The following is a 72,089-nucleotide window of genomic DNA, read 5'->3' on the forward strand; positions in this document are numbered from 1 at the left end:
CAGAACAGCACCGATGGACAAACAGTTGGAATAAGTCCTTACAGGAAAATAAGTTCAGGCCTGCAAACCTGCGCACGGTGGTCAAAGTTCTTCATTTAGTCAACAGCATGATTCGCGGGGTTACGGCTACATTCTCCTGCGGTTTCCAGATAATACGCTTGGCTCAACTTCACCGTTTATTCTCTGACTCGTGCTGTCTTGGCATACCCGTTTAAGACTGAAAACGGGTCGTTCCTGGGGTTTTAAATGATTCCTTTTCTCCGCACCAAAACACTCCAGCTGATCCTCCTCCTGTTCGAGATAAGGCGTGTGGGTGTTTTTCCTGAAGAAGAACTACATTTACTAAACACACGTTAGAAACGCTGCCACATGAACACAAATGCAAGTCTGCAGGAGTGTTTTGGGTTTTTTTTTTTTTTAAGCCGCCAACATTAACTGTCAACAGCACTCCAAGCTCTACCGATTTGACGATAGTTGTGCATATCTCACGTGCTGGTACACGGATGTTACATGCTTTTGTGGCACAACGCTTGATTTAGACATATTAAATAAGACTGCAGGATGGTCAGCAAAGAAAACGCGAGGCCTCCTCATCAATATTTCAGTGCGATTCTCCAGGCGTTGCGTGACTGCACCAGCAAGACGAGGGCGTTTATCTCTCCAAAGACAGAGTTCTTACAGCTTGAGAAATCAGCGGGCAACAACTGATGAGAAGATGCTTAAGTGTGTGTGTGTGTGTGTGTGTGTGTGTGTGTGTGTGTGTGTGTGTGTGTGTGTGTGTGTGTGTGTGTGTGTGTGTGTGTGTGTGTGTGTGTGTGTGTGTGTGTGTGTGTGTGTGTACTAGTACTCAAAAATGTGTACAAAAGGCCAGAGGCTGAGCACTCACACCACCTAGTGGTTGAAGGCCCCATGTCAGTCACTCATCACTGAAAACAAAAGCAGAATTGATCAGTGATGGTCTAAACGGGTGGGTGTGAAGGGCCAAGATGGTGCAGGTGTTCCAACACCTCAGCAGATGATCAGGGGCCTCATGTACAAAGACGTGCATGGATTTCGTACTGAAACATGGTGTACGGCAAAACCCAGAAACTGGCATAAGCACAAAAAAATTCAGATGTGTCAAAGTGTGCGTACGCATAGATCCAAGCACGTTCCGTTTGTACATCCCACTGAACGTGGATTTGAGCGCACATGCACAAGCTCCTCCCTTTCCACGCCTCTATTTCATTATGCATTTCATTACGGGAGCTGGGAATTCCCACTCCTTCAGATCAGTCAACATGAACACAGAAAAAAATTGATACCGAGTATGAGTTCAGGTGAGTGGACATGATGCGGAGACACGCAGGGATATTTTATTTGGTACCTTGCCAAATGGAATAAACATGAAACGGGAGAAATGTTAGTGGGAGGGGGAGCGTGTGTGTGTGTGTGTAGTTGCTGTGAGCTCAGCTCCAAGCCCGCTGCAACAAGGCAAGCAAATCAATCAATTGCCTGGGGCCGCCAGACAACTGGTTATGAATTTTATGCAACGACAAATGGTGTGAGCGCCCCTTTAAATCCTGTAACAGTCAATGCAGGATCGTGCAACGACACGGTAATCAGAATCATGCTCAAGGGGGCCCCTCCCACAGTAGCCAGCCACGTGACGTAGCTCAACTCGACAGGTGAGATGTTAAAGTCTGGGGTAGAGAGAGAGTACTAGTTCATTTCGACGGGACTTGGGACGCAAATTAGAAAACGTCAGCAATGAAGTGGAGTTATCTGTCAGGAAGCCAGAAAAGAAAAACAAGACAGTGTTAAGTGATTGATGCAGAAGACTTGGCACTTGAGATCAGTTCATCTCTCCACACTTTTCCAAACCTGCCCATTTGACATGCTTAATTACATACACAGTGAGAAGCTGCTGGAGCTGTACAGGAATTTAAGCATTTGCCTTGTGTCTACTCCAGACTCTCCCTGTGTCAGGGGCCTCAGGTAAGAGGAGCTTTTCAGCTGATAAAATGTACATGTGGTCCACCGTGGACCAAGAGAGGCTCACAGGACTGGCATTTACATCACGTGGAGCGTGATGTTCACCGGTCTTTGGACATGGAGGACATTGCAGTTGCCGTTGCTGAAGCCAAGGTTTGCAAACAGCAGTTTTAGCTAATTTGGGCATGATGGCCTTAAAGGTGAATCTTATGTGTGTACTTTTACTTGTGTACTTGTACCAATTATAGATTGCTTGTGAAGAATGTGATTTTTTTTCACATAGGATGGGAGTGGTTTGTTTTTAATGTTCACATTTACATATTACTTTTGTTAATAATTTTAATAACACTTTTAAAGTATGATTTAGTTACTGCGCATATTTTTGAAATATTTTGGATTTACTACACAATTTGCACTTTCCTTATAAGTTGGTTATTATGGGATGGTGGTGGGGGTTTTACAAATGTTCAAATGCACTGTCAAAGAAATATTTTATTGATATAAAGTGTGCGCTTAAACATAGTCTGTGCTGTGGTTTGTGTCGGCTTTGGGCAGACGGGGCGGGGTGGTGAGGAGTAGGCAGACCCCCAAATGCCTTGAAATGGCCCTGCTCAGAGCAGCGCGCACACACAGAAGTTTGAAGAAATTAGGTGCACCAGCTGACACTGTGTGACATTCACAAATTTACACACGCATTTTTTGATAAATACTGAACACAGGGAGACAATTGGGGGCCTGTTAAGAATCTGCAGCTCTAGTGTCACCATCTAGGAAAAGAAAACATTAATAATAATAACAAAAACATATTTGAATGTGCACACGCCCAAATGTGCCCACGCTGGTTTTCGTTCAGAACAGTTACACAAATACATTATTTACCCATGCAGCCATCCTTCGAGCACCATGCCAGCCTCGAGCCTGTTCCCAACCCAACGCTTTTGCGCATCACATATGATTTGGCCATCGATGGAATGAAAATGTTTCCTATTAGCAAAAACAAACTCATTATGTGATGGCACCTTTATAGCAATATGTGTGCAGTCAATAGCTCCAATTAGGGAAACCAGCTCTCGCTGCAAATTGCACTTTAATGTTGGAATGTGATGTACCTGGATGACATTCAGATGATTGCATTCCACAGAGCTGGCATGGCTCAGCGCAGTTGACTGGCACACCCCTGACCGATTGGTCAGCTCCTGTTGGAATGCCCCTGTTGCCAGGAAGCCCAGTGTGGTTAGCACCTGTGTGGGCACAGACAACCCCTGGCTCCTCACCACATTGCGCTCTAGGGCTGGCCTCATTTCTGTGCACAACTCCAGTGGCCTTGGTAATTGAAATCGGCTTATGAGCCAATTATTGTCATCTACAAGTAAATCCTCATGTTCCCTGATTACACGCTCACATCTGATTGCCCCATTTGCAAGGTCCTCTAACAATGCTAACACAGCCATTGTTGATGCCATTTTACACAACACTTTGCACATGCCTTTATATCTACCCATATAATTGCAGACACGTGGGTGTGTTAATTGTTCATCAGTGTGTCCCTGGTGTGCTCATCACTCTTATGACTTCATGTTTTCACACAATTATAGTCCAGTCAAAATGGGCTAAAAGGTTGGAAAAAAAAAAAAAAAAAAAGAGTAAAAAGCTGAAAATTGGTGTATGCGCTCCCCTCAGTAGCTTTGATAACATACAGAAAGTCGCTGTGTATCTTCATTGAGCTTTCACATCATAGCTTATATTTCCATGAGAAATGGCCTCATCTGCTGTGACAGACTGGCGTCCTGTCCAGGGTGTACCCCGCCTCGTGCTCTAAGACTGCTGGTATAGGCTCCAGCCCCTTGTGACCCTTAATTGGACTAAGCGGTTGAAGATGAGCGAGTGAGTGACGGCCTCATCTGGATATATAATTTAGTATACAAGGGAAAATTTGATTACTTTTTTTTTTTTTACTAAATAGCCATACAATGCTTTGAAACATTGATGTAAAGGTAAATAAACTAAAGGACATGTGATCATAATGTCATGACCTCATTTATAATGTCATAACATATCACATTGAATTACCTTCTAGTCTGTAAAGGGATTTTCACTAGAATGTTAAATAACCACAAAATCAATCAATCAATCAATCAATCAATTTTTTTATATAGCGCCAAATCACAACAAACAGTTGCCCCAAAGCGCTTTATATTGTAAGGCAAGGCCATACAATAATTATGTAAAACCCCAACGGTCAAAACGACCCCCTGTGAGCAAGCACTTGGCTACAGTGGGAAGGAAAAACTCCCTTTTAACAGGAAGAAACCTCCAGCAGAACCAGGCTCAGGGAGGGGCAGTCTTCTGCTGGGACTGGTTGGGGCTGAGGGAGAGAACCAGGAAAAAGACATGCTGTGGAGGGGAGCAGAGATCGATCACTAATGATTAAATGCAGAGTGGTGCATACAGAGCAAAAAGAGAAAGAAACAGTGCATCATGGGAACCCCCCAGCAGTCTACGTCTATAGCAGCATAACTAAGGGATGGTTCAGGGTCACCTGATCCAGCCCTAACTATAAGCTTTAGCAAAAAGGAAAGTTTTAAGCCTAATCTTAAAAGTAGAGAGGGTGTCTGTCTCCCTGATCTGAATTGGGAGCTGGTTCCACAGGAGAGGAGCCTGAAAGCTGAAGGCTCTGCCTCCCATTCTACTCTTACAAACCCTAGGAACTACAAGTAAGCCTGCAGTCTGAGAGCGAAGCGCTCTATTGGGGTGATATGGTACTATGAGGTCCCTAAGATAAGATGGGACCTGATTATTCAAAACCTTATAAGAAGAAGAATTTTAAATTCTATTCTAGAATTAACAGGAAGCCAATGAAGAGAGGCCAATATGGAGATATGCTCTCTCCATCTAGTCCCCGTCAGTACTCTAGCTGCAGCATTTTGAATTAACTGAAGGCTTTTTAGGGAACTTTTAGGACAACCTGATAATAATGAATTACAATAGTCCAGCCTAGAGGAAATAAATGCATGAATTAGTTTTTCAGCATCACTCTGAGACAAGACCTTTCTAATTTTAGAGATATTGCGTAAATGCAAAAAAGCAGTCCTACATATGTTTAATATGCGCTTTGAATGACATATCCTGATCAAAAATGACTCCAAGATTTCTCACAGTACTCTTAAAAGAGAACATTATGCAATCCAGGATAAGGGTTCTATGAAATTTTTCAAACTTGGGTTCACATAGTATCATGGTTCAAATCTAGATGAAAGGTTATTAAGGGGATTTTCCTTTTCGTGGATAAAAGTCATGGATGAAATCACACTCATCAAAATGATCCTCATCAGCCACCTGGAAATTAATTGTTTCATTTCTGAGTGCCAGTGAATCAGAATTCAACTCATCTTTTCCCCCCGATACGTCTCAGTCATCACCACAAAACAAGCAGTGCTGTTCAAAATTAAATGGTGGCAGTGATGATCTCAGAGCTTTTGGCTTTTTTGGAGAAGGATGAAGCACGGACACAATACTAGATTGTTGTGTATAGTTTTTACGACGTGTGCACAGTCATGGATGAAAGGCCAGTTATCGTCTCTGCGATTCTGTCCATTTACTTTTTATCAGCCTCCTAATTTTCACTTCTCAACATCCCCTGAACAACATGGGGAAAAAAAACCCAGATTCTCCGACAGATTAAAATAAATAAATAAATAAAAATCAGCAACTTAAAAATGGAGATGTGATGATGTCATGATTTCACAATGACATCATAGCATCTACTTGATATGTTTCATTTTGAAGCAATCATGTCTGTCAAACAATGAAGATACATATACCGCTACAAATAATTAAATGATGAACATGTGGAACACTACTTTTGACATCCATGACACTCATTGCATCATACCAGGAAAAGCTCAAGGAGGATAGATGGGGACTTTTAGTATGTTGTTTAGGATGGTTAAAGGAGTGCATCCAGCAATTTACACTTTCTGATAATTTTTTCTGACCTTGGCCCAAAAATAAATAAATAAATTTGAGCGTCCACTAGGTGGAAAAGTACAATAGGATTGCAAGTTCCTCATCATCTTGGTTCTTCGTGGCACACTATTTACCATAAATACTGTAGTCTAGACTTTAGGCGGTACCCAACAGAAATTTGCGATACCAGGATTTAAGAAATTAATTCAAAAAAGAAATTAACAGATACACATGTCTATAGAGGGAGATATATACTGGTTAAATTACTTGTGTGATTAATTATAGAAACCCTGGCATTGCAAATTTCTGGAGGGTCTATCTCGATATTAGAGTGTTCTACAGGATCCTCAGTTTGAATCAGTATTAGACCAAATAATCACTAAAGCCCTTTGGCCTACTTCCCAAGTTGGTCCTGGTGATGTGTGCGGCTTCATTATGAAGCCTGATCTTCCCTCCAACTGCAAAGCAAGGCAACAATGTGTGTCACGTGGTGTTAAGATCATACACTCAGCAGATGAGCAAACAACAGGCCATGAAAATGGTAAATGTGCGCATTAGTCCAAAGGTTTGAGCATAACAAAAGGAAATTTTATAGAACAAGCATAAATTTTCAGGATGGGTCTAAAAAATGTGTGGAATCACATAATAGAAGTCCCCAAAAATCCCCCCTGTGGCTTTTCAAAATCCAAGATTGCTTCCAAATGGGCCACAACTTCACTTTTAATATCATTGGTTCTGGAATGGTTAGAAACCTGATTTAAATGTCTAAATACAACAGCTGATCATAAAGTACAAGACTACTGGCACAGTCGCACCATCTTAAACTAGGTTTCTAACCTTTCCAGAAGTAATGTCAAAAAACAACCCTTAAATGACTGCCATTATTGGACACCATCTTGGATTTTGAAAAAGCCACAAGGGGGATTTTTTTTGGGGGGGGGGGGGGGCATTTGTATAGTATGTGATTCTACACATTTTCTGGGAGAGATCCTCAAATTTTTAGCTTGTTCCACAAAATTTCCATTATTTGACTATTTTTGAAGGTCATACTTTTGGATGACATAGAATAAAAAAGAAACATGGGTCAGACTAACAACAATTTGAAATGGGAAAATGTAGCCAAAAACAAAAGGGTTTGCGATGAAAGAAGGAATAGCAGGAAAGTAAAATTCAGTTGCAGTTCTGCACCTCAGGCGAGGTTTCTGACTGACAGGTGGGACATGTTAATCCCCGCTGTTCTGCATCCATTCAGCCAGTCCCCAGAGGACATCCTATCAATCTCATTAACATAGGGGAGATCATGGAGAGGCGGGGTTTGGACTCTCACTTCATCACGACAGGTTTGTCAGGAATAAGAAGGAAATGGGAAGAGTGCGCACGGAGATATCGCAGTTTGACTTTTAACTCTCCGGGGTTACAAACGCAAGCTTCTGTGGCTGTGACACACACGAATACCAAAAATGAAGTAAAAAGTCACCGGTTTTTGTTTATGTCCTCCACTGGTAATGGTGAAAGTGTAGAGTGGACCATCATAGGAAGTTCATTAAGATAATTCAAAAACCAATAAACAGCAACTCTATAAAGGCAGAAAACAAACTGACTAAAATCTGCTGACCTTCCCAGGGATCCACCATCATTTGATAGTAGGTATGGTATCATGGTCACAAATCGTGCATGTAGCATCAGGGAGAAACATGACACCCGTTACGTCACCAAATAAACAAAACAACTGAATGGGAAAGCCAGAAATAAAGGATAATTCAAGACATTTTTCAGTCTATAAATGACTGACTTAAAAGAAAACACCACCACAGGTTAACAGGTTAAGTAATGTTGTTAATGGGGCAACTCCAAACACCTCTGGTAGTAATGGGTAAAAACGTCAAGTGTCTGGCAGCATGGAATGTGTGCATGTTTATCCCACTGAATGAAAAAACTGTCTTCCAATGATAGTTTACTTAATGTGGCAAGCCACTGCCTGGTGCTGCTAGTCACCAAGAAAACAGCAGAGCCGTCACCTTGACGTAATACTGCTGGGATCATTCCACCCCACTGGACAGTTACAATAACATTTTTGCATATGCAGTGGCAACAAGAAACACAATCATAGTTTCCAATTGCTCCATCCAATAACATTTTGGGTACTCAGCCAGCAGTGTTGTGTTCTAAATCAGCAATTCCCTGATTAGGGTTTTTTTTCCCCAAATGAAAAGATGTCCCCTAACCCACAACCATCTAAAAGTAGAAATCAGGCTGAAAAAATGTCAAGTTTCCTTTAAGGGTGATTCTTTAACTACAGGCACTATTGGCCTTGTAAATGTAATTTCCACCACACCATTGCCTTACACTATAAAGCGCCTTGGGGCAACTGTTTGTTGTGATTTGGCACTATATACATGTGCTCTGATGTCACTGTTTATCTCCATAGAAACTACCCAAATAATCTTTCATACAAACTGTTTAGAGGGACATTAGTGTTGTGGTGGAAATTACGGCAATAGTGTGGGACAACTACATTTTGTTTAAAAAAAAAAAAATCACAACAGTTGTATGATATTGAATACCCCAATTATGTTTTGATTATTTTACTGATATTTTATTCAGAGAGATTTTAAAACATTAGAAAAAAACGTTTCTTTACCATTCATTTTTATCATTGAAGATCAAAAGTCTGGGTGTGGGACAAGCACAAAACAGCAATATTTGCATATAATGATGCTGAAAAAAGGTGAAAAAAATCATCATAGACTACTAGAACAAATTTCTTAACACACTTTCATCGTAAAGATAACTATAAAAAAGTGTGAAATTTCCCCTTTTTTCTGTTTTTCATACAATATGATCAAAGGACATAAGTGCCCGTAGTCTAAGAATCACCCTTAAATGAGGGGGACATACTCGTAAATGAGTAAGTACGTATAACATCGTGTTGGTATTGCAAATTACTCGTGATAAACAAGAAACACTGTCCCAGTTAATTTGCTGCCAACTCTGTAATACTGGCACCTGCTGGATGGTTCAAGAACACACATTCATATCAAATTACAGATTTAATGTTTAAGGCTTCAGTCAGCAGCTGTTTTAAAGTGTTTATGTCCCAAAGTGCCAAACATAAAAGTCCAACTCACAAATATGGAAATTCTTGCTGCTCAAACGCTGAAAAAAAAATAAATAAGAAAAACAGACACACAATGGGAATGTACTCAAAGTAGCAACTTTTTTTCTTTTTGAGATACAGCTATTTACATATAACCAAAGACATTGTCCTTGAAATGGGTACAAACATTTTTTTTTTCTTATTACTGGGATTTTTCCAAATGACACCTCAGAAATATTGTATAAAATAAAAATATTCAGCTTCAGGAAAAAAGTAGTCCAAGCAATTTTAAATGTCCGTCAACCATTATATACAGGACTATTTACATGATTTTTTTTTTTAAATTCCATTCACACCCAAATTTGTAAAGTATATTTAACAGCAAACACAGTTATGTTCACCGCAGATCTACAAACCAGATAAAACTAATTTGCCTGTACAGGTATGGCTGTCATCAATCAGTGACCGTACATGGGAGCAGCACAAGACACGACTGCTATGTCAGACACGTGCATCGACAAGTTAAAATTAACGAGAAAAAAAAAGACAAGAGAATAAATAATAGGAGCAGAGATGACACGGTGCAGTGACATCATGAGCAGGTCGCACGCAGCTGGACATACAAACCATGAATCCAACAGAAAGTATTCCCACCAACATTAACAATTAACGAAACAACTTCTGCCTTTTTATTAGAGGCAGCTACTTTGACCAGATGTCACGTTGGGATTCATTAAAATCTGTCTCATTCATGTAGAAATGCCCAACCACTGAGCTGTCACATGTTGCACCATGTAATGACACAGGATGTAAAAATCTGTTGCACATTATATCATATAAAGACTTTTCATTTACAGAGGAAAATCATTCAAATAAATACATTTTTTTTTAAAATTCTTAATTGCTAACTCAAAGGAGAGCGCAACAATCCATTTTGCATGATTCATCCCACCTGTTACACAGGTGAGTTCAGATTCACACTCTAAATACAAACTGTTGAATTTAGTCCAAATTAAATATGCTAATAAAATGTCTTGATTATAACTGGGTGCGAAGGGGGAAAGCATAACATTTATTCCCAAGTGCCATCAGTCAAATTAGTTTTTCCTTACAATTTTTTTTGGGGGGGAGGGGGGCTAAAATGTATTTAGAGCATCTCTGATGCACAACCACACAGTGTTCAAAATAAATCAGAACATAAAATGAGAGATACTGTCCCTCAACATTCATGTCAAATGCAAACGTGTGGATAAATGGGTTTATTAATTCAAACAATCCCTCACTGGATTAAAGAGACATCGATTGTGACACCCGTGAAAATGACTTTTCCATGTTAATCAATGGATTGACCCTTGGCTAAGTGATGATTAAAATGTAATGATCCATAAGACTTGATTCAGAGGTGCACGCTCCAGCTAACTCCTGTTGGTAGCAGAAATCTCAACCCCATGGTGGGCGGACCGCCTTTCGCTGACACCCAATGAGCCCATCTTTAACTGACATTCCACTGAAGACTCTGAATCATAGGTGTTTGTTTTTTAACCGTAGCCTCTGCCTGGTTTCCAGTTACCTGAGGTTATAGCTAGAACATCCTACTGTAAGTGGAACTGAAAGAATCTGCATGTCTGGTAACTAGCAGGGCTTTGGTTCAGGCTGTGCTCCAGAAAGGACATTAGATTTTTTCTGCATGCGTGTTTGTTTGTTTTTAATCACATGTAATTGCTACCATTTCTCAGTCGTTACAGCATCGGGCAAAATCAAGGGAGCGCTGCGGAGACTCCTCCAATCTGTTGTGCAGTGAGAACGCGAGCTAGCAGCCTGGCGGTGTGTTAGCAGTGCTCCAGGTAGTCGATGACCCGTGAGATGGACTTCTGTCCTGTGGTGCCCATTGCACACTGTGTGTTGACAAGGAGAGAAGAGAAAAACAAGAGTGTAAGCGCACACACGTTCATGTCTTTTGTGTGAGGTTCAGACTGGAGGCTCCCACAGAGAAGATTTGAGAACATTTCAGCTTCTGTTCGCTTGACAATAAGATGTCTCAGACAGATGGCTCCGATCTTCAGCTCTGACTGGATAAATCACAGTCAGAGCTGCAGAAATGCACATCTCTGACTGGAACAGTTGAGCTTCATATTAGAGCATGAATTACTTTTAAATGACTGTTCAAATTTCCACTTCAATGTGCTACTTGGTTACACAGGGACCATGTTTAATTGATTCATTAAACATAAAAACGTTTGTTGAACATACTGCCACTATAACATTTTCTTTCACTTGCCACTAGAAGCGGTGCATGTGATTTTAAAGCAACTCAAGGTGAATGTGGAGCTTTAAAGAAGCAATAACTGCAGAACCTTGTCGTATACGAGTATGGCTCTTTCCAGCAATTACAGGCATTATGCATTTCTGGCTTTTCATAACTGAAATAAACAGAAAAGTGCTTTTTTCCTCCTTTAATTCACATATTCCATGACTTCTTCACAAATAGCTCAATTTGTGTATAAGGATGAGCTGATAGATGCAGATCCAATTTACACTGCAATTATATTTAAAATAATCACAGTGCCGGGTCTGGACAGGGCCACAGCGCTGCACAGAAAATGTAATTTTGCTCAGAGCATCCAAATGAACAACTTTTCATCTTACCATTTTAATTTGCCCTGAGTTAAAAATTCTATCAACTTTTTCCATTCTTCACTGAATATTAACCATGCTGGGAAAAAAAAACAAAAAAACAAACATGCTTTGTCTTTAGAGGAAAAGCAACACAAGGCGCTACCATAGCCCGACCCTTATATCCCAGATTTCTGCATTATATATATATATATATATATATATATATATATATATTAAAAAAAAAAAAAAAAAAAAGCCTTTTATTTTACCTTTTTTTATTCCGAGGCCCCCATGTTAATCTGTGTCATATTGTTTGAAAAGCTAAGTGCAGGATCTATGCACACTGGTGCACTGGGTGCGAAACAGTTTGGTGAAGCCACCTAATTAGTCACAGGGACACTGACTGCCACTAACAACTATGTTTTTCTATCGATTAATCTGATGATTGTTTTTACAGATTAGTGGATTAATGTAAATGATTACTTAAATACAAAAGAGATGAAAAACTGATTTTACACAATATGAACCTTTTAATAATTGCCTTATTAAATCAAGACTTAAAGGTGATAGACAGAGGTTGAATGGGGCATTAATCCTTGTTCTGTGATGTGATATGTAGCCCAAAAAAATTGGTTGGGTCTGTAATGGCTCAGAACCTTCCTAAAAGCCTCTCTGAAACAGCTATGTTACTATGCTGGGTTTAGAATGCCTCGTTTGCCTTTAATGGTGTCGTTTCGGAGTTTATTTGGCAACCTCATTATGAAATGCAAGTAGGTGGCGCTGATCGGTTGCCCTTGCTCTCACTGAAAAGAAAGCATTTATTTATTTTCATTGCTTTTATATTTTCTGTTGTGTTTCTATTCAGGTTTTTTTTTGCCTCTTTCTCTAAAATTGTATATAACAATCATTAGATTATTAATATATAAACAAAATTTAAGAAATTTTACAATTTCAAAACAAATGCACCCGAACGTGATGACAGCTGCAATGCTAACTTTTAACATTGAAAATGCCATAGACATGCTAACTCGTTAGCATCGCTCCCATTTTTAAGTTATAAAATACATCTATCAACTGTTTCAGAAGAACATAACAGGTCGGTTTAACATAGAAAAGGTAAATAATACTCACAGACGTATGCTCTTTAGGGTTTTAGCAGGAGAAAATTAAGCATAAGAAAGAAAGAATAATCGAAGCATTGCTTCAATCTGCGAAGCACTGCTTCGATTGGTTCAAGGTTCAAAGCAAAGCCGTGCTGCAGAAAAGTTGTTTACGGACCCGCTGCAGGGTCTGTAATCAATACAGAAATTATCATTTTCCTGACAAATACCCCCCAAAACAACGGCCACTCTGAAGGACCGATAACATAATCGTTAAGCACAAAGCTTATTGATGTCGGTGGATCGAGTCATTTCTTAACGATACTCAAAAGGAACCGATTCTCGATACACATCCCTACCTGCTAAGGGGTTAGCTCATTCCCTTTAGAGGAACAAACCAGAGCTAACGTGCCATTCTAACGTGCAATTCTTACAACAGGAATATGGCGCAACACAAATTTAAAACAAAAGAAAATGTGATACTCACAGGCTGTACTGATTGCTGGGGTTGATTTTGTTGCAGAGTCGGAACTGACCCTCTACTAAGTATTAAATGCCGACTGAAGCCAGCTCGAAATCGTGCAAGGTTTGTGAAACAGTCCTCCGTGAAATGCGCAGAGCAAAGAAATAGTTGGCGGTTGTATGTACTGGGGATGCGGTTAAAAATGCATAAATGCCAGTGATCGCGTAGATTGCTTTCGGTGGGAAGATAGTAGTCCGCTAAAACAGCCTGGGAAAGCACACCTGTAGCTCGCCATTGCTTCTCTTCGAGTGTTACGAATGGGTGGGCACAACCTTATGAATAATTAATTTCGAAGGGGCGTGTGTGAAAGGGGGTGGGTGTGGGTGTGTGTGTGTGGGGGGGCCATTGGTGAAAAAGTGACGTAAGTTTTCTCTCAAAAACGGATTGGCCTGTTTTCTAGGGGCAATTCAAAAAAGGAGAAATACTTGAAACAGAGGTTCTGAAAATTGCTGGCACTTCGTGTGTATTCCCCACAGTGGGGAGACTCTGAACTAACACCAAAAACATGAAAAAGATGATTTTGATTCTCTATCCCCTTCAAGTTTCAAAACTGCTTCTTGAATGTTAAAATCTGGACGAAAGCCTGCAAGAATCAACTTATTTTTTTCGTTTTAAGTTTTACAAACAAACTGCTGTGTTTAACTACTGGTCATTAAGGCTTAAACGAGTGCACAGTGCAAAAAAAAAAAAAATTCATTTGCTTCAGACAACAGAAACCCATTTTACACATATTGCCACTACTACTGTTGTGCTTTCATGTCAAAGTTGTTTTAAATTGAAATACATTAATCAGAAAAGTGGTTTTTGACTCGCATGTAACGTGTTGCACGGCAGGAAGAAAGGAAAAAAAAAATAGCACAAAGCTATGAGTGACTGAACAGCCTTGGTGTAGCAAAGCTGATCGGGGTGCTGAGGATTAAGTTCCAAGTTAAGGGTTATTTCTTACCACTGTGTCCATGCTATTTTTCAATGACATGATTTAAAAAAAAAAAAAACAACAACCTGCCACGCCAATGTAATGTAATTACACCCCCACCCCCCCCAAAAAACCCCACATCTGTTAAAACACTGATGTTGACATAATCAACTGAGACACCTAATCATGGCAGCCCAACTCCCTTTAAAAGTTCCACAGGACTCGTAAAGAAAAAGCAAATGAAAGTGAAAGGTTCTTTGTGACCTGTGGATCAGTGCCAACATGACACAGCAGCCACCATAGCTCCCTGAGGTGAAGCAGCTGAAATTTTTCTATGAGTATTTATTTTTATTTAATTTAATGGCTGTTTTCTTGCATACAGAAGCAGAACATATGACTTACAAATGAATATTGTGCTGCATAAATACCAGAACTGTACTGGAAATTAGACCAGGTCTTGCTGTTCCATAGTGCAACTGCAGTCTGCAGCCAGACATGATCAATACACCAGTACAATGTCTGACCACATTGCATCTTTAAAGCAACACACCCGTATGAGCGTGCAAGTCAGCAGAATTTTATGCTCAATTTAGAATTTGTGTTGGTTGGAAAATATCAATGTTTTACACCATATGAAGGATCGAGCCCTAGTTGTGCACATCTGTTCCCCTGTAGTACTCCTTGTCTTACAATACTTCACGATGGCAACATAAACAAAAAAAAAAAAACTAAATTTCACTGTCAGCAGGCTGTCCAAATAAACCAGACATACTCACAGTGAGGTTCATGAAACTCAAGAACTTCTTCAGCATTTCAGTCATGATGGAGAAATCACCTTCAGGTAGGTGCTCTCTCACAGTAGTCACATTTGTCTGAAGGGAATAGAGGCGGGTTAATGTTGACATTTACATACCAAGATGGGAAACTGGCTTTAGCTGTTGATGTTGTGAAATGATGAGGTATGCATTTGTGTGTCTCACCTGGCTGCCCTGACAGAGGCAGCCCAGTAACAGGGCGGTGTAAGAGGCCACAATGCTGTCCTCCATGTGTTTGCCTGCATGCTGCAGAGCTTCAACAAGCAAACACAGATTCATAATTACAGTCACATACTCACACTTCTGAAGAAGACATTTTTAAATATTGGTGAAAGGTGGACAACAAATTTAGGTTGATTAAAAAAAATAAATAAAATGACAAGAACTCAATCTATTTTCCACTTATCACAGTTTGCAGGTAAAACGGCATACTGCATATTGTTCAGTGAGAAACTATTCATGGCATTACTTTTAAAGTATCCTTACTTCACAGCAGTTTTTACTTAACAGTTTGCACCTGTGACATGATTAAATTTAGCAAATAAAGGTGATATGCTACATTTTGAGAAAGGGATGCAATGACATGGATTGTTCGCTACGGATACTTACACCTAGGGTATCAGCCGATATCGACTGGAAACCAGCTTTTAAAAACAGACAATCTACACCACTGAACACAACTAAATTTTTCTGCATGCCAAAGAGGAAAAAAGTATTGTTATAGGTTTGGGCAAAAGGTATCAGTAACAGAAGACAGTCTACTATACAACTAATGGACATTCATAAAAAAAAAATAAGATGTGCATGAAGCCAGCAGTACAGCTGCGTAATTTTCCCAACACTCAAACATTTCTGTAACTTTAGGACAGCATGTCTGGCATATTACATTTCCCAAAAACTACAACAGCTCCTCTTAGAGGCAAACACACGCAACATCAGACAGGCACAAGTGCCTACCTTTATTTAGGTCCAACTCATCTTCCTCCTCCTCTTTCTTTTCACTCTCTTTCTTTTCCAGCTGGCTGTCGGTTTCAGCTGCCACCCACTGGATCTCTCCTGACGTCTCCTGCCACTCTCCGCTCTGGTCCAGTGCTGGCTTTGGCGCCTCACTGATGAGGTCGTCAGTCTTAGCCTCAGCCAGGATGGCAGCGCGCTCTCGCTCCAGAAAGAGCTAGCATATAGGGTGAGATAACAAGATGGGAAATCCATACACAAAACTGTTTGGACTAAAGGGGCACATTTTTGAATAATTCAAGCAAGAAGTTCACAAACAGCCACTCTTTAAGCTGGTTTAACGCTAAGCAAGTAGCTTTAAACAGTGTGCACTTGTTGCAAATGTTTAATTTTAACTTATTGTGCATTTTTAAAATCTATGCACGGTCACTATTTAAGGCCATTTATTTTTGTAACAATTTTCTTGTCTACACTCCGTGAAATATGCCTGAAGCCAAGAACATTTTTCCACTATATGTACAACACGAAAACAGAAAGGTGGGATATTGGGATGATGTGGAAGATAAAAAATTTAAAAATAGAAAAATGAGCAGTGATCCTTTTGTTTATTTTCACTTGTATTTCATTCACCATTCTCAGTTTCTCCACTCACATCCACAGATGACGATAATTCTGTCATCGTTGTCTAAGTTTCTTGGTGGCTTCCCTCACTAGTCTCCTTCCATCATTGTCACTCAATTTGTGAGATGTGCCTAACTGACAAAGATTTACCATGTAGTACCATACTGTTTGCATTTCTTAATGATGATGGAAATGAAGTCCAAAACATATTCAGTGACTTGGAAATGTTCCATGTATCCATCCAGACTTGTCTCACAAAAACTAGCTGTAAAAGTGATGAGTTAATCCTATTTAGAATAAACTGCAACCAGTCCAACTTTTCTTGGAATGTGCTGCAAGCCTTAACTTCAGGAATGGATGTATAGTGACAAATGAAGTTTACCACACAAAACATGAAATATGAGATCATAATGTGCACAATGAAAAAAGTCAAAATGAATGTAAACATCACTGCACTTTTGCCTTTTTTTAAAAATCCATTGAGAATATTTCAAATAAACGCTTGCAAAACAGATGAAACATTGAGCTCTCCATGCAAGGAAATCCTTTAAAAATAAAATCATTTTCCCTCAATTGCTTGTGACATATGCTGCTTCTTTCATCGTTACTTCAAAAGAATCAAAAAATTTTTTAGAAATCCTGTGTATCCAAAGATTAAAAAAAAAAAAAAAAAAAAAAAAAAAGGACAAAATATTTATCAAAGTGGCTCGGCCCATCTTATACCTTCACCAGGGCAGACAAAGCACCAGAGGGCTTTGGCTTATTGGCCTCATCTCCCTGAGTATCGGCTGTGCTTGGTGATGCTGACTCTGTCGCCGTCTCCAATTGTGTCGGGTCAGCAGGCTGCAGCAAGCTGTCCTCCAGGCAGGTGTCTTCAACATTGTACTCCAACTCCACCAGGCAGTGACGGTTCCTGGCGCTGTACTCCACAAGGTTAATCAGCAAACCCAGGCCCTGGTGCACAGAATACACAAACGACACTTTACACACAAAGAAACCGATATAAAGACTATGCGTGTTGGTAAACTTTCAACATCACTGCAATCACACAGTGCTTCCTTTAAGCTCTTCTGTGGTAGTGTTCCTCTTAGGAAGGCCTCACCAGTACTCGCACGTCAAAGCGCTGCTCCTGGGGGATGTACCGTGGGACTCGAAGGACACAATTCAGAGCAGTTATTATTAGCTCGTCCTGCTCACCAGTCTTTGTGCTTCCCCACTCTGGAGACAGAAATGAAACCATTAGTCACTGCACAGTATATCTTCCGCTGTCTTTTTAAACGTTGTTCAGGTTGTTACTTCTGCACATTGATGCGAGTTGCTCGCATTCTACTAGGGTCTCTGTCAGGCAATTACCCATATTCCCCTTCTTTGCATCAGCAGAACGAGGCACTTTTACATGAGTAAAAGTGGAACTTTCCAGCTCTGAAGTTGTATCAAAGTATTTATAAATTTGGAACCTAATGTGAATTCAAGCAGGCATACCAGTTCAAATGTATATTGCTCACACCACACAAAGCATAAATGCTCACTAAAAATTAAATTCTTTTGGCTTCTCCCCTTTTGCTCGGGGTCACCACAGCATATTGATCTGCCACATCTACATGCTGATCCGGGACCTTTTGGAAGACAAGTGTTTGACCCACTTATACCACCATGTTGCCCAACACAGAGCCTTGCTGGAGTAAATGTAAACAAAATAACTTAAAAATAAGAGCATAGTTCACAAACAAGACATCTCAGAAGAACTGGCATTAAAATGTGTAATTGAGCATACCATTGTCATGGGTAAGGTTGAGCAGTACTCCTATAACAGCCCTCATGCAGTCCTCCACAGCCTTGCCCACATTGCTGGAGCTACAGTGGGGCAGTGTTGTACCACATGACAGGGAGCTGTTGTTCAAGGCTCTGCTATAGCGCTGGATCATATCCTCACAGTAACGCAGAGCTCTAACAGAACAATGACAACAAAGCAGAAGGCCAAATGAAAGAAAAAAAATTACAGAAGGACATGGACTCGAGAGAGGAGGCAGGTCTGTGCATTGTGTGTGCGCAGTGTTTTGGTGTATGCTATCCTTAGCTGAAACTGTATCTCCGGGCAGAAACATTGAAGGATTATCATAGCCACAATCAACAATGAATTTAAATACTTAAATTCTTCACAAATAACTCTACCATGGTGAAAACCCTGAACTCCAAATGAGAGAGGTGTAACTTGTATCATCTCATCCAATATTAGAGTCATGGAATCAGTGCTCATCTCAACTATTGCAGCACAATGCAGCCGAGAGTCTACAACTCCCCCTGGACGAGATACCAGTTTTTCCACAGCCAAGACCAGTACATTCATGACTGGTTGGACTGGCCGTACCTTCACTGGAGAGTGGTGATAAAAGGATACTGTGGTAGTCTGGCGCCTGCTGGTGATCTGTGAAGTGCTCTAAGGAATTTGGACATGCGAAGTGGTTCCAAGAATCAGAACTAGGAACTCGTTAATGATCCCAATTCATGTTCTATGTCATGGGTCCATGATCTCTACTGCTTGAATGTTTGGACAACTGCTTCATATGACTACTGGACTTTATGAATAATTGGATGCCTGGCTGCATATTATTTGTTTTGTATGTTTGACAATTCTTTGTTGAATCTGTTAATTTGTTATTGGTAGTATGGCTAGGGCACATGGTCACTCCTCAGAGTCTGGTCTGCTTGAGGTTTCTTTGTGCAATCAAAATACACTTGAGATTTTCCTTGTCACTGCGCTTATCAGAGTTTGGGTAAGGTTAGACATGACCTTTATGAAGCACCTTGGAGCAACGTATGTTGCAATTTGGTGCCAAATAAATGAACTGAATTGGATAAGAACAATGCATATACTGCATTTTGCCAAAGGACACAGAGAGCCTGGAGCACACACATGGAAATGAACCCCAGGCAGTCTACTGCTTGTACAACTTTTAATCAACACAGAAATATTCATTAAGTGATCCAGTCCAGGCAATTTCAGGAACATTGGTCTGTAAACAGTTTATTCTTATTATTACTATTATTTTTATTTTAATCTTTTCTCTCTCTTCCTCTGCTTTGCAACAGGGTAGGTGTTTTCAAAAAGGGACAGGTAATGTAAGTAATTAGACAAAAACATTAAAGCCCCTGACCACACAGTTTAACTAGATGGCTATATTTATGGTCCAAAAAATACGAGGCTAAACTGAACACAAAACTACTGCTACCTAAGTCAGTGCCACACTGTGTGTCAGTGTTCAGTCAATAATAGCCACAAGCTGTATCTGACACTCACCTAGCAGATGAGACGATGAGTTGAGAGTCTTTGTAGGCAATCAAGTAACACTGGTTCTCTGGGTTCTGGACTGTCACCTGTAAGTACAGGAGAGCACAACAAATCAATAAACATAAAAGTGGTTAAGTGTTGGGCTTGAGACCAGAAGATCCTCGGTTCAAATCCCAGCCTGACCAGAAAAATCACTAAGGGCCCTTGGGTAAGGTCCTTAAACCCCTAGTTCCTCCTGGTGTGTATTGAGTATGGCAACACCCTCATATCGGGGCGAATGCAAGGCATTATTTGTAAAGCGCTTTGAGCGTCTGATGCAAATGGAAAAGCACAACATAAATGCAGTCCTTTTAATTCAATTTTCTCAGTTCTCCATCACGTGTCCTTAAATGTCTCTCTATGACGACTTTGAACACACAGAATATCAAGCAGTACTTACACTTTCAAGCACTCTCAGACACCTCTCCGCTCCCCATAACGAAGCAACAAGGTTCTCCTTATCATCCTCTTGGTCCAGATTTTGTGCACACTCTTTAACTGCAGCAACAAATACGGTGACTGAGCAACCTGATGTTCAGTAACACAAACCCAAAATGCTCAGCAAATTACGTCAACAACTACAGGAGCGTTTAACACACTAAATCTATTGCATCAACCTCCTATCTGCACAGTTACATAAATGAACTTTCTTTCCGCCACAGCATTACAGCCTTCACCATACCTTTGTCTACAATATGGTCCAGGCCTCCCAGTAGCCGCAGTTCTTCTTTGAACCAATCGCCAGCTCTCTTTGAAGTCAGAGACAGCAACGTTTCCATCGCCAGGTGGCCCGTCTACAAGATATCATTCTGTTATCAAGAAAGCTGGTGGTTTGTCAAATTAACACAAGTCACCGGGAATAAAAATAAAGCACGCATGTCACAGTTTCTGTGGGCACTGACATATTTCATCATTCAAAAATTGAGTTTACAGTCAAAAAACAAGAAGCTAACTGTATATTTACATTATACAGTACTGTATAAAGTAAATATTTATTTGCAAACTAAAAGTTTTACCTGTTTGATCATTTTGCTCTATTCACCGAGTGTGACAAAAGAGCCATCTTTTCAACATTATAAGACTCCACAACACAACTAATACCTCAAATTAATTCATTTCTAGTTACCGTTAATAACATATGAAATCTGGTTCTTTGGGAATAAGAGTAAGGCTTTTTTTATTATACATCTGAAAAGAAAGTTTTGCTGTTGTAATTCAGTTTACCATTGGAGAACAACCCACCGTGATGTTTTCCAAGTCAAGGTGCCTGTTGTGAACGGTCTCACAAAGCTTCCGGATCTTTTCTTTGACCTTGTCGACTTCCTTTGCTGTAAGCTGGTCCTGATGGGCTGAGTAGTCCTGGTCCAGTTCAAGCAATTTGATCATTAGTTCCAAACAGGCCCGGTCCAGGTCCATATTTAGACGATCCCGACTCAAAATGTACATCAGGGCAGCCGTGCACAGAGCAAGGTTCTGAGAGGACAGAGATTGCAGTTAGAGAGTGGTGCACATAGCACAAAACATCCAAATTCTGTTTTAATACAGCAATCAGCAGTTTAAAGTGAAATGTTTCCACAGATTTAAGACTTTAGCAAGAAAAATACAATGCCACATAGTTGAGTGAGTGTATATATATATATATATATATATATATATTTTTTTTTTTTTTTTTTTTAAGAAACAACATACACACACACTTGCCCTCTACTGTAGATGGATGTTTCATTAAGGCCATAACACAATTATCCTTTTCAGATTATATTACAGCAAATTTTACACATCTTGCCCTGGTTCATCAGTTATAAACACTTCATTCCCACTACAGAACATCTTCAAATTATTTATTTTGTCCAGCCACCAGTCCAAAAACTGAAGTCTTTGAAATTATATCAATAGAGATTAGAGTAAAGCTTACAAAGTGCATTTGTAATGATCCATAATTAAAACAAATGGATGCATTCACAAATCAGAGATGTGCGAACTGGAAGGTTACATTTGTCAACATATTTTCCAGGAAGTAAAGAACCAACAGAAAAAGAAATGTGCCTACAGCAAGATCCTGGTATTATTCTGAATCACGAGCATTTTAAACTATAACAGCATCAACAGACATCTAATGAAATGAATGCACTATCCCATGACTTTGGTTTCATTGCAAACAGAGTGTGGGGATCAGTGTATAAGTAAAATATCTTCAAGCTCAGGTCCTGTATCTTGGTTCCAAAGTGTACAACATAGCACCAAAGCATTGGATCTCAGCGGCTGAATACGGATATACATCTCTAGCAAAAAATAAATTGTGATACACCTTGGAATTTGCGTCACCATTTCTGACTTTAGCGGAAACTTTGAAATTGCTTAATTATACTACAGATTTATTTATGTAGCACTTTCAAGTACAATGTACTGTACATATAACCTCAGTACAACAATAAAACTAAAATTTGCACCCATTAGAACGATTCAAATTGATCAAGTGCAAATAAAAACATACAAATCAGCCAATAAGATCAAACTAAATATACCATATTTTCATGAGTATACAGTAAGCTGCCTTTTGATTTTTTTTTTTTTTTAACTAATGTGGAAGGTCCTGCGACTTAAGCTCTACTTTTGTAACTTACAAAATAATAATAAAAAAAATCACATGTTCATTATTTATAATAACTTTTAATATAGGGCTTTCCCAAGACTTAAAATCACTGGGAACCTTCCTCTCTGGAAGCAAGAGCACAAACCACTTGGACACATACTGCCAAAGCACTAAATAAAATACAGCCCCAATAAAAAACAAGAATAAATGCCAATAATGAAAAAGCACACTACAACAATGTACAAAAATCCCAAATGAAAGTGTTATGTGCTTTTGTTTTGGTTATTTTTTGACAGGTGTGACATACTCTGATAAAACTCTAGAAAAAAAAAAACACTGGAAAAAAATGGTAACTAGTAGAACATAAGTAGGTTTTAAGATTTTCCTTAAAAAAAAAGAGAAAAGAAAAAAATCATCAAATTAAGTCTCTCTTTCAAATTACAACAGGCAAAGTCTTCCATAAAGTGGGAGCACGAAAAGCAAAGGCTGTAAAGCTTGTCGACTTCTTTTTAACACTGGGGACACGTAACAAACGCGCATCATATGACCTTCAGTCATGAGAAGGCACAAAGTTTAAGAAGTTCAACAAGATAGGTTGGCGCATGACTATTTAGAGCCTTATGTTATATGTATGACAATAGGAGAGGTGGCCTAGTTGTTAGTGCACTTGGTTTCAGTGCAGAAAGTTCTCGGTTCAAACCCAACTCCTGTAAACTCCACGTAATGTGGAGTTGCGTTATGAAGGGCATCCGGCATAAAACTTGTGCCAATTCAACGTGCAGATCCACCTCAGATTTGCTATGGCAACAGAGTGCAAACAAGGGAGCAGTCAAATGGGCTTACTATATCGTATGTATTGTGGTTTTCTGGTTAGCAGCACCTGACTGTTTTATTTCCTCTTCCAGGTGAAGCCGTGTAATATGGTTTCTCATGTTTGCCATCTTCCCAAAATATTTTAGTTTGAGACATTTTATATTGAGTGGGACTCTTGTTCAGGTCATTTCTCTCCCTTTAATTTCACAGAAACCAAAGTGCTCCACTTGCATTTCACTCTCAGCCATCTCTTGTTACTGTTTAGTGCCCATCATAGGCTGTCTAGGCATTACAGTTGTGCACGTCTGAGTTCTGCTGTTTCTGTGCCATCACAGGTACATTATTTATTAATTAACATTTCGAGAACTGATTTGACATTTGCAAATAGTTTCGGGACTGTCCATATTACAATGTATTTAAGAATCCACATTTTCCCCTAACTGATGAGGCTTGTAGTTCCACAAGTTGCATGGTGTGATGTCATTCTACCTTGGCATACATCACAAGCTAAAAGACCATCTTAAAGTAACTTGTCATCGAGGACTAAATAAGCCCAAGTAAACACATTCCCACTTTAATGGATGGATAGATGAATATTCAACGACAGTGACCAAGTAAGATTAGAGCGGTACAGCACATCCGGAAAGAATTCACAGCGCTTCACATTTTCCACATTTTATGTTAAAGCTTTATTCTAAAATGAAGTAAATTTATTTGTACCTCAAATTTCTACTCACAACACCCCGTAATGAACCTGACTAAGGCCCTTGCCCTCCAATCACTCAGTTTAGTGCGGCCAGCTCTAGGAAGAGTCCTGGTGGAACCAAACTTATTCCATTTATGGATGATAGAGGTCACTGGGCTCAATGGGACCTTCAAAGCAGCAGAAATGTTTCTGTACTCTTCCCCAGATTTGTGCTCAACTCCGAGCTCCTCCCGAGTGACCGAGCTCCTCACCCGATCTCTAAGGGAGCGCCCAGCAGCCCTGCGGAGGAAACTCATCTTGGCCGCTTGCACTCGCGATCTCGTTCTTTTGGTCATGAGCCAAATCTCATGACCATAGGTGAGGGTGGGAATGTAGATCGATCGGTAAATCGAGAGCTCTGCCCCCCTACTCAGCTCTCTTCACCACGACGGTCTGATACAGCGACCGCATCACTGCAGACGCTGCACCGATCCGTCTGTCAATCTCACTCCATCCATCTCTCACTCGTGAACAAGACCCCGAGATACTTAAACTCCTCCACTAGAGGCAAGGACACCCCACCAACTTGAAGAGGGCAAGGCACCTTTTTCTGGTTGAGAAACATGGCCTCGGATTTGGAGGTGCTGACTCTCATCCCGGACGCTTCACACTCGGCTGCAAACCGCCCCAGTCTATAGACAATAACTTTGATTTCATGCTTGGTCTGTGCTCTGACATGCACCAACAACTGTGGGACCTTATATGTACACAGACGTGTGACTTTCCAAATCATGTCCAATCAACTGAATTTACCCCAGGTGGACTCCATTAAAGCTGCAGAAGCATCTCAAGGATGATCAGTGGAAACGGAATGCACCTGAACTCAATCTTGAGCTTTATGGCAAAGGCTGTGAATAATTTGCAATAATAATAAAAACTTCTCACATTGTCATTATGAGGTACTGTGTTGAATTTTGAGGAAAAAAGAGAATTTTATCTGTTTTGGAATAAGGCTGTGATACAACAAAATAAAAATGAAAAAAGGGAAGCACTGTGAATACTTTCTGGATGCACTATATATTAGAGTTTTACTCACTGGGTGCTGTGGAGCATCACTGAGAATTTTAAAAACCTGTGCCACCTTCCCTCTAGCACGCAAGTGCATCCTGAAACTCGGCATGGCACAACGCGAGGCCAGGCTGATGATACTAGAGCAGAGAGAGAAGCAGAAATGACACATTACAAATATGGCATCCAACACTTAATTTAAAAAGATGCTGCTCCCAAGTTCATATCATCACTTGTGATCTCATTTGTAACAGTTTTGTGATTCAAATGATGAAGACAAGATTGATTCTTCTGAATGAATTCAATTTCCATTTCTAAGCAATGCGTTTTATCAAAACAAAAACAAACCCACTGCATTTTATTACACAGACATAAAAGAAACAAGAAGAATGATGATATCTGCAGGAGTGATGAAAGAGAGATAAGAAAAACAAAAACCAACATTTTTTGTATGCTCCAGCAATCCGATTCAGTCTGGTTTCTGATCAACAGAAAGACAGAAATTACACCAAAAATGCTAAATATGAAACCTTAGACTGATGTGATTTAGAGTGCCTTAATTGAGAGAGCGGCATCAACTCAGAGCATGGCACCATTTTGGTTCCAACTGCACTGAACTTTTTATGTTTTCAACATTTTTTAAAATCATTTAACCACATACAGCAACAAATTTACAATTTATGATGATTTATTTAAAGGCCGATTTATGCTTCTGCAGCTCTGCAATTCTGTGTCATGCAATGACGTGCGTGACAGTTTTAAAGTTCTCCGTTTCTGGATTATGCCATATTTTGGACTAATTTGACCCTCAACATGCTTTTCTTTCTACAATCATCTCCTCCAATTCAAAAGGTAAGCTGTACAATTTCCTCTTTTTCCGACTTCGTGTTGTAAATGTGCAGACTTTTCTGATCCATTTGTAATCAGCATGCGCCCTGCAACAATTATTAAAATATGAAAGAGTGAAAGCAGAAAAGTGTCAAATCACAGCCTTTGTGTCTGATTTAACAGGTGCACCTAAGGCTGCGGGTCCTGAATAAAGTTAAAAAAAAAAAATAAACAGTTGGTCTTTTAATGACTCCCGTCCCACGTGCGAGGATTTTAATGGAAATACACTGCGATCGGACGGGACATTTTATCCAATGTGAGCGAAAAATCCGTTGTACAAAATGCATTATATACTGTGTTTATTACATGGAAAATAATACAAAAACTTTGGGACCTTTTTTGTCCTGTGACTGCGAATATCTGGTTCATACGATGACTGTTCAGGTGAGTTTAACTGTACATGGGGCTGAACAATAAATTTACCTACATCGCAAAGCTTTGAAAAAGTCGGCTTCCATCTCACACAGCTGACTTCATTTTCCCAAATTTTTCTTCTGTTCGGATCTGAAGGAAATCTGTAAATCTTGAAGCTCTTGCTGTGTCTATTTGTGCATCCAAATACATAGCAACCTGTCATTTTCAGTGAATAAATAAAATTGCTGAATTTCCATGCAGAGAGATCAACAGCGAAAGCTATTTTGAACCCAAGATGGCACCACAAGCTTTTTTTTTCCTGACTCGTCATGTTGCCACTCTCTCAATTAAGGCACTCTAAGGTATTTGCATTGCACAGTGTCACTGAAACCACTAACCACCAGCTACAACCATCTGTTGAATGCAGCAGCTACAAGAAAAAGAATCAAATCGCAAATAATGTGAAATTGATATATTTTGAACTTTTTATAGGCAAAAACAACTTGTACACATTTCCTGGCTGGAAGAAAAAGGAAATATCCAGAAAAATGTTATCACTGTTGCAGAAACTACAAAGATATACACAGTAAAACCTTTATGCCACCAAGTATTTTGACATAAATGTTAGATTTTTTTTTCAGTAGTCTAACAGGAAAAAATACATTTAAATTTCTAAATATTCCTATGCCAGCTTAAATATTCTATTAAATTGAAGTTATACACTCAACAAAAATATAAGCGCAACACTTTTGGTTTTGCTCCCATTTTGTATGAGATGAACTCAAAGATCTAAAACTTTTTCCACATACACAATATCACCATTTCCCTCAAATATTGTTCACATACCAGTCTAAATCTGTGATAGTGAGCACTTCTCCTTTGCTGTGATAATCCATCCCACCTCACAGGTGTGCCATACCAAGATGCTGATTAGACACCATGATTAGTGCACAGGTGTGCCTTAGACTGCCCACAATAAAAGGCCACTCTGAAAGGTGCAGTTTTGTTTTATTGGGGGGGGATACCAGTCAGTATTTGGTGTGACCACCATTTGCCTCATGCAGTGCAACACATCTCCTTCACATAGAGTTGATCAGGTTGTCAATTGTGGCCTGTGGAATGTTGGTCCACTCCTCTTCAATGGCTGTGCGAAGTTGCTGGATACTGGCAGGAACTGGTACACACTGTCGTATACGCCGGTCCAGAGCATCCCAAACATGCTCAATGGGTGACATGTCCGGTGAGTATGCCAGTCATGCAAGAAATGGGACATTTCCAGCTTCCAAGAATTGTGTACAGATCCTTGCAACATGGGGCCGTGCATTATCCTGCTGCAACATGAGGTGATGTTCTTGGATGGCACAACAATGGGCCTCAGGATCTCGTCACGGTATCTCTGTGCATTCAAAATGCCATCAATAAAATGCACCTGTGTTCTTCGTCCATAACAGACACCTGCCCATACCATAACCCCACCGCCACCATGGGCCACTCGATCCACAACATTGACATCAGAAAACTGCTCACCCACGCTGTCTGCCATCTGCCCTGAACAGTGTGAACTGGGATTCATCCGTGAAGAGAACAACTGAATGTGAATGTGAGCATTTGCCCACTCAAGTCGGTTACGATGACAAACTGGAGTCAGGTCGAGACCCCAATGAGGACTACGAGCATGCAGATGAGCTTCCCTGAGACAGTTTCTGACAGTTTGTGCAGAAATTCTTTGGTTATGCAAACCGATTGTTTCAGCAGCTGTCCGAGTGGCTGGTCTCAGACGATCTTGGAGGTGAACATGCTGGATGTGGAGGTCCTGGGCTGGTGTGGTTACACGTGGTCTGCGGTTGTAAGGCTGGTTGGATGTACTGCCAAATTCTCTGAAACGCCTTTAGAGACGGCTTATGGTAGAGAAATGAACATTCAATACACGAGCAACAGCTCTGGTTGACATTCCTGCTGTCAGCATGCCAATTGCACGCTCCCTCAAATCTTGCAACATCTGTGGCATTGTGCTGTGTGATAAAACTGCACCTTTCAGAGTTGCCTTTTATTGTGCACAGTCTAAGGCACACCTGTGCACTAATCATGGTGTCTAATTAGCATCTTGGTATGGCACACCTGTGAGGTGGGATGGATTATCTTAAAGGAGAAGTGCTCACTATCACAGATTTAGACTGGTTTGTGAACAATATTTGAGGGAAATGCTGATATTGTGTAAGTGGAAAAAGTTTTAGATCTTTGAGTTCATCTCATACAAAATGGAAGCAAAACCAAAAGTGTTGCGTTTATATTTTTGTTGAGTGTAAATTTATTAAAAGGCAGGTTTTAGCATTAATGTCCATGCTAATTTTTACAAAAAGGTCACACGTGATAGGGCATCTTCAGACGTTGTTCAGCATTCATATGAGGGAGAAAAAAAAGCAGCACAGACTGTACACAGACAGAATCAATGTAAATAACTTTGATTTTTGTTTGTTTTGCAATGAGGCATAACTAATCAAGTATGAAACATGACAAGTAAATGTTAAGTGATAGGTACATGTACGAACATAATGACTTTGCAGTCATACATTAACTCAACTTACCACTGAAGCAACACAAACACTTGTCATATGACGTTAAGTGCGCATCTAAGTCTCATTTTAGAGAATTCCACTCACAACATAGGTGCAAGTGTCTTATACCACTTACCTAAGGCATCTTGTGTTGAGTGGTTGACTGCTTTTCAGTCCCGTCTCCAGGTACTCAAAGTCATCTGTGAACTCTTGATTTTCGCCAAACTCCACCACGTCATTGAAGTGTTTCACATGCTGCACCACTGTGTACAGCTGGTGGAAGCAGAGTGTGCAATTATTTACAATCTACAAAGCTGTGTCACTGCCCTGAGATGCAACCAGCTCAGACATTTACACAAACCACCTCAATGACAAATCCTTCTGTTGGGTCCATTACCACCAATAGCTGACTGTGCTAATACCACTCATCAATAACTGCCCAGCGTGGGGAGGAAGGGCCTGATCAGCAGTTGGCTCTGCATGTTTTTAGTAACAAGTCCTGCTCTGTCTGTGAACTCAGCACATCACAGAGGAGGATCTTGGTTCAAGACAATAACACTGATAACTAACAGCCAAATCTGCAACCAAAACACCAGACTGCAAATGACATAAGCCATAAAAGATGGTGATACACTCCTTTTTCAGGACCAGAATAACTGTACAACAGACACATAACAGAAAAGAAAAAATTTGTTCCCAAGTTTTATTTGGGGTTTCTTGAAATAAAAAAGGGGTCAATTTATATATGTGGGGTTAAAATTATACTTACATTATTAATTTAGTCGTGTTGACAGTTACATGTCTTAATTCCCCAAAGCCACAGCCTCTTAACTTCATATTAGTGATCATGATTGACAGTAGCTGGTAGCGTCTCTCGGCCAACATAAAATAGCTTTATTTGACAGCACTCAATAGAATGTGCAACACACAGTATGAAAGGGAAAGTCCAAGGAGCTCAGTGCAAGATTATAGAGTTACACATATCAGGAATTTTTCTTGAAGCAATTTCTATACAACTGCACATTCCAAGACGATTACCAAAACGGTACTCAAGTACAGGTTGTTAGATATATTTCTGTGTCTACTATTGTTTTGTTATTTTGTTTTCTTTACTTGTTTTGGTCTTAAGTAATTATCTTACTTAAGGATTGTAATCTTAGTTACATATAAGTTTAGTCTGTCATTTGTTGGAATGTGCATGTCGAACTGGGTTGAACCGGTTTTACCACTCAGAACAAAGATTTAAGTTACAATATAAATAAAATGTCCCATTATCACACAGGTTATGGGCAGGGGGATGGGACCTCCCCTGAATGCCCACAGGGACCAATAAGGGAAGGATTTTGTGAAAGAAGGTCCGCCTTTGTCACTCCCATGTTGTCTTTATAAAAACTGTTTGTCCATTGTTCGTAGTTCTGAATGGATGGATTTCCTGCGTGAGAGAAGTTCTTCAGAATCCATACCTGAGTTCCATTGTGACTTTGAATAAATTTAAAGGTATGAAATAGTTTGAGTTTGTTCTTTGTGAGGGACAGCATTACACTAAAAGCTGGGGAAAAGTAACAAGGTTATTGGGTGGTGTAGCCACTTTGCCATGGTTTGGCAGAAGTCTCAAAATTTCACCCTCGGGTGAGAGGAAATCAGTGTTAATCGTTATTAGGAACAACTCAGCAATCACCAGGACACAGGTCTGCCATGAACTGGAAGCTGTTGGATTGAAGGCATTACAGTCTACCGTCAAGTGCGTTTTATGTCACTATGGACTGAAAGAGCGCCATTCAAGAAGTCTCAAAATGGAGACAGTCAAACCATTCTAAAGTTTGAAGCAGACCTCAAGCATAATGGTACTATGACAACAAAAATCTGGAGGGTTGGTTTATAGTAACAGGTGACAAAGATTACATTTTCTATCCACAATGACCAAAGGTATGTCTGCAGGACTAAAGGTGAGACAATCAACCTCAAAAAAGCCACACGAACAGTTAAGAATAGTGGCGATAACATCATGCTTTGGGGCAGCGTTCCTGCCAGTGGAACTGGTGCATTGCACAAAGTGGCTGGAAAAACAAAAGAGGACCACCTCAGAGTTCTTCAATAAAACCTTAAAACAGCTAGAAGGTAGAAACTTGGATACAACTGCGTATTGCAATAGGACAATGACCCCAAACACAAAGCTGGTTGTGTACTGGATAAAGAAGCATAACATTAAGATTTGAATGGCCTTCCAAAAGTCCTGAACTCAAGCCTAATGAATATGTCTGGACTGTGTTTACAAATCAGGTCAGCGCTAGGAAACAAATGAACTTAAATGTCCTCTATCAAGAAGAGTGATCAAGTTTTCAAAACAGAATTCTGCCAGAAGCTGTTTGATGGCTACCACAAGCCATCACAAACATCTGGTCAAAGTTAAACTTGCTAAGGGACATTCAACCAACTACTAAGTGTGCAATTTGTTTGACCCTGTATGCATCATTTTCATGCTGCGCATATTTCACCTAAATAAATTTCAAAAATGGACACTAATTTCTTGAATTTCTGTTTTTCATTGTAAGCATGAATATCATGCAATCATTCAGCTCCAGAAAAAGGACATTTCAAAAAATTAATAAGAAAACCAATATTGCCCATGATGAGTGAATAGTTTCTGACCACAACTGCATCTCCATAAAACCCCAAATCCAGTGTATAAAAGCATTGAACCAGTGAATATGAAAACCTTAAATTATAAATTCATATGAACAATTGCAATGAACAGTGCACAGTTTACCAACAGTTATGCTTTCATGACATGTCAAATCTGAAAATGCCTAAATCTCACAGTGTGCTCCAGACTCACCTCCTTATCCTCCTTTCGGCATTTCAGTGCTGTAACAATATCCTGGTTGGGTCGTGTGGGTATGGTCTCTGACTTAATGACTTTTGGCGGAGGTGGAGGAGCTTTGAACAGACTATCATCTTTATGGGAGTTGCTGTCCTTATTGCTGCTTGTTAAAATGGCCTGAAGAAGAGAGAAGCAGAGAAATGAAGCTCTTTCCCAAAGGAACAAAAATCTGCTTAATGACATGTCTAAAAGATTTATTGCAGCTGAATAGACTGCAAGTGTTATTAACAGATGTCAGATGAGTTAGTACAACATTAACAACTTAAATTTCACTTGCATATCTCTTTCCACCAAAGTTCACTTACACAGGAAAAACAACCCATATGAGCAGAAAGACAAATTATTGGAGAAAGGTGAGCTACCAAAGGCAAGTAAAGGACATCCAATACTGTGGACAATAAGGAAAAGGCTTAGCTACACAAATATACATACAAGTCCGGGAGGAAAAACAAACCTCATATTACCTAGCCTCAACTTCATATCATGACAGAAAAACTAATAGTGTATTTGTTTTCTACAGCACTGCTCCTTAAAGGAGTAACTGGGAGATTTTGTCCATTGTTTACTATCCGCTGGCTTCAGTAACCATTATCCAGGTCACTGTACAATGTCTTAAAATTTTAATATACTATCATGGTAAATAATAGCAGATTGAGCTACTTGATATAAATGCTAACACTGTCTGTACAAGCAACAGTTTCATTAGTGGTCACCAGGATCTTCAGATTAACAAATCCTCATCAATCGCATGCAATCACCTGTATGAACAAGCCCAATCATGTTCCACTGTACATTCCTATTTAGACTAAAATATAAATTCATAACTGCAAATTATTGTTAAAAGATGCCAATGACCCAAAACAGTAGGTTCACTGGTCCTCACCTGTAGCAATCGAAACATTTCAGAGCTCAATATGGAATAGTTTTTATGTAGTTATTGAGGAAATGTTGCAGACTCACTCACTCACTAACTTCATTAATCCTATTCCTGCCTTGCTAATCACAGTGGAAAATGGGCTACAAGTTACTCCTCTAACAAACTTCCAAGCTTGTAATACAGAGACAACTACCACTTATTAGTTGGGCAAACTCACAGAACTGACACCAATTACAGTGTATAAAGTCTAAAAATACAAAGCTTGCAAACAGCTTGTCAACTGGCCGTGATTTATGAATGACGATAAATTATTTTAAAGGGTTTACTACCAGCATGGGAATGCCTGCATAAAAACCTGCACACTTTCCACACAAAATGGTCTTATTACTATGAATGGGAGGCAGAGCCTTCAGCTTTTAGGCTCCTCTCCTGTGGAACCAGCTCCCAATTCGGATCAGGGAGACAGACACCCTCTCTACTTTTAAGATTAGGCTTAAAACTTTCCTTTTTGCTAAAGCTTATAGTTAGGGCTGGATCAGGTGACCCTGAACCATCCCTTAGTTATGCTGCTATAGACTTAGACTGCTGGGGGGTTCCCATGATGCACTGAGTGTTTCTTTCTCTTTTTGCTCTGTATGCACCACTCTGCATTTAGTCATTAGTGACTGATCTCTGCTCTCTTCCACAGCATGTCTTTTTCCTGATTCTCTCCCCTCAGCCCCAACCAGTCCCAGCAGAAGACTGCCCCTCCCTGAGCCTGGTTCTGCTAGAGGTTTCTTCCTGTTAAAAGGGAGTTTTCCTTCCCACTGTCGCCAAGTGCTTGCTCACAGGGGGTCGTTTTGACCATTGGGGTTTTTCTGTAATTAATGTATGGCTTTTGCCTTACAATATAAAGCGCCTTGAGGCAACTGTTTGTTGTGATTTGGCGCTATATAAATAAAATTGATTTGAATTGATTTGATTACTAGTCTAAACTTGAAAAAAATAAATAAATAAATACATAAATAAATAAAAAAATCTGAGGTTTTCAGACTCTCAATGTCAGGTATCAACCTTGCCATCAGTTGAAGAATGCTAGCTTACCGGAGCAGTTTGAGCACGAGACAGGGGTGGTGGAGGTGTCTCTTCTGGCTCAGACTGATTCCAGTGTCGAGCATTGTACATAGCCTTAGCAGGAGACTAGAATAGAACATAAACAAAAAGATCAATTGTGGATTACTTTGTTCATTGCATAGAGACACAAAAACATTTTTTCCTTTAGTGACAACATAAAATATATTGTGAGTAGTCAGACAATCAATCCAAAATAAAAATGGTAAAAATTTCATCCAACTATATTTTCAAATCCCTTTACAGAAAAACAATGCATCAGCAGAAAGATATTATTCAAATGTCAACTACTCATTCAACTTAGCATGTTATTGTGTATAAGCAAGACAAACTGAACATACAAATGAAAGTTGGTACAATTATGGATTGACACTACAGTGGCTTCCAGATGGAACATAATAGCCCCCAAGAAGCAGAAAAACACTTCATGAAAATGACAAGCCAAACATTGTGCAAACATTGCCAGACAATGCTTAAATTGCAAAGACAAAGTATTAGGAAGACGGGGCACAAATAACCCAGAGCTAATGTAAGAAACGATAAAGCGCAAAACTGTACCATGGCTATTATTTCAAATATTTTATATAGTGCCAAATCTTGACATAAGTCATCTTAAAACACCATCCACAAACATAGTACACACATACTCAGAAACCAAGTACAAGGTATTCAGAGAAATAAAAGAGGTACACATACATTTCATATACTCTTCTCAGCGGAAACCAACATATGTGCTCCACCAAATGCAGTCAAAACATTCATCAGACTGTCATTGTAGAGTAACAGCATTTAGAGACATCATCAACTACAATACTACGCATCACTGCTAAAATGCACATACTGGTATGTTATCTTACATGAGTAAAATATATATAAATAAATAAAGCTCTCTCCAATTGTTTTTTCTTACTCATTACACTACATTAGTCACATGTGTAGATACAGAAATAGTGTAATTTTGAAATGCTACTTCCACAAAGTTAAGAAGGGTCACATCAGATTTTAAACTTAAGAATAATCGTGAAGCCAAATTTGGACAATGGACTTTCTTCCTTCAAGCAAAACAAACACTTCTGTTAAGAAAACACTTTGTCATTCTCAGTCCGAGTTCCAGAAATTAAAAACCGAGTACTCATACTTGTTGTACAACAAAACAATAAGCTGTCTTTCATTCAAGAGCAGAAACACGGGTGGGGGAGAACAAACAAAGGCTTTATTCAACTGCCAGTAAAAGTCCAATTTACATGCATATCAGATCTGAACTTGATCCCATAGCGCACATTTGAACAGTCAAATATACGAGGTTTATTAGAAAAGTATCCGACCTTATTATTTTTTCAAAAACCATATGGATTTGAATCATGTGTGTTTACATCAGACATGCTTGAGCCCTCGTGGGCATGCAAGAGTTTTTTCACGCCTGTCGGTTACGTCATTCGCCTGTGGGCAGTCTTTGAGTGAGGAGTGGCCCACCCTCTCGTCGATTTTTTCATCGTTTAGGAATGGCTCAGAGACTGCTGCTTTGTTTGATAAAATTTTTTTCAAAACTGTAAGGCACAACTGAGTGGACACCATTCAATAAATTCAGCTGGTTTTTGTTGAAAATTTTAACGGCTGATGAGAGATTTTGGTCTGGTAGTGTCGCTTTAAGGACGGCCCACGGTGCCTGCCGGCGATCTGCACTCTGAGGCGGCGTAATCTCGCTGTTTCAAGTTGAAAACTTCCACATTTCAGGCTCTGTTCACCCAATAAGTCGTCAGAGAACAGAGAACTTTCAGAAGAAGTCGGCATGAGAAGTTTATGCGGACATTCCACTGTTAAAGGTCATTTTGTAATGAAAGAACATGCGGGCAGAGTCGCATGTCGGGCCGCACCCGACCGCGGGGGTTCGCGACAGGAAAAACACCTCCGTTGGACTTAACGGGCAAGTTGGAACATGCCCAACTGTTAAACAATTTCTCAGTTACTCACTTGTTGAAAGCCATCAAAAGCCGCCTGAATATTACAAATGGTTTTCAACACGGAAGTTTTTTTCCTTCCTTTCCAGACAGATTTGCGTCGTCGTCACGGAAACGACTCAGCGAATTTGCGCGCACGTTCTTTCATTACAAAATGACCTTTAACAGTGGAATGGAACTTTTCACCGAAAACCAGCTAAATTTCTCGAATAGTGTCCACTCGGATATCCCTCACAGGTCCTGAAAAAAGTTTGATAAAGCAACGCGCGCCGTCTCGAGCAGCGTCTCAGAGAAAGGATTTCAGCCGAGAGGGCTGGACCAGTGCTCACTCAAAGCCTGCCCACAGGGAAATGATGTCACCGACGCGTGAAAAAACTCATGCATGCGCACGAGGGTTCAAGCATGATTGGTGTATTCGCATGTCATTCAAATCCATATAGTGTTTTTTTTTTTTTTTTTATAAAACTGCCAGTTAGTTTTATAAGATACCTCGTATATAGTGTACACAATGACCCACTGAAAAAACAAGGCAGAGGAAAAAGTGACCCAGCCCGGAGGAAGCCCAGAGCCACAGTATGGAGCCAGGCCTGGACGGAGAGCCCATCAGTGAGTGCCTGGTTGCCACGGAATCCGGTCAAGCACAGCCCAAAAAGGCAACGTGTGCTTTCCATTTCCACCCTGTGGGCTCACCACCCGCAGGGAGAACCGCTGGGGTCGTGTGCACTGTCCCATGGGTGGTAGTGAAAGTCGAGGGCCTCAGTGGACCAAACTCGGGCGGCAGAGGCTAGCTCTTTGGGTGTGGAATGTCACCTTGCTGTGGGGGAAGGAGCTGGAGCACTTCCAGTTAGATCTGGTGGGCCTCGCCTCCGGAACCACTCTCCTTGATAGGGGTTGGACCTTGTTCATAATGTCCGGCACATACGAGGTCTGTTAGAAAGCTATCCGACATTTTTATTTTTTTAAAAAACTATATGGATTTGAATCATGTGTGCTTGCATCAGCCAAGCTTGAACCTTCGTGCGCATGCGTGAGTTTTTTCACGCCTGTCGGTTGCGTCATTCGCCTGTAGGCAGGCTTTGAGTGAGCACTGGTCCACCCCCCTCGTCGGATTTTCATTGTCAGGGAAATGGCTGAGCGATTGGAGCAGCGCTGAATCAAATTTTTCCAGAAACTGTGAGAGACAGCCAGGTGGAAACCATTCGGAAGAATCAGACGGCTTTTGGTGAGGATACTCTGGGCGTCAGACAAATTAAGGAGCATTACAACCGGATTAAAGACGGCCCACAGCGGCGGAGGGCGCGCCGCGCTCCGAGCAGCCATCGACAGGCTGAAACGACCAGATCATTTCCAAAGTGAACGCTGTGTTGATCTGGGACGTAGTCTGACTACCAGAGAAACTTTGGAAGAGATGGACATCAGCACTTTTGCGGTACATTCCACTGTTACAGGAGATTTTGTAATGAAAAACGTGCAGAGGAATTTGTGCTTCGGGACGGAGCCGCAATGGCGCACAACAAAAAGCACGTCCGTGTTGGAAGTCTCACAGGACAAGTTGTGACATGCCCAGCTGTTACACAATTTCTCAGATACTCACTCGACTGAAAAGCCACGAAAGCCGTCTGAATCTTCCGAATGGTTTCCAACAGTTCCACACGATTTTTTTTTTTTTTTTTTTTTTTAGTATTTAAGACTAAAATGAAACAGTTTGAAATGAATGCTTTTCTGGTGCACAGTTACTGAAGAGATCAATATTCGGATTTTGAACTGCGCCACTAAAAACCATGAATTTCCGGGCAAGTCACGACATTGGAGGAGGAATTGACATCAGCATGAGAACCATTACCTCAATAGTCCCATTAATTTCTGGATTTTTACAAGCTACTTCCTCATTTCCACAGAGTGGTTGGGGTCGGTGCTGCACAGTATTATACGTGTCAGAACAGTTCATTCTGGCATGCAGAACCCTTTTGATTGGCAGGTGAACACATATTGATGAATGTGCATGCATGGTGTCGTGCGGCTTCTCCATTTCACATGGAGACAAAACTGAGTATTTTCACATTATTATTTTTGTGTGTGGATCATGGAATAATTTCATCACATGCTGACAGAATTCCACTGATGAATGAGGTGCTGCCATCTTTCAACTTGAGGCGGAAAGCAGCAGAGACTCAACCCAGCACCCACAAACACCAAAAATCAAAGGATTACACCTGTCATCAGATTGATACCGCAGAAACTCGAACCAACAGCAGGACACCAACTGCCGGTGTCACAGATTAACTTTTCTTCAGCCAGGACAAGGAATTAAATTTATTTAGATGCCGGTTTCCAAATGTGGATACATTTTCGTCAGTCTGAAGATGATCTCACTGAAACGGACAGGTAACACTAAATACAGGGTGGGCCAATAAAATGTTACCACTTTTTGATCATACACAAGTTTTTGAGATGAGAACTTATTATAAAAATTTATTTACAGACTTGTAGGGCTTGAATCAGCAGGACTCGTTCTCATTATGATGTAACAACAATATGACCACGGCTGAAATAGAGTGCAAGCTTCAGACAGCTGTTTATTCTTCACCTGCGCACTTACTGACTTATTGTTTGGGATTTTTTAAAATCTGAACATTTCATCATTTTTAGTGATTATTTGTGCAAATTTTTGGTGTCGCCTACACCTTAAATGACGAAGGTACCGATTGAAGGTCAGGCATTTAATCAAGGAAATACATCAACCTAATTGGTGCTGGGGATTCCCCGTAGATCGTTCGGTGTCTCCTGGCTGCAACTAATCTGTTACATACATATAACGGATTTCGATTATAACACTGGCCCACCCAAATCCATTATATCCTCCTGACAACCAGGACATACACACACACACGGTCTGTTAGAAAAGTAACAGACCTTTTTATTTTTTGCAAAAACTATATGGATTTGAATCATGTGTGATTGCATCAGCCAAGCTTGAACCTTCGTGCGCATGTGTGAGTTTTTTCACGCCTGTCGGTTGGGTCATTCGCCTGTGAGTACACCTTGTGGGAGGAGTGGTCCAGCCCCCTTGTCGGATTTTCATTGTCAGGAAATTGGCTGACAAAAAACTCCTGTAACAGTGGAATGTGCCGTTCATTTCCAAAGTAAAGGCTTTGTTGATTGTTTGTCTGACTACCACAGAAATGGCAGAAGAGTTTGACATCAGCACGTTTTCAGCATGAAAAGACGTGCGGAGGGATTCACGCGTCGGGACGGAGGTGCAGAGCACAGAAAAAAAAGCAACGGCATGATGAAGCCTCACAGGACATGTTCTGGCATGTCCAGCTCGTCCTCAATTTCTCGGATAGTCACACGACTGAAAAGCCACCGAAAGCCGTCTGAATTTTCCGAATGGTGCAAGAGCTGGGCATGTTAGGGCTTGTCCTGTGAGACCAACACGGAGGTGCTTTCGTCCCATGCCATGAGCGGCTCTGTGGCGAATTTCTCCGCTCCTCTTTCCATTACAAAAACTCCTGTAACAGGGGAATGTGCCGAAAAAGTGCTATGTTCAACTGTCTTGCCATTTCTCTGGTAGTCAGACGACGTCCCGGATCAACAAAGCGTTCACTTTGGAAATGATCTGGTCGTTTGAGCCTGTCGATTGCCGCTCGGTGCGCGGCGCACCATCCGCCCCTGTGGACCGTCTTTAATCCAGTTGTAATTGTCCTTAATCTGTGTGATCCCCATAAGATCTTCACCGAAAGCCATCTGAAGTTTCCAAATGGTTTCCACTTAGCTGTCTCTCACACTTTCTGAAAAAAATTTTGAGGAAGCAAAACGGCAGTCGATCAGCCAATTTCCTGACAATGAAAATCTGACGAGGGGGCTGGACCACTCCTCCCACAAGGCGTGCTCACAGGCGAATGACGCAACCGACAGGCGTGAAAAAGGTTCAAGCTTGGCTGATGCAATCACACGATTCAGATACATATAGTTTTTCCAAAAAATAAAAAGGTCCGTTACTTTTCTAACAGACCTCGTGTGTGGTATATATACACACACACACACACACGAGGTCTGTGACAAAACTATCGACCTTTTTATTTTATGGCTTGTGTATATATATATCCTGGTAGTCAGGAGGATATGCGAGTTTTACCACACACATTCTTAAACTATCACAGAAGGTAGCATGTGGAATTAAAGTAATTAATTTATCAAAGACAAAATAACGTGGAAAGATTGAGCAGCTGCTGGAACCATGTCGCATATGTCTGACTTCACGTTTGCAGTGTGTTTCAGGTTTAATAAGACACACATTCTAGGTTAGTCATGCTTCAAACACATTCTAGTTCAATCATGCTTCAGACACATGGTGTGAGTGGGTCCAGTACCACTCGGGTATGCGAAAGTAGAGCAACAGATTAAAGGCGGGCTTACACTGTGCGAGTTTTGGCCCTTTTTCAGCCGATTTTTCACTCGTGTGAGAATTTTTTGGATCGCGCCGAGTTTCAGCTTAATCGTGCATCCTGCATTGTGCACTCTACATGGAGTAGTAATGAGCTGCGTTTAACATCTCACGACCACCTCCCGATCGGGAATCATATGGTCAGATGAAAATCAAACCAGTTTGATATTTTGGTCGGCCGTCGTGGCTCGTCTCTACGCGCTGATTACCTCGCGCACTGTCCATGAGCAAACACCGGAGAGAGCAAGCAGGGATCTCATGTAAAGTCTTGTTTTTTTTAAATTGCGTTCCCTCGCAATAATCTAATATCATATTAAAGTTCACGCCTATCAGCGCGCACAGTGAGTGGAATCTGGTGGGGGAGACTGAACGTATATGCGCGCACACGCAGCAGGATTTATGACAGATGAGGGAATAAGTTGCTACACCTTGCAGAGCTGTATGACTCCGTATGAAATATAGTTTATTTACAAAACAGTGTAAGTAGCAACACCTGTTATGTTTGTTTTCTTTTTTACCGTCCTCATGAATCATGTTGCTGTCTGCTGTGTGTGCGCGCGCGCATATACGTTCAGTCTCCCCCACCTGATTTCACTCACTGTGCGCGCTGATAGGCATGAAATAACTTTTTTTTTTTTAAAGAAAAAAAAGCTTCCGATGTGTGGTTTTTGAACGTACAACGTGAGCAGTCAGATCGCATCAGAGAATCGGGCCGTACAGTGTGAGAACATGAATCGTGCGCTCTGAACTTTTAACCCCTGCGGTTTTGTCGCAAAGTTTGAGCTGGAGCCAAGTACAACGATTGAAAATATTGTACAGTGTATGCCCAGCCTAAGTTGATGCTCCAGTTTTGATCCCCTTCCAAATAGGCAACTGCAAACTCGCTCCTGCTGGTGCTATGTCATTATTATAAAAAAGTTGTGAATAACACAGAAAACAAAGACAGCCATACAGACCGTATCTGGTCACTTGAAATAGATGTTGACAGTCAAATCAGTGAGATCAGATTGGAATCAGACATGCATTAAGTCAGACTTGAGTCACAGACCTTTTTGGGCCCACTGAAGATCTTTTTGGTCCCCCCAAGAATGTCCCTGGATTTGTCACTTGGTTTCCCTGAGCGTCCCCTTTGCACCTCATTGCCTCCAGGACTGGAGTCATCGGAAAAGTCAAAAGCATCTGTAATGCAACATAAATGAATAAATTAAATAACAGTAAAAAAAAAAAAATAAATGAATAAAAATACCCCCACCCCCCCAAAAAACCTAAAAGATTGTGATAGGCAAGAAACAAACACCATTAAGTGTATAGTCCAAAAATCTTTCTTTAAAATTCTACCTCTCAGCATAAGGTAGCAAAGGTTGGGGTCTATATTAAATTTACATATTCATACGTGCAGTGCAAATGTTTGACATAGTTAAAATGCAAATATAGATAGATTTCCACCTTAATAGATAAGGAAAACACTGAAGAAAACTTAAAATGACATTTCATAATTTCACAGCAGTATTACCAGAAAGTAGGGCTGTACCGGTGGATGTTTGTTATCATCACATCCCTAACAGAACTCAGGTTGATGCCAAAAAAGTTTATTATATTTCTACAACTTTGAGAACAATGTACCTGTATTACTGCTGGCCTGGCTGTCCTGAGAGTCACTGGTATGAGGACTGTCCACACTGGAGCTCAAAGCAGCCAAGGCTGCAGCCGCCTTCTTCGCCTTCTTCTCTTTAGCCTGGGAGCTCTCGTCATCGCTGTCACTCTCGCTCAGGTCATCAAAACCAAAGTATTTGATCTTGTAGCTACTGCTACCTGCCCTGCTGCCCTCTGAACAGTCCTCGCCATCATGTTCCTCTTTGTCCTCAAAGCCAAAAAATTCTAACTTGGTCTCTTTCTTGGATTTGGTGGGTCTATACCTGGCGAGACATGATGAAATACTTGTATTTTTATTTTTGCTTTGTGTGTTATTTGGCAGGTTCTTTTTGACCAATCATTTACTTATTAAGTGGAAGGTATTGTAAAATGGGGCAGGGGGCTGAAAAACTCTTTGAAGCCACATAAAATACAAAAACAGGAGTCACATGAAAACTTCAAATCATTTCATAAGTCAAAGTGAATCACAGGTTAATTGTTGAGGTGAGCAACAATTAACCTTGGTTGTGCATTAACACAACCAAGACAAAGCATCTCAAATTACTGGCCAAGCACCCGTGGTAGCTCCTGGCTTTCAGAATTTGTTTGTATGCATAGATTAATGGTTCCATAAATTTTTTTTTTTAATATTCAGCTTAAAAAGATGATTAAGCTCCACTGATTTTTTTTTTTTTTAAGTAATGTGAAACAAATGGCTCTTTGCAGTTTACAAAATGATCTACAGTGGGGAAAAATAAGTATTTGACCCCCTGTCAGTTTTGCAGGTTTTCCCACCTACAAAGAATGGAGAGGTCTGTAATTTTTATCATAGGTACACTTCAACTGAGAGACAGAATAAAAAAAATAAATAAATAAAAAAAAAATCCAGAAAATCACATTGTATGATTTTTAAATAATTAATTTGCATTTTGTTGGATAAAATAAGTATTTGATCTCCTACCAACCAGCAAGAATTCTGGCCCTCACAGACCTGTTAATTTTTCTTTAAGAAGCCCTCTTATTCTGCACTCTTTACCTGTATTAAATGCACCTGTTTGAACTTGTTACCTGTATAAAAGACACCTGTTCACACACTCAGTCAATCACACTCCAACCTGTCCACCATAGCCAAGACCAAAGAGCTGTCAAAGGACACCAGGGACAAAACTGTAGACCCACACAAGGCTGGGATGGACTACAGGACAACAGGTAAGCAGCTTGGTAGAAGACATCTGTTGTGATTATTTATTAGAAAGTAGAAGAAACACGAGATGACTGTCAATCTCCCTCAGTCTGGGATTCGATGCAAGATCTCACTTTGTGGGGTAAGGATGATTCTGAGAAAGCTCAGAACTACACAGGAGGACATGGTCAATGACCTGAAGAGAGCTGGGACCACAGTCACAAAGATGACATGAGTAACACATGATGCTGTCATGGTTTAAAATCCTGCAGGGCAGCAAGGTCCCCCACTCAAGCCAGCACAGGTCCAAGCCCATTTGAAGTTCACCAGTGACCATTTGGATGATCCAGAGGAGGCATGGGAGAAGGTTGTGTGGTCAGATGAGACCAGAATAGAGCTTTTTGGAATCAACTCCACTTACCATGTTTAGAGGATGAGAACAACCCCAAGAAAACCATCCTAACCGTGAAGCATGGGGGTGGAAACATCATACTGTGGGGGTGCTCTTCTGCAAAGGGGACAGGACGACTGCACCATACTGAAGGGAGGATGGATGGGGTCATGTATTGCGAGATTTTGGCAAACAACCTTCACTTAGTAAGAGCATTGAAGATGGGTCATGGCTGGGTCTTCCAGCATGACAATGACACCAAACACACAACCAGGGCAACTAAGGGGGGCTCTGTAAGAAGCATTTCAAGGTCCTGGAGTGGCCTGGCCAGTCTCCAGACCTGAACTTAATAGAAAATCTTTGGAGGGAGCTGAAACTCCAAACCTGAAATATTTGGAGAAGATCTGTATGGAGGAGTGGACCAAAATCCCTGTTGCAATGTGTAAAAACTTGGTCAAGAACTACAGGAAACATTTGTCCTCTGTAATGGCAGACAAATGTTTCTGTACCAATTGTTAAGCTGTTTTTCTAGGGGACCAAATACTTATTTTATGCAACAAAATGCAAATTAATTATTTAAAAATCATACAAATTGATTTTCTTTTAGATTCTGTCTCTCACAGTTGAAGAGTACCTACCATAAAAATTACAGACTTCTCCATTCTTTGAAGGTGGGAAAACCTGCAAAACTGACAGGAGGTCAAATACTTACTTTTCCCACTGTACTTGATAAAATGTGTAAAAATGTGGACAAACTATAAATTTCAGATTTAAATCAACCAGCATAACATATCAATTACCAACATCTTCATGAGAAATCAGCAAGATTTAGGACTTTGAATCATTTTTATTACTCAGGAAATCTGTCTGCCATTGTGGATGTTAGAAGGTCAAATTCTTTAAAAATAATTAACAGCATCAAAAGTGCAGTCAGTTTATGCACACTATAATAGCACTGATCAGTGGTGGATGGAGTTTTGAAGACCTGTACTCAAGTAAAAGTACAATTGATAAGTTCTTTTAGCTTTACTCTTTTCACTCTGGGTCACCACAGTAGATATGAAATGGATCAGAGTTGATTTGGCACAGGTTTTACACAGATACAAGTAACTCCACGTTACATGGAGCATGGGCAGAGGTGGTGTTGAACCAGGAACCTTCTGCTTTGGAAGCAAGTGCACTGACCACCATGCTGCCACTCAAGTAAAAGCTACAATTAAGCTACCATTAAAAAAGACGACAAGTAAAAGTGAACATTTGACATTTTGAGAAACTGGCTCAAGATAAAAAAAAAAAAGATCCAAAGTGCAAATCACATTCCATTTAAATATTTTAAGGTGCGTGTGAGAGGTCAAACAAGAAGTCCTATATCTGCCCTGAGGTCCATTGGTGCCGGTGCTTATCCTCAGATTCCAGAGCGTAAAGCAGATGAGAGTCTGTGACTCCCATAGGACAGGACACCTGACCAACGCAAGCTACTTCGTAGCAAAGGTGGGGTACCCATTTTCAGCCGAGTGCACTGAGACAATCTGTCTTGACCAAGGACACAGACAGGTAGTGTGACCAGGCAGCCCAAGTGCTTATTCCACTGAACAACCTGGTCTGCTTAATGCGCTGTTCTCATAAGACCAAATTTCAATTTCAGGGTTCAGCACACACACACACACACACACACACACACACACAAAAAAAAAAAAAAAAAATTTATCTAACGTCCACAAGCGCTCAAAGCAGACTTGAAACGATTAGTTGAGGAAATCAAATAATTTGATTACAAAAAATGTTCGAGGCAAATACTGCGCCTCGAAGCTCCGTTTAATGTTGTACTACATATGCCAGGCCTGTGTGTGGCACTGTAACATCCCCAGAAAAAAAAAAAATGATAATCCATTTAGCACCAAAAGCTACCGCTTTCCAACACAACAAAGTAAAATAAAGCCTTTTAAGAGAAAGAGTCCACGCTGATTGTTTGAAATGGACTGACTGCGCATTTAAAGCAAAGCGTTTGTGTATTAAAAAAAAAAAAAAAACAACACAACACAACACACGGTCCACTCTATGATGGGAGTGACTACTGACCCGGCGGCCAGCTGCTGTCTCTCTCTGCCCGGTCTCTCTCCCCTCATACCAGGTGAGTCACAGCTCCGTCCCCGGCCACACTGACAAACAGTTTCTGAAAGATCCTCTCAGCAAAAGTCCACTCTTTCTTTTGTGTTTTGCTCAGACTCGCATTGAGTGTTTCACTTTTTAAGTTTCACTTTTTTGGGCAACACACAACGCTTCACAAACACAGTAACTTAAATAAAATAATAGGTAAAAAAAAAAAAAAAAAAACTGACTGAGGCTTGCATGTTCAACCTCCAGCTGAAATACATCTGCTGAATCACAGAGAAAGAGGGATTAAAAATCAAAAATTACATTTTACAAGTTGGGGGGGGGGGGAGACAAAACAAAACAGAAAGCCACATCCCATCGCCATTTCAGCAAAATGTAAACACTTTGGCGCAGCGACATTGTGCCATTGCTTTAGGCAGAGCCCTGTTTGGAAGCAAATCTGTGCCATCAGAGTTTGAATATGAATTTTTAAGGTTGAATGTTTTTATCATCAAAATCGGAGCTTGAAGTTGAATTTCTAAAGGCTAAATTTGTTTAGCATCAAAGTATTCAGCCTCAAAAATTTCAACCAAAAAAAAAAAAAAAAAAAAAAATTCAACCTCAAAAAATACAAAAGTAGGGAGAAGCAATCAATCCCTGTCTCAATCATCCAATGTCACAGATTTACTTCCATAAATGTTGGATGACTGAGACAGGGATCGATTGCTTCTCCCTACTTTTGTATTTTTTGAGGTTGAATTTTTTTAGGTTGAAGTTTTTGAGGCTGAATATTTTGATTGACAAATTCAACCTTAGAAATTCAACTACAAACTCTGATTTTGATACTAAAAAAAATTCAACCTTAAAAATTCAAATTCAAACTCTGATGGCACCAATTTACTTCCACAGCCCTGTACTACTGAAGTTGTTTAAAAACGCAAAACTACTTTTTATCCGATTAATTGCCAGAATAATCAATAGAATAGTCGATTACTAAAATAATCGAGCTGCAGCCCTAAAGCAGACCATTCAATAATATGTAATCCTGCATGTATCGTAAGAAGAGAGAACTGATGAAAGTTCATAAAAACCAAATACAGACTTTGTTAAGATACCTTCCTCTAAAGATATCATTTTAAATTGAATCTTTTGGTAATATTTTCCTCAATACATGCTGCGAAACATTACATGAATAGCAAAGATTCTTACCGGGCAGGTCTGGATGGCAGAACGTCAGACTTTTTCTTCATCTGCCCTGCTTCTCCAAGGTCTGCAGGGGCTGCTGGGACAACCAGCTCTTCTATGCTACTACGCTCTATAGAGTCCTGGATGGTAACATTGCACACGGAGAGACAGGAAGGATGCAAAACGGTGTAGTCTCGTACCCTCCCACCACCTCTGCCTGCAGGCTTCGCTGTTGTATTAACCTTGGCAGCAGCAACAACGGCAGCAGCACTACCTGCACCAGCTGAAGGGACACTGTTGGGTTTATCTTGAGTATGAACCATATCAAGGGGCTTGTTGCAGACCTCATCACTTTCAGTAGGTTCAGTGGATATTTTATTGGGCCGGTTAGGACGATAATATGTCTTGCAGTTTGATGCCCTTAATGTGAAAGGGGAAGGGGGAATGTTGTCCACTGGTTCTGCATGAGGCGCTGTTGTTGACTGCAGCTCAGCCATTTTCATTTCTTGAGATGGAACTCCATCACACGATGACGTCTGAAAATCTCTACCACCACCTGGTTCATCAGTGGACTGTTGACAGAGAACAGAGCTATCTGTATTCAGAGAAGATGTTGCTCTCTGGGTTCCTAAGGAGTTCTGCTCATCATATGACACTGTTTTTGAAAACGAGACCACACACGCAGGTGTTGGATTGCTATCTGGTGTGCTTCTTTGCCAAGGTTGAGGATTTGTAACTGTACAGTCCGCAGATGGTTGCTGGCCTATAAATGAGAAAACAATTGCAAGTCACATCAAACAGCTGTTACAACAACCTAAAGAATTAACATGTAAAGATAAATATCAAAATAGTAGAGGCTACACAAAGTGAATTTACTGATGTCATATGAGGAAATAAAGTCTGAAAGAGAACAATGCCTTCAGACTTCCTGATCCTGCATGGCTCTGCATGTTGATTTGTCAAGTTCTATGCCAGGTGCCCTTCCTGGTGAAGGGTCAAATGTACGTGGAGAATGGGGCATGGGGGGCACCTGGGACCTTCTTGCTGGGAGGACAGTACCACTACCAGTCACCAACAAATTTAACTTAAAGGGTGATTAGAGCTTCTTTTTTTTTTTTTCTTGTTTTGAGTTAAACATTTCACTCACTTAAAATGAAGGAGGTATTCGGTGCAATCACAAAAAACACAGCAGCAAAATGCTTCTCCTGGCCACTGAATAGCATAAAATATTAGAAGTGTAGCAAGCACGTAGTGTTTAGCTGCTTCTGTACACGTGGATATTTACCTCAGTTAATGCAAAGAGAAGTTCTAAAACCATTGGTGAAAAGAAGGCAGCTACTTACCTCAGCATTTGTTTCCAGCAGTTCAGTAAAGTCCATAATCCATAACAGTCATGATGGCACACATTATTTTAACCAATGAAGAATAAGTGTGGTCTATTTTCAAAATCATAGGACTCATAACTTCCTACGTACAGATAAGGTGAGGGCTGTTCAAATTTAGCTAAAAGTTGCTAAATGATGTCATGTTGTCATTATGTAGATATTAAAACAGTGTTAGTGGCAAAAAAAAAAAATTCCCTTCACAAAAGTGATCATCAAAACTAATAAATTCCAAATCATTCTTTTCGCCTTTTTTTTAAATCTACAATACAGTTTTCTGTCTACGTGATGACTACATCACATCATTTAGAACAGAATAGAGCCTTTATTGTGACTGTACATACATATATACATACAATGAAATTTGTCCTAACCCATCCTAATTACAATTAGACACAATCCAACCACTTGGAACAGTGGGCAGCCAAAGTCTGGCACCGGGGACCAACTCCACATGTAGAGACGCTGCCTTGTTCAGGGGCAGAGAAAGGAGCAGAACCAAATGTGCATGTTTTGGATTGCAGAAAAAAAACGCAGAGCCTGGAAGAAACCCACGCAAACACGGGGAGAACATGCAAACTCCACACAGAAAGGGCGCGATGCGATCCCACGACCTTCTTGCTGTTTGGCAATAGTGCTAACCACTACTGCGCCGTGCAACCCAACTTTTAGCTGAATTTGGGCAGCCCTCAACTTACCTATTTTGCAGATTTCCAGCTTCCATCGTTATAAAGCTGCACAATAATTATTTTTCATAAAGTAATTCTTAAAAAACTAAGAAGCAATTTCAGTCGCATCAGGCTGATGCTTATCCCCGAACATCACAGTGTGAAGCACATTACACACTATAATTCTCCCAGTACCAGTCCATCACAGGCTACTTCTCCAACCAAACTGGTACCATTATAGCTGCAAGGGCAAGGACAATACAAATGATGTGTGTTGTAAGGACACAAACAGGTAGCCTGAAGCACACACCTGGAATTGGATCCTGGTCAATAGGTTGGTGCAACAGAGCTACCTACTCCATCTGCTACTGTTCTAACAGTACATACTTGACATAATCTTTATTCCCCGAATGACCTGGATCTTTTTTAAGAACTTACTTGTGAATGTGGTTGTTGAGCTTACAGGCCCACATGGAGTCGTCACACTGTACGGAACACAGCTTGTCTTTGTTCCATCCCTTTCATCACCTTTAGACTGTGGCACATTGTGAGAGGTAACAGTCTTGGACTCTTCATCGCTGTCAAACCCAAACGGGTCTTCTTCACTATCACTGTCCTCTAGTCTGGGCCTCTTGGAGAGTTCAGGAGCATCTGATTTCAACAGTGGCCTTTTGGTCCCCAGCTGAGCCTTGTAGGTGGTCTCCCCCCATTTGGTGGTCAGTGTGGACTTCTTATTGGAAAAGACTTCTTCGAATTTTGAATTAGCTTCCCCTCCCTTGCGATTGTAGGTTTTACCGAATCTGGATGCCATCTCCGTTGCTTCTGTTACATATTCACTGTGAACAGAAATAAAAACAAAAAAATAGTATAAAAGTGATAGAGAAAATGTGGTTCTGGACATACAGACCCTGCACTGACTGTAGCCTTTAAATATGAAGTGCAAACCTCGTTCATTCACTTCTGATATGTATCAACACCATATGTGGCAAATCAAATGGGATGTTAAAACACATCGCATTGAAACAGTTGATGAGGCCCCATTTAGGACACAACATGTGACGTCTTCCTTTTGTTACATACTCTGCAACGATGGATGATGCAAAAGTTGGGAAACATTCTGCAGCAGTTTTTCTAAGTATGTCATCACTAATCTGCAGTAATGACAGACGGTTTTGCCACCATCCACAGCCATGCATACCATTCATGAATTAATTCTGGTTTTAACTTCCTGGTGTGTTCCCTTGTATTTTATCTTGCTGTTGGCCTACATAATGGGCATCATATTTCTCACCTTGGATTGATAGTTTGTTGGCTGGGTGACGGACAATGAGCACAGGAGCGCCGTAAGTTCAAAAGGCAAGCAATCTACGGTGCATCTGTAAAGTATTCACAGCACTTCACTTTTTCCACATTTCGTTATGTTACAGCATTATTCCAAAATGGATGATATTCTTTTTTCTTCCTCAAAATTCTACACACAAAAACCCATGACAGTGTGAAAAAATTGTTTTTATGAGATTTTCGCATATTTACTAAAAATGAAGAAAAAAATAATAAATCACATACATAAGTATTCACAGCCTTTGCCATGAAGTTCAAAATTGAGCTCAGGTGCATCCTGTTTCCACCAATCATCCTTGAGATGTTTCTGCAGCTTAATTGGAGTCCACCTGGGGTAAATTCCGTTGACTGGACATGATGTGAAAGTCACACACCTGTCTACATATAATGTCATACAGTTGACAGTGCATGTAAGAGCACAAACCAAGCAAGAAGTCAAAGAAATTGTCTGTAGACCTCCAAAACAGGATGGTCTCAAGGCACAAATCTGGGGAAGGGTACAGAAACATTTCTGTTGCTTTGACGGTCCCAGTGAGCATAGTGGCTTTCATCAACTGTAAATGGAAGACGTTCTGATCCACCAGGACTCTTTCTGGAGCTGGCCACATGTCTAAAATGACAGAAAGGAGGAGAAGAGCCTTAGTCAGGGAGGTGACCAAGAACCCAATGGTCACTCTGTCAAGAGTTCCAGCACTTCTCTGTGGAGAGAGGAGAACAACCATGTCTGCAGCCATCCACCAATTAGGCCTGTATGGTAGAGTGGCCAGATGGAAGCCACTGCTCAGTAAAAAGCACATGGCAGCCCATCTGGAGTTAGCCAAAAGGCACCTGAAGGACTCTCAAACCATGAGAAACAAAATTCTCTGGTCTGATGAGACAAAGACTGAACTCTTTGGAGTGAATGCCAGGCATCATGTTTGGAAGAACCAGGCACCATCACTACAGTGAAGCATGGTGGTGGCAGCATCATGGGGATGTTTATCAGCAGCAGGAAATGGGAGACTAGTCAGGACTGAGGGAAAGATGAATGCAGCAATGTACAGAGTCATCCTAGATGAAAGCCTGCTCGAGCGTGCTCTTGACCTCAAACTGGGGTGATGGGTCATCTTTCAGCAGGACAATTACTGTAAAAACACAGCCAAGATATCAAAGGAGTGGCTTCATGACAACTCTGTGTATGTCCTCAAGTGGCCCAGCCAAAGCTCAGGCCTGAATTCAATTGAACATCTCCAGAGAGATCTGAAAATGGCTGTGCACTGATGCTCCCCATCCAACCTGACTGAGCTTGAGAGGTGCTGCAAAGAGGAATGAGCAAAACTGCCCAAAGATGGGTGTGCCAAGCTTGTGGCATCATACTCAAGAACTGCTACTGTATTGAGCAAAGGGTGTGAATACTTATGTACATGCAATTTCTTTGTTTTGTTTTTTACTTTTTGCAACAAACAAAAATAATAATAATAATAATAATAATAATAATAATAATAAGACTATAACATAAAATGTGGAAAAAGTGAAGCACTGTCAATACTTTCCAGATGAACTGTACATGCAGGCTCCACCTCAGCTGCTCAGAAATTTTGGTCATTGTTCTGACATGATCCACCAACCATTCAATAGTATGGGATATAACAAACAAAACCTAACTAAACAGTATTACTCTTTCTATCCATCTGGTGTATCAAAGTTCACCAGAGACAGGTTTGCTGTCATTATGCTCAATTATTTTGGTTGAGATTTAAAATGGGAGCATGTATTGGTCTTAATGTGAAGCAGAAAAACACTACTGTAATGGCCATGTTTGTCTGTCCACACAGCAAAAAAGAGCAATTTCCCTGAAACCTGGTGGAAAACTCAGCAGACTATGTTGTCTTACAACATGTCAAGGTCATATAAGTCTAAGGTCAAATCAGAGGTCAATGTCTAAAATACACATCTCAAGAACCTGATGAGATACTGAAATGAGGTTTTCTGCATAGGACACCTGCTCTGCTCTCCTATGACACATTTGATAACGTCACACGCTGATACCTCGCTAAAGCAAAATAGTAGCTGGTGACAGCAATGCCCTGCAATTTTCTGGATGCCTTGTTTTTGAGTTACTGTTTGCACATACTGGTTGGGGTGGACAGAACCAATCACCTGCACTGTTGCTGACCAGGTCCCAACACATTTACCAGCGCAGAGAAAAAATCTTCCACTAAAACATCACATTACATACTTGAGTAACAAAATATTACCACTGGATTTGAGTTAAAACACACACACACACACACACACACACACACACACACACACACACACACACACACACACACACACACACACACCAAGTGGGGTGACGTTAGTTTTTAACGATCACAATCAGCTGTCATTCAGAGAAACATTAGCTCCAACTTACTCCCTGATAGCACAGCTAGCCTTCTAACTTTAATAGCATGGCTGCCAAATTTCACAAAAAGGAACAATAATTTATGATCTTAGAGATAGATTCCTAACGTTTTAGTTAAACCAGGACATAATTTCCTTAACTCCAGACAGACGAGAGAGACGTAACGTGGCTCGGCGTGTTAAGTGCACGCGGGCCTGCTCCGTGCTGTAAAGTTACAAAGTTAGCAATTAGCTTCGACGATGCTACACTATGCTAACGTCAGCTCCCTGTTTACATTCTATACCTCACTAAATGAAACACTATGGAGCTTTTATCTGCAATGAAAAGGAAACTGTTTATCCTATACAGCTCAACTCAGACATAAAATGTTAAAAAAAAGTTTAAAAATTGCCAGCAACACAAGGTATTACCTTAAACTCCGGCTAGGTGTTTAGCCAGCCGGCTAGGCCTGCTCCCACACTCGCGCAGAATTGAAGCTGGTAAAAGTCCGTTCAGTGGAGCATAAACAGCACTAGCAACGCATCTCCAACCCGCATATATCCCAGAGACAGTGCTAAAATGCGATCTAAGCCCATCCGCATGTAGTTTTGGCTAAACTCATTGGCAAATCCAGACTTTTCGCAATTTGTAGTGATACTGACGGCCATTAAAATATATCCCCTCCCTCCTTGTTCCCCTGGAAAGACCGTCCGAGTCGTGCTTTACAAAATGCGAACTGGCCAATCAGAGGCAAGAAACGTTTCACGTGTCTGGAGACAGTAGGAGCAAACGCGACCATGATTGGCTCACTAAAATAAACCATAACAAACGATAGGGGGCAGTAGAGGACTGTATTCGTCGAATCAACTTGAAGTCGTGCCAAAATAAACTGACGTACTCAACAACAAAAATTCAAGTTTACTGATCAAGCCCAGAAAGGTGCTACCGTGCCAATGTTCCTATTTGAGCTAATCTATACCATAATTCTCTGAGGCCCAAATATGTGTGTCAACCATGCTGGTATGTACACGACCAAAAAAAAAAAAAAAAAAACTCAACACTTTTTTTCTTCCACTTTTTTTTTTCTTGGATACAATTCACACAAACCAAAGATCATTTGTCCACTGAACTGTAATCACCTGTTCAAAATGACACAACATCAAAGTATAACCATTTCAAAATGCAATTCACACATTACATTTGAGATGACTGTCTATTTCATTACAGTAATCTAACTATCAGGTGATACAACTCGAGGTGGGCGGATCGATCCTAATATTGATAATATCGATACCAACGCTGGTATTGATATTGAACTCTCCTCATGTAAAAAGATCAATACTCAAGCTTTTTTTCTCTCCCCGCACGCACTGACTGCTGTGCACGCAGATTCATCAAAGTCTACTCTGTCTGTAAGAGCAGCGCTGCGCTGTGTAACACAACACGGAGCAGCGCACCCTTGTATTGTGGTTTGTCAGCCCTCTACCTCAGGAGATTTTGTTTTAAGTTGTGTTGAGTGATATTTTTTAAACAAAAATGTTGTAATGATTGTAATAATAAAGTATTTTGTTGTCACGTACAATGTTTGGCGAAATTCTATCCTAGGTCTTTTGGATCCTTTGGATCTATGAAGCTTAAATATGAAAAAGTATCAGTATCGGTATTTATCGGCAATACTGGACCCGTATTTACTTGGTATCGGCTCAATATCACCCACCTCTAGATACAACTGCTCAAAATGACAAGTAACTGTCGCATTACTCTTAAAGCACAGTCTTATGGAAACCGAGGATGAGCATGTTCAGTTTATGAAAGTTTCAGGTTGACGACAATGACTGACACCACCTGTGACACCAATTCGTTACTGGTGATTGATCTGACCTTGTGGTGTGGGTATACGAGGTCTATTAGAAAAGTATCTGACCTTTTTATTTTTTTCAAAAATTATATGGATTTGAATCATGTGCGATTACATCAGCCAACCTTGAACCCTCGTGCGCATGCGTGAGTTTTTTCACGCCTGTCGGTTGTGTCATTCGCCTGTGGGCAGGCTTTGAGTGAGGAGTGGTCCACCCCTCTCCTCGGATTTCTTTTGTCTCGGAACTTCCTGAGAGACTGGCGTTTTGCTTGATCAAAATTTTTTCAGAACCTGTGAGGCACATCGAAGTGGACACCATTCGAGAAATTCAGCTGGTTTTCGGTGAAAATTTTAACGGCTGATGAGAGATTATGGAGTGTTACTGTCGCTTTAAGGACTTCCCACGGAGCGGGACATCGCGCAGCGCTTCCAGGCACCGTCGTCAGCCTGTTTCGAGCTGAAAACCTCCAAATTTAAGCCTCTGTTGACTCAGGACATCTTGAGAGAACAGAGAACTTTCAGAAGAGGTCGGGATCAGCAGTTTATCCGGACATTCCACTGTTAAAGGACATTTTGTAATGAAAGACGTGCAGATGCAGGCCGCTGGCGCGGCGCGCCGCCACAGGAAAAGCACCTCCATTGGAAGCCTTAAGGACCAGTTGGAACATGTCCAGCTGTTAAACAATTTCTCAGATACTCACTCAACTGAAAGCCATCAAAAGCCGCCTGGTTTTTACAAATGGTTATCAACACGGAGGTGTATTTCCTGTGGTGGCGCGCCGCGCTAGCTGCCTGCCGACGCGCCAATCCGTCCACACGTCTTTCATTACAAAATCTCCTTTAACAGTGGAATGTCCGGATAAACTGCTGATCCCGACCTCTTCTGAAAGTTCTCTGTTCTCTCACGACGTCCTGGGTCAACAGAGGCTTAATTTGGAGGTTTTCAGCTCGAAACAGGCTGACGACGGCACCTCGGAGCGCTGCGCGACGTCCCGCTCCGGGGGAAGTCCTTAAAGCGACAGTAACACTCCATAATCTCTCATCAGCCGTTAAAATTTTCACCGAAAACCAGCTGAATTTCTCGAATGGTGTCCACTTCGATGTGCCTCACAGGTTCTGAAAAAATTTTGATCAAGCAAAGCGCCAGTCTCTCAGGAAGTTCCCAGACAAAAGAAATCCGACGAGAGGGGTGGACCACTCCTCACTCAAAGCCTGCCCACAGGCGAATGACGCAACCGAGGTGTGAAAAAACTCACGCATGCGCACGAGGGTTCAAGGTTGGCTGATGTAATCGCACGTGATTCAAATCCATATAGTTTTTGAAAAAAATAAAAAGGTAGGATACTTTTCTAGTAGACCTCGTAAATAAGTGGCATCCACAACAACATCTGCAGTGATACAACATGGAGCAGGCAGTTGGGCACCATAGAGGTCAAGTAGGAGAAGGAAGAGGTGGAAGACGTGGTCAAAGGAATGGCAGGGGACAAGCACCCCTTTTGTGAGGTGGCCATGGGCCCCATTTGAGAGGTGTGGGGGAACGGGGTCGAGGACAAGGACAAGGACAAGGACCAAGACAGCAATGGCAAAGAGTCTCCAATGAGATTAGAGCAATGGTTGTAGATCATGTCATCAGTCATGGCATGACAATGATTGAGGCAGCGAGAATGATACAACCAAACCTTAGAAGATCAACTGTGGCCTCAATCAGTAGAACTTTTCGCAATGAGAACCAATAAGTCTTCAAATGTGTTTTACAGTATGATGACATATTCTACCTGTCATATTCACTACAGAATTGAGGCTAGACCCAATAGTGGAGTCAAGACACACTCCTCACTGAGGAACAGGAACAGGCTGTGATCAACATGGTCTAGGCCAGAAATGACATTCGGCTTGGAGAAATCAGACCGAACATCCTGGATGATGAAGATCTCTTCAGGAATGTGGAAGCCAGAAGTTTGCCGACCACTGCACGTGTTCTGAAAAGGCACCAGGTGTCCCTCAAACAGTTGTACCTTGTGCTTTTTGAAAGAAATGCAGACAGACTGAAGCAACTGAGGATTGAGTATGTTCAGTTTCATGATGCCTGTTTGTGAAAAATTCCCCATCATTATACTGTAATCAATACTGTGCAGTAATTCTCTTTCCAACATGTCTTTTTGTACATAGAGGGTGATGGCCCTGGATGCAGATGGAAATCATCACAAATTTGAATTTGTGGATGAGGCAGGCTTCAACCTGGCCAAGACAAGGAGGAGAGGGTGAAATTTAATTGGCCATCGGGCAACCATACAAGTACCTGGACGACATGGGGCCAACATTAGTATGTGAGTGGCGATATCAGAAGATGGTGTGGTAGGGCGTAGAGCTCAGATTGGCACATACAATGCAGGGCTCCTTGTTGCATTTCTTGTTGAGCTAACTCTAGTCTGTAGAGCTGTTGTTTTAATCTATGTCATTGTGCTGTTGGTGTAATTTACGTATATCATTGTGTAGGACAAAGTCAGGTTCCACTGCAACGTTAGGTTCCACCACGCTCATCTGGTGCAGGCATGGGTTTCAGGCCGATCCACAGTTCCTCACTGTGTACCCCCATACTCTCCTTTCCTTAACCCCATTGAGGAATGTTTCGAAAGTGTATAATCGGCATCCGCATCAACAAGTGAACCTTCTTCAGGACATGGATAATGCCTGTGGTGACATTACATCAGACCAGTGTCAGGCCTGGTTTCGCCATGCATGAAGGTATTTACCAAGATGTTTGATAAACAAAATCATCTATGCGGATGTGGATGAGAACCTGTGGACCAATCCACAAGACAGGGTTGATGGGGATGATGAGTGATTGTTGATCCTTTGTTTAGCTCTTTTTTTCTTATTGTACAGTAGCCACAGTAGCCAGGTGAGGAGCACGGCAGGATTTTTTTTTTTTTTTGTTACAGTAATTGTTGCTTTCATTCAACCTGTGTTGTCATTTAGTTTGTATTCATCAATAAATTTGAGCTTTGTTCAATGATTCCACTGTGTCTGTGGTAATCTCTCTGCTAATCCTTTTACATTGACATTATGTGTAGGTAGCACAGGATGAAAAGTATTACATATTTTGTACTACAATATTTAATGGCTGTATGAACAACTAAACAGTGAATCTATGTGTATGTTGTGTGTGGGTGATCTAAAGAAATGTCCCTATGGTATTTCTGTGAGTGCAAGCTTTCTTTAAAGATATGAATACACAATGCCATGTTTTGTATCTAGAGTTATGAAAAATGACATCAAGGTTCTGACAGTAGTGTCAAAGTGATTGACAAAAACTGTAACATCAGCCACGTTATGTAGCATCAGCTAATATTAGCCTATTAGCATCTTATAGGCTAATAGGCTACCCCATTCCTACCAGGCTGCTCAAGGAAGCCCTACCATTAATTAATGCTTCGATCTTAAATATGATCAATCTATCTTTATTAGTTGGCTATGTACCACAGGCTTTTAAGGTGGCAGTAATTAAACCATTACTTAAAAAGCCATCACTTGACCCAGCTATCTTAGCTAATTATATGCCAATCTCCAACCTTCCTTTTCTCTCAAAAATTCTTGAAAGGGTAGTTGTAAAACAGCTAACTGATCATCTGCAGAGGAATGGTCTATTTGAAGAGTTTCAGTCAGGTTTTAGAATTCATCATAGTACAGAAACAGCATTAGTGAAAGTTACAAATCATCTTCTTTTGGCCTCAGACAGTGGACTCATCTCTGTGCTTGTCCTGTTAGACCTCAGTGCTGCTTTTGATACTGTTGACCATAAAATTTTATTACAGAGATTAGAGCATGCCATAGGTATTAAAGGCACTGCGCTGCTGTGGTTTGAATCATATTTATCTAATAGATTACAATTTGTTCATGTAAATGGGGAATCTTCTTCACAGACTAAGGTTAATTATGGAGTTCCACAAGGTTCTGTGCTAGGACCAATTTTATTCACTTTATACATGCTTCCCTTAGGCAGCAGTATTAGACAGCATTGCTTAAATTTTCATTGTTACGCAGATGATACTCAGCTTTATCTATCCATGAAGCCAGAGGACACACACCAATTAGCTAAACTGCAGGATTGTCTTATAGACATAAAGACATGGATGACCTCTAATTTCCTGCTTTTAAACTCAGATAAAACTGAAGTTATTGTACTTGGCCCCACAAATCTTAGAAACATGGTGTCTACCCAGATCCTTACTCTGGATGGCATTACCCTGACCTGTAGTAATACTGTGAGAAATCTTGGAGTCATTTTTGATCAGGATATGTCATTCAAAGCGCATATTAAACAAATATGTAGGACTGCTTTTTTGCATTTACGCAATATCTCTAAAATTAGAAAGGTCTGGTCTCAGAGTGATGCTGAAAAACTAATTCATGCATTTATTTCCTCTAGGCTGGACTATTGTAATTCATTATTATCAGGTTGTCCTAAAAGTTCCCTGAAAAGCCTTCAGTTAATTCAAAATGCTGCAGCTAGAGTACTGACGGGGACTAGAAGGAGAGAGCATATTTCACCCATATTGGCCTCTCTTCATTGGCTTCCTGTTAATTCTAGAATAGAATTTAAAATTCTACTTCTTACTTATAAGGTTTTGAATAATCAGGTCCCATCTTATGTTAGGGACCTCATAGTACCATATCACCCCAATAGAGTGCTTCACTCTCAGACTGCAGAGCGGTTCAGGTGACCCTGAACCATCCCTTAGTTATGCTGCTATAGACTTAGACTGCTGGAGGGGTTCCCATGATGCACTGAGTGTTTCTTTCTCTTTTTGCTCTGTATGCACCACTCTGCATTTAATCATTAGTGATTGAGCTCTGCTGTCTTCCACAGTATGTCTTTTTCCTGGTTCTCTCCCTCAGCCCCAACCAGTCCCAGCAGAAGAGTGCCCCTCCCTGAGCCTGGTTCTGCTGGAGGTTTCTTCCTGTTAAAAGGGAGTTTTTCCTTCCCACTGTCGCCAAGTGCTTGCTCACAGGGGGTCGTTTTGACCGTTGGGGTTTTTCCGTAATTATTGTATGGCTTTGCCTTACAATATAAAGCACCTTGGGGCAACTGTTTGTTGTGATTTGGCGCTATATAAATAAAATTGATTTGATTTTATTTGATTTATGCGGTGCTCGCACATTTTCCTGCCAGCAGTAGCCTGTTAGAATTTTCATGCTAATGTTAGCTTGTTTCACATTACATCATGTGATGCTAGTGAATTCTCATGCAAACTGTAGCGCATTAGCATCACACTATGAGAAGCAAGGTTTTCAGGACACCTGAACAATCCATTGCATTAAGAAGCTCCCGTTGCTCAGGCTTTTTAACTACTGTATTTTCCGGAGTATGTCACAGGTTTTGTTTGTTTGTTTAATTGTATTTTATTTATTTATTGTAGTCTGAGAGGCCCTGCGACTTATACTCAGGTGCAAATTATATACCAAAATAAAAAAACAAAATCACACATTATTCATATTAATATTTATAGTAACTATTTAGGACTTTCACGGGATTTAAAGTACTAAACAAAATAAACTCCAATATTGAAAGATTTAATGTGAATAATAAGTAGTATACTTCAACCATGCACATAATTCCCAAATTAGTTAACTAAAAATACATTTAAAAAGGTGCAACTTATACTTCAGTGCGACTTATACTCTGGTGAGACTAAAATATGAGTTTTTCCTCTTCAATAGGCCTTTTTTGACAGGTCCGGAAAATATGGTAGTTTGGGAGTTTCTGCAACTTTTACTCCGGTGTGACTTATATAATGAAAAATCACACACTCATCACCAATAATAACAGCTATAATGACTATTTTTAATAGGAATTTCACAGGAATTAAAACATTAAACTAAATAAACTCTAATAATAAAATAATAAGTGCTAATAATAAAAACTAAACTACAACTATGCACAAATATCCCAATTGAAGAACTGATAATACACAAAAAAGGTGCAACTTATAGTCCAGTGCAATTTATACGCTGGTGCAACTTATAGTATATGGGGTTTTCTCTCTTCAAGAGGCATTCTTTTTTTAACAGGTTCAGTTTATACTCCAGCACTATTCATACTTCGGAAAATACGGTTTGTATTTTTTTTAAGGACTTTATAAATCTGCTGCTCACAGTGGATGCATTCAGCCCCTACCAACATTCCATGTAATGCCAGTGCTTTGATATTGCACATAAGGCCAAGATAGCACCAAGCCAGCTATGCAACATATTAAATAAAAACTGTAACTTTACTAAAATAAGGAAACAGTGCCCCAACACAATGGCAGCATTTACCAATTATGAACTGCAAATGGAGTAAATATATACAGTTTAGAGGATTCTTTCAGATAGAGTGGATTTATTCATGGGGATTGTGTCAATGTAGAATTATAAGATATTCAGACTGTTGCTTGCCACTGGTAGTTAACTTTTTTCACGTGGTTAGGTATTTAAAAGTGATCAGATTTTGGAGTCAACGGTCAAGGTGAAAACATGATGTGAATAACACCTTTTTACCTCGGCGACCAAGAAGCCAAGATCGATCAAACTTGATGAGAGTATTTGACTGTATATCGAGAGGTGATTTTGGAGGAGTTTGGTGAAAGGTCAAGATTACGGAAAAATATTTCAACAACCAAGAAGCCTAGTTGGATGATCTGAAGCACATATTGATCAGCAAAATATTTGTGATTGATTGGTATGACTGATTTTTCAATGAAATCACACAGAAGTCATATGATGACGTCATACATAGTCAAAAACACTATTACATATATATATATATATATATATATATATATATATATATATATATATATATATATATATATACATGTGTGTGTGTGTGTTCTCCACTCAGATTGCAATAGCCAATCACAGATTAGCCTTTCTGTCCATCCTTTACCTGTATTTTGGCATGCTTGGAGCCAAAAAGTTATGTTGGATCCAAAAAGGCTAGGACCAAAAGTTATATTGGATCGGTTCCCACTGACCAATAGCGTTAGAGCTTACTGCCAACAGCTAGCCAATCAGAGCACAGCATACAATTATTCATGAGATGACATCACTAATGACTTAGCAGAGGTCAGGAACTTGCTGACAGACGCTGGTTGAAAAAATGGCAACAAACATGTCAACAACAGCAGAAAATCATCTGCCAGCAAGGTTTGCTGAGTTCACAGAGGAGGAACTGGTGGAAATATTCAACTCCAAGGATGCCAAAAACACTAAGGAGGTAGACAAGCACGCTACTGGCGTTTTAGAAGCATTCATATGCTGTTTATAACAAAATTAATTGATCTAATTTACTTGACTCTTTGTTGTTTGCTTAATTTGGGAGGGGGGTGGAGAACATAACAATTGATGGATGGCAAGTCATCCAACATAGAGAAATATTGGATGAAGAAAAGTTATATTGGACGAGGCGTATGTATATATATATATGTGTGTGTGTACATTTATATTGTGGTGTGTAGTGTGCTCAGGGATGTATCAGCCCCCCTAATGCCTTTCATTCCTATTTTGTTCACACACACACACACACACACACACACACACACACACACACACACACACACACACACACACACACACACACACACACACACACACACACACACACACACACACAGGAGCGAATATCATTTCCTATTGTTGTGGTTACATGCACTATAATAAACCAAGATAACATAACTTTCTGGCAGCCACAAGTAGTTTTTGGTTCTTTTATTAATCACGCCAACGTGGGCTGACAGATTGTACAAGAGGGAAAATGTGAGATTTAATCTCCAAATCCTATTATGAGTACAAATTATAGAAGCGTCAAGATAAAATAAATTGAGTGAAGAACACCAAGGAGTGGAAAATAAATGAAATGCTTAAAATGCCTTAAAATATAATTACAGGTGCTTAAATTATATTCTGCACAATTTAATAAAAATCCCAGGTCAGCCAGTTTTAATGTCTAAATGTACGCGTATAGTTCCCTGTTCATGTTACAATAAACTCACTGATAAATTCCTGACTATAGAGTGCATAATGAACATGAGGTTGTTTTGACTGCTCAAAAAAGTATTTTTGTTTTAAATTCTATTTTTTTTCTCTCCTTCACAAGTCACTTTAATTTCCATCCATCCATCCATCCATTTTCTTCCGCTTTATCCGGAGTCGGGTCGCGGGGGCAGCAGCTCAAGCAAAGCCACCCAGACCTCCCGATCCACACACACCTCCCCCAGCTCCTCCGGGAGAACCCCAAGGCGTTCCCAAGCCAGCTGAGAGACGTAGTCCTTCCAGCGTGTCCTGGGTCTTCCCCAGGGCCTACTCCCCATGGGACATGCCCGGAACACCTCTCCAGCGAGGCGTCCAGGGGGCATCCGGAAAAGATGCCCGAGCCACCTCAACTGGCTCCTTTCGACGTGGAGGAGCAGCGGTTTGACTCCGAGCTCCTTCCGAGTGACTTTAATTTCATTCTGTGGAAATGTGAAGGGCTACTGCTGTTTGTTAGAGTGGAATCTCAAGTGCCTTCTCCCCCCCCCACCCAATTATTGCAATACAACTTTTCCTTAGCTTCATTTATTTAGCACAACATTTAAACTTACAAAACGGTTTCCCATGTGTGTCTACATATATGTATATGCATACATACACACACAGAGCGGGTAAAATAAGTACTGAACACGTCACCATTTTTCTCAGTAATATATTTCTAAAGGTACTGTTGTCATGAAATTTTCACCAGATGTCAGTAACAACCCAGGTAATCTATACATGAAAACAAACCAAAACAAATACGTACAAAAATTGAGTTATGTGTAATAAAATGGAATGGCACAGGGGTAAAATACTGAAATTTATTTAATACTTTATACAAAATGGTAATGACAGCTTCAAGATGTCTCCTGTATGGAGAACTTGGTAGCATGCATTGTTCAGGTGTGATTTTGGCCCGTTCTTCCACACAAACAGTCTTCAAATCTTGAAAGTTCCGTGGACCACTTCTATGAACTCTGATCCTTAGTTCTTACCATAAATTTTTATTGGATTCAAGTCAGGTGATTGGCTGAGCCATTCTAGCAGCTTTATTTTCATTCTTTTAAACCAACAAGCAAAGAGCAGCAAGCTTCACAACCAACTTTCCTAGGTCTTGGTTATTTATTTTTATTGTGCATGTTAAAAGATGCCATCATACTCCAATGTAGGGGGTTCATTGGTCCTCATATGAATCTATCAACCCCAGTATTTCAGAGAGTATCTACAGTACATTATTACTTACAACAAATTTACACAAAAATGCACTCCTGACTCACTGACAGACTACATTAATCTTATGTTTGTACTACGACATAAGGAACATTTTTCTTTGCTTTCCAGATCAGGAATAATCCTGCTTCATGGAAACCAGATGTCCAACATTTTAAAGTTATCAATTTCCTTCAAAGATACACATGAAATTTATTAGATGGGATAAACCCGAGTGTAGAATGAATTGCGACCTGGAGAAGTGAGGTAATGTTGTCATGGCCTAGAAGACGGTTGGCCTGAGATCAGGTATTTGACAGTCTCACAGTCCTGACTTCAGAAGTCGTTTAGACATTAAAATACCAGAGTATGATCTGTTTTGGAATGAATTAACTCCAGATCTGTGTAGTTGCTAATTTAAATGTAAACAGTGTGTAAAGTGTCAGTTTGACTACACATAATGACACAGAAGAGGTGTTACTATGGGCTACAGTGCTGCTGCTGGACTACGAGATGACAACAGCTCTTACGTAACACTTCTGCTGTAAGCTTTCAGAAAAGTCCAGCAGTTGGCTCTGATTTTATTCAAAATAAGGAGTCACAGTTCTATGCACATCCTGCATAGATGTGAGGCAAGTGGAAAATACTGTCACTGAATTAGGATCAGTGAATAAGCATCAGCCCCATGACCCTTAAATGGAGTAAAGCAGTTGAAGATGAGTGAGTGAGTGATTAAGTACCAGTGTGCAGAGGACCAAGTTTTTGCCCATTTAATTATGGGATACCCGTGAGGAGTCGAGTTGTCTGGGTGTATGATTGTTCTCAATCAAGGCTAAGATCTAGGCTATCAATGACTTCCTCAACAAACAGTGGTCAGATTAGAGTAACGCGTTACTACTAAGTAACACATTAACGGTGTTGCAGACCGAATGGTCCCCCACTAAAAATTAGTCTGGCCCACCTTCACTGCGGATGCATCATTTTGGACCACAGCAGTTCGTCTGAGACAGACTCTCAACACCCAAAGTGATCAAATGGATTAATTTTCAATTTAATTTCAATTTATTTTAATTTATATAGCGCCAAATCACAACAGAGTTGCCTCACACAAGTAAGGTCTAACCTTACTAATCCCCAGAGCAGCAGTGGTAAGGAAAAACTGCTTCTGAGGAAGAAACCTCAAGCAGACCAGACTCAAAGGGGTGACCCTCTGCTTGGGCCATGCTACAGACATAAATTACAGAACAATTCACAAAACAAATATACAAGAAATGCTGTTGGTGCACAGGACAGGAGGGTCTCCAGCAGAAATACCACACCCATCTCTGCATGGAGCTGCACATTAAACAGAGAGAGAGAGAGAGAGAGAGAGAGAGAGAGGAAAAAAAAAAACAGAATCAGGCATCAGAAAGACAAGAAGTACAGTATAATTTGTCAGCATTAAATAACAAGAAAAACAGGAAATACGAAGGTGATCGCCGGCCACTAGCCTTAAGCTTCACTAAAAAACCCAGAATTTAGGAAAGTTGAGGCCGCAGCACGCTCTGTTTCCTAATAAAATTAATTAAAAGAGTAAAAAGCGTAGTACTATGCCAGTATGCTAGCCATAGGAAAGGGAAAATAAGTGTGTCTTAAGTCTGGACTTGAAAGTCTCCACAGAGTGACTGTTTTATTGACAGAGGGAGGTCATTCCACAGAACAGGGGTCACGATAAGTGAAAGCTCACGCTTCCCCTGACTGTGGCAGATTTTGTTGAAAAAAATTAACTTCATCCATTTTGGAAAAGGCTTTAACATAAAAGTGAAGTGCTGTGAGTACTTTCCAGATGCACTGTTGCTTTCCAACAAGGCAATGAATTGTTTTGGCTGCCAGAAATTCTATCCTACACATGGTGATCAAATTCGTATTGATGCTCTACTTAACCTTCCTATCGAAAAAACAAACAAAAAAATATCATCAGTCTTCATGCTCATAGGTGCCATGGCTGACATTTTGGCTGTTGTTCTGTTTTTTGTCTAATGTTAAAACTCACCAAGTTATTCTTGGTAGTTTTCCCTATTGTATTATTTGACAATGTTTATGGGTCACGCTTTTATTCTGACATTTCCTGTTGGGTTAGACTTTTGGGTTGTTGACTTCTGCATTCATGTGTGTGCAGTTCCAGGTTTAATTGCTCCATGTTTGTTAATAAATGGTGTTGGAACATCTTGTCACCAGATTGTGTTAGGTTCCGCCCTGCTCTCTAGCGTGCTATGTTAGAGTTTTTAATTCAACATTACTACTTTTACTGCTTTTGTTCTGGTTACTGTTTGTTTGACTCCACATTATAGACCTTTGCTGCTAGCATTCTGGTTTTTCACCTGCTGTTCAGACCCTGTGGTATGAGAATCTCTGGTTTTTGAACTCATTCTGTGTCTTGGATCATTCTGCTGCCTAATCCTTGGAAAGAATTTGGCACTAAAGAACTTTGGTGAGTGAACTCTTGCCTGGTGTTTGGATTACACTATTGCTTCCCACATTCTCCAGATATAACAAGACCATTTTGGACTGATGACAGTGTACTTGACTCCCAATAGTGTTACCAACCATTACTCCTGTCTTCCACACCACTGCTAAATTGCTCCTAGTTGTAATAATTACTTCTTAGAACAACAAAATCTGTTCTAATCATCCTTCATTGTGGTCCACTCAGTTGAGGCCTTTTACTAGATCTGTTACAAGAGATATTGTTACTGAGCAATGTATGTAAGTTAAATTTGCAGACAATTTCCATCTTCAAAATGAAAGCCCTAGATCGACATAATTTAATTTAAGATAATCAGGTTGTTTAACTATTTTTTTCCAGCGTTTGATCACTGGTAGCCATCTTTGGATCATGTACTTGGCAGATTGTACAATGAAATCAGGAGGTTTGATAAGAATCTTTACTTGATAAAAAAAAAGTTTTGTTGGAATAAGAATGTTTGCAACTTTGAGTGTGCCATAAGATGGCGCCATAGCCACAAAAATGTTTCAACAATGCATATCACCACAGAGTGCTCTTCTAGTTTGTTTTATAATGGATTTAAACAAAAACAGCATTATCAGATTTCACATTGCTGAGGTTTGTGTTAAAGCAGCCTTATAGATTTTCCTTTTTTTCTGCACCAGTTTGCAGCGTGCATCTCGTTTGAACATTTTCATCTCAAAATCGGCATCCAGTTTATTCCAAATATTTGTGGCAAACAAAATTCTGCACCATAACATTAAGTGTGTTTGTGCGACCGAGTGACAGCGGTACTGCGGGTCAGATCTCTGCTTGGCTCACTCTTCTGTCTCTGAGGTCAGTCTGCAGAGCCCCCGGCCCAATGATCGCACCACACCACTGTCAAACCCATGTAAAGGCAATAAAAATCAAACCAGATCCTGGCTGCCTTTATGTTCCCATTGTGTGGATGCATGTGCATGAACAGCAGTTTAACAAAACACTGGACACGCACAAAGTGTTGCACCGTCAGCTGCCTGGGTGCAGATCCTCAGAGAGAGAGAGAGAGAGAGAGAGAGAGAGAGAGAGAGAGAAACACACGTCTTTGTGCTGATCAGTAATAGAGCAATGAAAAGAAAATGAGAAAGTAAGCACAGTGAGTGTTGACACAAAAGAAGGTACACCCTTTATTTTCTCCTCACCATACAAGACAAAATCAACAAAAACATTCTACAGTACTTTAAAAGGGGGGGGGGGGGGGGGGGGTGCTAGAAAACAAATATAAAATCAGATTTGCATAGTCTGCTTAAAATTGCAGTGCGATAGTTTGAGCATGAAGCCCACATTATAAAAAGACATTTAACAAGAGAAAGCTGATTAAAAAAAAGTTTTCATGTTTGTCACCAAACAGTAGTAGCATTGATAAACGACTAAAAGTGAAAAACTCACGTGGAACAAAAGGCACAGCGCTGCTTTTCGAGCGCGAAGTACATCTGTTCTTTTCAAGGCAAAGCCAGAATTTTCCTGGATGTGTGGCACCACTGCCCACATGAGAAGGGCGTGGCAGTAGAAGCCCCGCCTCTTCCGTCCCCATATAAGGTCCACTGGGGATAAGTAAAACTGACCTCCAGCTGCCGGGTTGTGAGTCTGGGAACATCAAGGGTTGATCTCTATGGGAAAAACTGTGAGGATGGCGTCTTCATTCCCACGGCGCACCACTACTTTCAGAGTGTTGTCCCGCTTGATGGCAGTGCTGACGTCATTTGCTGATGAGATCCTGAAGCCATTGATGGAGATGATGACGTCGTGCTCTTTGAGTCCGCCGCTTTAAGGGACAAGAAGCGATAAACACGGGTTTCATAAAAGACAAATAAACAAACAACAGTTTTACAACGTGTTCTCCATCTGATGCGAATGCTCAAAGAGCTTTAAAATGATGCCTCACATTCATGCACTGATCACAGCATGCTGCCACGCAAGCCACTCTACTTTCAGAGAAGGGATTTTCCTGTCTGATGGGGAATCAAACTAAGGATACTCTGGTCACAAGCCTGCCACTCAACCTCAAGGTTCCTGGCTCCCACCCTGGGGCATGAGCCCTCTCAAGGAGTGCCAGAAATCATAGGGGGCACGAGGTTTTGACTGTTCTGAGGTTGAAAATATTAAGAGGACATATTTTAAATAAAGTTATAATGACAGTCGACAATCAAAACAGGACATTTTTTCCTTTGGATGAACCAAAGAAAAGAAAAGTATATATATATATATATATATATATATATATACACTCAACAAAAATATAAACGCAACACTTTTGGCTTTGCTCCCATTTTGTATGAGATGAACTCAAAGTTCTAAATCTTTTTCCACATACACAATATCACCATTTCCCTCAAATATTGTTCACAAACCAGTCTAAATCTGTGATAGTGAGCACTTCTCCTTTGCTGAGATAATCCATCCCACCTCACAGGTGTGCCATACCAAGATGCTGATTAGTCACCATGCTTAGTGCACAGGTGTGCCTTAGACTGCCCACAATAAAAGGCCACTCTGAAAGGTGCAGTTTTATCACACAGCACAATGCCACAGATGTCACAAGATTTGAGGGAGCGTGCAATTGGCATGCTGACAGCAGGAATGTCAACCAGAGCTGTTGCTCGTGTATTGAATGTTCATTTCTCTACCATAAGCCGTCTCCAAAGGTGTTTCAGAGAATTTGGCAGTACATCCAACCAGCCTCACAACCGCAGACCACGTGTAACCACACCAGCCCAGGACCTCCACATCCAGCATGTTCACCTCCAAGATCGTCTGAGACCAGCCACTCGGACAGCTGCTGAAACAATCGGTTTGCATAACCAAAGAATTTCTGCACAGACTGTCAGAAACCATCTCAGGGAAGCTCATCTGCATGCTCGTCGTCCTCATCGGGGTCTCGACCTGACTCTAGTTTGTCATCGTAACCGACTTGAGTGGGCAAATGCTCACATTCGCTGGCGTTTGGCACGTTGGAGAGGTGTTCTCTTCACGGATGATGCGAAGGAGATGTGTTGCACTGCATGAGGCAAATGGTGGTCACACCAGATACTGACTGGTATCCCCTCCAATAAAACAAAACTGCACCTTTCAGAGTGGCCTTTTATTGTGGGCAGTCTAAGGCACACCTGTGCAAACCCCAAACATGTTGCATTAGTGCATTTTTGCATTTAACATGACAAATTAAGGTTATTTTTTCACCAGTTAGCATCATGATTTACTTCTGCGTTTCTTCCCTGTGCTGGTCACATGATGTGAAGAGGAAAAACCCCACGAAATATCAGTGTGATGAAGACCGTCAGCCGGGCAAAATTCCTTGAAGTCCGTAAAAGTAAAAAAACTGCTGTGCTGTAAAGATGATGAAGAACGTTCGTGTTCGATAGGCAACAGTTAAATGCAGATGGAACTGTTGCCAGTGAACTAAAATATGTCTTTTGGAACAACTATGGATTAGGAGCGAAATGTAACCACCGATGGCACAAACATCGCTGCCAGCAGATGGGAAGAAATGCCTCACCACAGCTCTTAATTACCCAGGAGACTTTGGGGCACTTTTCATTGGTTTGGAGCCCGCCAGAGGCACCCGTGCAGTCTCGAGCCGAGCCGGCCCCTGCCAGACTCCAGGAGCCAGTTGTGTCTCATTTTACTACCACCATTGCTGTTGCTTTATTTGCTTGTAGATCGGAAATAAAAAGAAAACTATAAATGAGTTTTATTTGTTAACTGATACTACTTATTGCAAGAATTGTTGTTCCACTGTGGGACAGTCATATTCCTGAAACTGTCACACTGCTCCATGAGGCAGACTTTGAGCTAATGCATGTGAAATTAACAGCAAACAAACACTAAAAACTAATTTAAAAAATAAAGCACATTAGCCAGGTGCAGCTAAGCAAAAGCCGTCAATGTTCTAATACTACAGGAAATGTTTTTGCTGGCAAAAAAACAAAAACACAACATTGATGATACAATGCATTCTGGTGTTTCCTGTATGCGAGTTGGAGAATTGCCTTTTCCTTCATCTTTTCTCACTTCTGTGTGACCTTCATGTGTCTGACGAACTTTCTCCGAACAGCCCACGTCCCGAACCTCCTCCCCACTCAGCCCAGTCTCCTTCAAGTCTTCCTTGAGTCTCTCATTTCACCCCCACTTCAGCCTTCCTCTTTTTTCTTCCCTTGTAATTAAATTTCCATCACCCTTTCACCACCGTATTATATGTTTAAAACACTTCAACCCACTTTTCTTTAATTCCAATTGCTGCCCGACGCCAGGGGCCCCGTCATGTGCGTGTCCCTGCCTGCTTGCGTCAGTGTTACATCCCTGCAGTTGATTTCACTTCCCGTTCAGGAATTGCATTCTGCACTACTACACGTTCCTTTGGTTATGTTGTTGCATGGTGACAAACAAGAAGTGAATTAACATTGAAAAAGAACAAGTAACTTTGAAAATGGCAGCTTTCATCTTCACAAGCCATGATAAATTATTTTCATAAAAAAAAAAAAAAACCTGACCTACTGAAGAATAAGCTGTAATGAAAATGATAATAACAGCTGGGTTAAGACAATGCTTCCTGCACATAGCGATCCATTTAGTATCAGCTAGTGGCTGTAAGAAAATGGTGACATTAAAAGCTAGCATGGTTGCCAACTATAATTAACTTTACAAAAAGTATCAACTGTTTGAAAAATATTTATGTAATTTTCAGTCTGGGGTAAGACACTACAATTAGCAGTGCACTGATCCAATATTTTCAATCTGTAAATTACTGGACCTTGGAAATAAAAAAAAAAAAAAAAAAAAAAAAAAATCCAAGCCGATGCGAGTCTTCTATTAGACATCTGTTATGTTGAGGAGTATCAAGGTTTCCTTTTGGGGTGTAGAATATTTGTGCCAGTTTCAATTCGTTCTCCATGCTTCAATAGGTAGCATGTAGCTGACTCATATCACACCTGTTTTCTACATATTGTTTGTATAATGTCCATAACAGTGGTGGACACAGCTCTGCTAACCGCTAATTAGTGAAGCTAACGTTTTTGTGAGCGGATTAGCTTTTCAGTTAACTTTGAAAAACATCAGCGGACCAATTAGCTTCCGCTAAATTTAGTTCCGCTAACTTCCAGTCCACTAACACTTTGTTTTGCTGGTAAAGTGAGTAAATTTAATGGTCAAAAACATTTGTAAACCCTAAAATCATACATGTCAGTTCCCGTTTATGAATGCAGAGAGTTAGCTAACACTTCCGGGTCACAGGTCAAAGCACACAACTGCTGCTGTTGTTGCAACACAAAGCTGTATGAAGTTACACTGTGGACAAAAATGGTATGTAAGTAGATTTTCATCTCCATCCTGTGGGCTCACCACCCGCAGGGGTTGGGTGCACTGTTTACCCATCCAGACTACATGTGTTTTGTGGACTTGAAGGCGTATGATTTGGCACCCCAGGAAATGTTTGTGGGCCGTGTTTGTGATTCGCTCCGCAGCATCATGTTGTGGCATGCTAAGCTAAGCTGCTACATACAGGACACAGTCCACTTTCGCTGAGGAAGTCGCTTCTGTGATTACGGAATTGGACAGAAAGGCGACAAGGAGTGGCTGCTTTTAACAGGACAACTGTGATGTGAACCAGCTCCCTGCCCTTTGAGTTACTGTCTAAGCTGAGCTAAAGCGATGGCTAAGCTAAGCACTACAGGAACCCCCAGTGATTGGATCCACCGTCTGGGGAAGGATGATGAAGAGATGTTTGTTTTAATTCTACATGGCTCTGTGTGTGTGAACACAGCAGGAGTGAAATCAGAGACACTACTTTCATGTATGTAATCATTATTTTTCAGTCTTATTGAGACACATGCAATTTTTTTTCCCGAATACACCACAGGTTACAAAGAGGCAGAGACAGACATACGAGGTCTGTGATGAAAAAAGCGTTCCTTTTTATTTTTTTCAAAAAATAAATGGATTTGATTCATATGTTTTTACGTCAGACAATCTTGAACCCTCGTGCGCATGCGTGAGTTTTTTCACACGTGTCGGTGACGTCATTCGCCTGTGGGCAGGCCTTGAGTGAGGAGTGCTCCACCCCGCCTG

At 40.6% G+C, this 72,089-nt stretch overlaps 2 protein-coding genes across 2 annotated transcripts in view; both read right to left on the reverse strand.

Annotated features, from left to right (window-relative positions):
* Positions 1 to 9,135: 9,135 nt before the first annotated feature.
* wapla (WAPL cohesin release factor a) lies at positions 9,136 to 53,092 on the reverse strand. Its single transcript, XM_034184512.1, has 20 exons — positions 52,816 to 53,092; positions 49,113 to 49,512; positions 46,649 to 47,387; positions 41,763 to 42,055; positions 41,188 to 41,318; positions 33,708 to 33,803; positions 31,703 to 31,864; positions 29,003 to 29,139; positions 25,098 to 25,209; positions 21,153 to 21,383; positions 20,593 to 20,704; positions 20,311 to 20,408; positions 19,881 to 19,957; positions 18,357 to 18,529; positions 17,685 to 17,800; positions 17,306 to 17,536; positions 15,965 to 16,178; positions 15,173 to 15,261; positions 14,969 to 15,064; positions 9,136 to 10,932 (listed from the first exon to the last, which is right to left on the reverse strand). The coding sequence occupies exons 2-20, from the start codon at positions 49,483 to 49,485 to the stop codon at positions 10,867 to 10,869; spliced, it is 3,546 nt and encodes a 1,181-aa protein (XP_034040403.1). The 5' UTR covers positions 49,486 to 49,512; positions 52,816 to 53,092; the 3' UTR covers positions 9,136 to 10,866.
* A 14,530-nt stretch (positions 53,093 to 67,622) lies between these two features.
* LOC117523542 (serine protease HTRA1A-like) overlaps positions 67,623 to 72,089 on the reverse strand; it is a 98,504-nt gene continuing 94,037 nt past the window's right edge. Inside the window, exon 9 of the mRNA XM_034185107.1 lies at positions 67,623 to 67,791. Within this exon, the coding sequence (XP_034040998.1) occupies positions 67,623 to 67,791 (169 nt within the window). The remainder of the gene's footprint in view (positions 67,792 to 72,089) is intronic.

The sequence above is a fragment of the Thalassophryne amazonica genome, chromosome 13 (assembly GCF_902500255.1).
Source record: "Thalassophryne amazonica chromosome 13, fThaAma1.1, whole genome shotgun sequence".
Taxonomy (NCBI): domain Eukaryota; kingdom Metazoa; phylum Chordata; class Actinopteri; order Batrachoidiformes; family Batrachoididae; genus Thalassophryne; species Thalassophryne amazonica.

Coding starts and splice junctions, on each gene's coding strand:
- wapla (XM_034184512.1), bottom strand. CDS start 49,485: ATGGCATCCAGATTCGGTAAAACCTACAATCGCAAGGGAGGGGAAGCT. Junction 41,319..41,762: donor CCAGGCCAGCAGTAATACAG/GTACATTGTTCT, acceptor GTTGCATTACAG/ATGCTTTTGACTTTTCCGAT. Junction 20,705..21,152: donor TTGACTTGGAAAACATCACG/GTGGGTTGTTCT, acceptor GATATCTTGTAG/ACGGGCCACCTGGCGATGGA.